This window comes from Bufo gargarizans, chromosome 2 (genome assembly GCF_014858855.1).
Source record: "Bufo gargarizans isolate SCDJY-AF-19 chromosome 2, ASM1485885v1, whole genome shotgun sequence".
Classification (NCBI taxonomy): Eukaryota; Metazoa; Chordata; class Amphibia; order Anura; family Bufonidae; genus Bufo; species Bufo gargarizans.
The window spans coordinates 596,607,860-596,679,793 of record NC_058081.1 but is presented as its reverse complement, the minus strand read 5'-3'; the positions used below and the strand labels follow the sequence as shown (position 1 = coordinate 596,679,793).

General features: G+C 46.8%; 1 protein-coding gene across 4 annotated transcripts; it reads left to right on the top strand.

Moving 5' to 3' along the window:
* The first annotated feature begins 26,012 nt into the window (after positions 1-26,012).
* Positions 26,013-60,402, top strand: LOC122928736 (trifunctional purine biosynthetic protein adenosine-3-like). Of its 4 annotated transcripts, none has more exons than XM_044281897.1 (22): positions 26,013-26,107; positions 27,408-27,558; positions 29,816-29,911; positions 32,616-32,790; positions 40,894-41,005; positions 41,268-41,336; positions 41,750-41,875; positions 42,657-42,744; positions 43,270-43,355; positions 46,550-46,718; positions 47,375-47,606; positions 50,108-50,202; positions 50,963-51,072; positions 51,254-51,452; positions 52,232-52,483; positions 52,882-53,034; positions 54,462-54,665; positions 56,056-56,205; positions 57,127-57,257; positions 58,510-58,651; positions 59,318-59,433; positions 60,050-60,402. In XM_044281897.1, the coding sequence occupies exons 2-22, from the start codon at positions 27,414-27,416 to the stop codon at positions 60,242-60,244; spliced, it is 3,045 nt and encodes a 1,014-aa protein (XP_044137832.1). In that variant the 5' UTR covers positions 26,013-26,107; positions 27,408-27,413; the 3' UTR covers positions 60,245-60,402. The 4 variants fall into 4 exon arrangements, with proteins under 4 accessions (XP_044137832.1, XP_044137829.1, XP_044137831.1 ...); XM_044281894.1 differs by having other exon boundaries at positions 56,053-56,205; XM_044281896.1 differs by lacking the exon at positions 26,013-26,107 and adding an exon at positions 26,115-26,150 and having other exon boundaries at positions 56,053-56,205.
* The last annotated feature ends 11,532 nt before the right edge of the window (positions 60,403-71,934 follow it).

Below are 71,934 nucleotides of genomic sequence, written 5' to 3'. Positions count from 1 at the left end.
CCTGACTGGACGAGACTTATATGTCAACAGGAGGTCCGTCAAGCGGAGTTACCTCCCAGAACGTCTGCACAACCTCCGCGAGGGAGAGGAGGTTGAATTTACCCCTGCTGAGGGCCTGCGAGGCCCCTACGCCACTGCCGTGTCCCGTCCTAAGAAGAAGACAGAGGACTGGGACTTTGATGAGGACTACTCTGGCTGCGAGCGTGGGTCTGTGCGCTCTCCGGAGGACAACCCTGGCTGCGAGCGTGAATCTGAATGCTCTCCAGGACCGGCCCATCACGCCTTCCAAGAACGGGGCTCTTTCATTGGCCCAAATGTGTTCTGGCAGCCGACAGTGGTAGAGAAGAGGGTTAGCCCATGGCCCTCACCTGAGTTGCCTTGCAGGGAGAAAACTATCCGTGAGCTTCAGGATGCAGAGAGATTCAAAGCTGCCCTGGAGAATATCCGCAGAGGGAGGAAAGCGGACGCCTCACCTGAGCCTGCAGCGGCTGCGCAGGACGAACCACCCACCGCCCAAGTGCCGACAACGACAGCGGAGACCAGCGATCCCGGCTCCGAAAGCCTGGACGACCAGATCGTGCGGCTGGAGCTGAAACTGCGGGAGCTACGCCAGCTTGCCACCGCCAGGATCCGGACTCCACCTGGCCTACAACGTAAGGACCCGGACGTCTCCGGGCCAAAGGTGAGAGTACCTGTCCCTGCCAGTCGTCCCTCCTTAGTACCGGCACCTGTGGTGGGATCCTTATACGCTGTGCACCGGCGCACAGAGCCAGTCGTTCCAGAACCCACCGGACCGCTTGCAGCAGCGGTACCCAGGCCAGTGCAGCAGCCTACGATTGTCATGCCTGCTCCGGTGAGGTCAGCGACTGTGATAACCCCTAGGCCTATGGGGCCTATACCTATTAGGGGTCCGTTTATGCTACAGTTGCCCCCCAATACGGTGTTGTGGGCACATCCATCAATTGAACCTCAGTACAGGCCCAATATACAAATGGAGCCAGGGAGCACCACTGAGATGCAAAGTGGATATGATATGCCCCTGTGAATTGGCCTGCTAGGCCCTTGATGTTTGCTTGTTTTGCCAAGGGATCCTAAAGAAGATTTAACTCTTTCAGGACAGGAGTCCTTCGTTGTTTTGGCCCTCTGTTGCTGCTGCCAGTTACCCACGGCTCAGTGGAAGGCGGCAAGCCACTGAAGTACCACGTGCAGCAAGGCCATCTTGTTTACAGGACCTCCTGCCTGCTTTCTCAGAGTGAAAACCCAGTTGTGCCTGTTTTCATGTTGCACCTTTTAACCCTTTAACCCCCTTTTCAGGTTGATTAAGGGTACTACAGCACTTATTTCTATATGTATGCCATTTGAATAATGTGGACTATTTTATGTGCTGCTATTTTATTATGCAACTGGAATTTAAAAGAGTTGGGCCCAGGGATAGACTCAAATGCACATGAGCCTCTGAGATTTTACTACAATTTTAAAGTATTGTGCCCAGAGATGGACTCCACCTCGTGCGAGCCTCTGTGATTCTGGCTATGATTTCTAAAGGTCTCATATCTTTGCTTAACTGTGGAATGAACGAAAAGAAAAGAACCTGGGTACGGACTCATTTTAAATGCTTTGAGCCTCCAAGAGCTGTTATTTAATGTTTACATTTTCCATGGACTACAACTGTTCTATCATGGACAATTTGCACTTAAAAAGTATTATATGGACTATCCTGGTATTTAATGTTACGCTGTGCCAGGTCAGCGCCCCTATTCCCATTGTTTTATCCTGAGAGAAGAGAACGACGCCCCTTTTCACCATTACTTGCTCCTATTCCAGTGGAACTGCCTAATATATGTATACATAGAATGTATATTTTGCAAATGTAGATGTGTTTTCCTGCTTTGCTTTATTGTCCTCATTACAGGTGCAGTATCCAGCTGTGCAGGGACCCTCCATGTTGCGCCGAGGACGGGCAACGTTATAGCGTGGGGGTATGTAGTGTCCCACTAGGTATGGGTGGGCACTACACAAGGGTCAATTGGTGTGCGCATTACTCTTACTTACAAGGAACAGAAATGTCATATTTTATTCTGCATTTAATGTATGTTTTAATGTATTGTTAGATGCAATGTACCCCTGTCTAATGCAGCAGCAGGCCTAGTTGGGTGTAGTTAGACATCCCAGACACTAGAGGGAGATAGGGAGCCCCTAGTATAAATGTCCAGGCCCAGACAGGGAGAGGGCAGTGCAGAGTCAGGAGTCTGAGAAGACACAGGTTAAGAAGCCTGCTCCTGACATGCAGCTGGATAGCCCTGGCTGCTAGTGATGTCCAGGAGGCTGTTGAGAAGCTCCAGCCTGCCTGAAGAACAAGAGAGCCTAAGTTAGCTCTGAAGAGATACCCCAGTTGCAGGATTCAACCTCCTGGGAGAAACCGACAGTTATCCACCTGATAGGAGGAGGCGTCCCAGGGTAAGCCACGTGCCCCTGATAGGCAGAGGAACCTAGGAACCATTGCAAGCAGTATAATACCTGAGGAAGGAAGTAACCAAGGATATAAGACACCCTTTTAGGCATCCGGGCCTTGGGAGTTATCAAGCCAGAGTAGGAGTTCTAGAAAGGACAGTGTACATGATTCTGGGAAAAGTACAACCTGCTGCTGAGTGCTTGTGGAATTTACCCTCAGTGTAACTTGCATGTCTTTTGCCTGCCATACTTGTGAATAAGCCCCTTTTTGTGGAACTGTAATACTGAAGACTATACTACTCCCTGCTGTACAAAGTTGGATTGTCCAGTAAAGTTTACGTTTGGTTCACTGCATACTTGTGTACCGTTATCTTTCCAACCACCCACCGGCGTGCCACCGTCCAAAGGCACTGGCGTCACGAATACCACAGGGACCTTGCCCCAGGCACACAAAATACCTGTAACATCCAGGGCACCTCAACTACCATCCGGCCTGGTCCCTATCTACAGAGCGTGCCCCAGAGGAACTGTGTCCACCTCTCCTTCACTGCCACGCGCCTGCCCAGGGCTCTTCAGGTATAGTGAGTACCCTCGATTGCCCATAACTGTGACCTCACTTCGTCATCCCCTGCAGGTCTGGCGTGTTGCATAAATTGGCGTCACGAACAGGATTTGAATATTCCTGCGCCATAGCGGATTTAAAAACTGTGTGCTGAAAATTGTCTTAAAGTGACATGCCCCAATTGTTTTATTGAAAATTGCTGGGCCAAAGTGAACTGTAATGATTGCGGTGTGAAGATTGCATTGTATGGACTGTTTTCTGCTTATTTATTTATTTGTTTGGCTGTTAACCCTTGCTTTGTTACTGGAAAAAATGGATTAAAATTGAAAATTTACCAAAAATGCTGAAATGTTATCTCCATTTGCCATTAACTTGGGTGGTTTCTTTTATGTAAGCCTCACAAAGTGACTTCAGACCTGAACTGGTCCTTAAAAAGTGGGTTTTGGAAAATTTCTGAAAAATGTCAAGATTTGCTTCTAAACTTCTCAGCCTTGTAACGTCCCCAAAAAATAAAATGGCTTTCCCAAAATGATCCAAACATGAAGAAGACATATGGGGAATGTAAAGTAATAACTATATTTTGGAGTTATTACTATGTATTATAGAAGTAGAGAAATTGAAACTTGGAAATATCCAAATTTTGGTAAATTTGGTATTTTTTATAAATAAATAAAGGGTTAACAAAGTTTGTAAAATCAGTTTTGAATACCTTGAGGGGTGTGAAATGCCTTACAGAAATGCCCCCATATATAGGGCATTTCTGTAAATTAGAGAATCAGGGCAATAAATATTGAGTTTTGTTTGTCTGTTAACCCTTGCTTTGTTACGGGAAACAATTTATGTTTTGGCACCCTTTTTATTTTTTTATTATTTACAACATTCATCTGACAGGTTAGATCATGTGCTATTTTTATAGAACAGGTTGTTTCTGATGCAGGGATACCTAATATGTGTACTTTTTTAAATTTATTTAAGTTTTACAAAATAATATCATTTTTGAAACAAAAAAATAATAATTTTAGTGTCTCCATAGACTGAGAGTCATAGCATTTTATTTTATTTTTGTGGGCGATTGTCTTAGTTAGGGTCTCATATTTTGTAGGATCAGATAACAGTTTGATTAGTATGATTTTGGGGTGCGTATACCTTTTTGATAGCTTGCTATTACATTTTTTGTGATGTAAGGTGACAAAATAAAGGCTTTTTTGACACAGTTTTTATTTTTTGTTTTTACGGTGTTCACCTGATGAGTTAGGTCTTCTGATATTTTTATAAAGCAGGTTCTTACGGATTCGGTGATGCCTAATATGTATACCTTTTTTTTTATTTATTTAGGTTTTACACAATAATATCATTTTTGAAACAAAAAAACCCAACATATTTTAGGGTCTCCATAGTCTGGGAGCCATAGTTTTTTCAGTTTTGAGGCGATTGTCTCAGGTTGGGTATCATTTTTGTGGGATGATATGATGGTTAGATTGGCACTATTTTGGGGTGCATATGACTTTTTGATTGCTTGCTATTACACTTTTTGTGATGTAAGGTAACAAAAACATTTGTTTTGTCCCCTTACGTCACTAAAAGTGCAACACTAAGCGATCAAAAAGGCATATGTCCCCCACAATGGTGCCAATCTAACCGTCACCTCATCCCGCAAAAATTGATACCCTACATAAGACAATCGCCTCAAAAACATGTTTTTTTGTTTCAAAATGATATTATTGTGTAAAACCTAAATAAATAAAAATATATATTTTTAAATAGAGCAGGTTCTTAGGGATGTGGCAATATACATATTAGGTATTGCCACATCCCTAAGAACCTGCTCTATTTAAAAATACCACATGACCTAACCCCTCAGGAGAACACTGTAAAACAAATTAAATAAGAACGGTGTAAAAAAAAAAAACTATTTTTTTTTAGCACAGTTTTTATTTTATTTTTTTGACAGTGTTCACCTGAGGGGTTATGTTATATGATATTTTTATAGAGCCGGTCATTACGGACGTGGCGATACCTAATATGTATACCTTTTTTTATTTTTTATTTAGGTATTGCACAGTAATTACATTTTTGAAACAAAAAAAGTCATGTTTTAGTCTCTCCATAGTCTGAGAGTCATAGTTTTTTTCAGTTTTTGGGCGATTGTCTTAGGTAGAGTATCATTTTTGTGGGATGAGATGACGGTTAGATTGGCACTATTTTGGGGGGGCATACGACTTTTTGATCGCTTGCTATAAAAAAAATTGTGATGTTAGGCTACTTTCACACCTGCGTTTAGGTGCGGATCCGTCTGGTATCTGCACAGATGGATCTGCACCTATAATGCAAACGCTTGTATCCGTTCAGAACGGATCCGTTTGCATTACCATGAACAAAAAATAAATACATTTATTTTTGTGTTCATGATAATGCAAACGGATCCGTATTCACTTACATTGAAAGTCAATGGGAGGCGGATCCGTTTTCAATTGCACCATATTGTGTCAGTAGAAACTGATCCGTCCCCATTGACTTACATTGTAAGTTAGGACGGATCAGTTTTTTGCTCAGTTTGCAAGCGTTTTGGTGTCCGCCTCTAGAGCGGAATGGAGGCTGAACGGAGGCAAACTGATGCTTTCTGAACGGATCCTTATCCATTCAGAATGCATTAGGGCTGAACTGATCCGTTTTGGGCCACTTGTGAGAGCCCTGAAACTGATCTCACAGGCGGACCCAGAAACGGCAGTGTGAAAGTAGCCTAAGGTGACAACAAATTGCTTTTTTGACACAGTTTTTATAAAAAAAAATTTATTACGGTGTTCACCTCAGGGTTTAGGTCATGTGGTATTTTTTTAGAGCAGGTTCTTATGGACGCAGCGATACCTAATATGTCTACTTTTTTTTATTTTTTTTATGTTTAACAGAAACTTCTGAAAGCGCTGCAAACCGCAGGTCTGAATTGACCTGCAGTTTGCAGCGATCGCTGATACAGGGCGGTCACAAGAAGTTAATAGGGGCAGTGTGGCAGACAAATTACTTAATGGGGGGGCAGTGTGGCGGACAAATTACTTAATGGGGCAGTGTGGCGGACAAATTACCTAATGGGGCAGTGTGGGGGGGCAAATTACTTAATGGGGGCAGTGGTGGGGGGCACATTAATGGGGGCAGTGTGGCAGACATATTACTTAATGGGGGCAGTGTGGGGAGCAAATTACATAATTTGGGGCAGTGTGGGGGCAAATTACATAATGTGGGGCAGTGTGGGGGCAAATTACTTAATGGGGGAAGTGTGGGGGGCAAATTACATAGTGTGGGGCAGTGTGGTGGCAATCTACATAATGGGTGCAGTATTACTAATGAGAGCATTCTAGAAGGGAATTACTATTGGTGGGACTATGAGGAGCACTATTACTATGGGGACACTATTATTTATTTAGGATAATATTTGCGGTATTGGGGCCGGGGCACAGCGAGCAGCAGGATAACACTGTGGGGACTCCAGGTTGGGCGATGATGATAGAAAAGTGAGGACACTAAGATGTCTGTGTGTCACACTCTGCAGAGACGAAGCGGCTGAGAAAAGTGTCCGGACCGAATGGAGAAGATGATGATAAAGAAGATCTACTTCAGAGGAGACGTTACCTGGAGGCCCTGGATGTGAGAGGTATGTGCTGCTGTATAGCAAGTACAGCAAAATGCAGTGTGTGTGTGTTGGGGGGGGGGGGGGGGGGTCGATTTAGAGAACTGGGCCAGGGTTAATGCAAAGTGTTAATATGTACTGTGAATATAAGCCCTGTACTGTGTTGTCACTGTGCATATTAACCCTTTACTGTGATGTCACTCCAAAGGATAGGAGATAAGTGTCTGATCGGGGGGGTCTGTCCGATGGGATCCCCCACAATCTCCTGTATGGTACTCCGGATCTCCTTGTGCCCGGAGTGGTGGTCAACACTCCGCCTCCATGTATCTATGGGAGAGCCGCAGATACAGCACTTGTGTATCTCTGAGTCTTCCATAGATATACATGTAGGGGGAGTGTTGACCACACCACCTCTCCATACGGTGGTTGACACAGCTTATTTCTTGAGGACTGAGCCGGGGCGCCGTACAGGAGATCACGAGCATCCCAACGATCCTTATCGGGGCCTCATGTTCGAGTTTCACCTGAGGCCTCACAAAGTTTAGAGCCGCCTCTGTGTACCAGGTACTGTAAGGAGTTACGGACTCTCCTAACATCCAAGATTTTGGAAACCACAAATTCCTCAGAATTGTTAACCAGTAACGGCGGTGGAGCGAACTGTGAAGGAACAACAGGAGTAACATGTTTTTTCAGCAGAGATTTGTGGAAGATGTCATAGATTTGGAAATATTCTTTTAACTTCAATCTAAAAGACACTGGATTAATTACCTCCGTAATCTCGTACGGACCTATAAAACGAGGTGCAAACTTTTTGGAGGCCACCTCAAGAGGCACATTCTTAGAAGATAGCCACACCTGATCCCCAACCTGAAAATCCATCCCCTTAGAACGTTTCTTATTAGCTTAGATTTTTGGGCTATTTTGAGCTTTTTCTAGGTTCGACTGAACTCGAGCCCAGACTGTGCACAGTTCTGACGAGATCTTATCCGCCTCAAGGTTAGAAGAGGAGACAGATGACCCAGAAGAAAACGAGGATGAAAACCATAGTTATAAAAGAATGGGGAGACACCAGCGGAGGAATTAACATTGTTGTTTATAGCAAATTCTGCCAAAGGAAGGTATTTAACCCACAATTGTTGATCACCAGAGACATATGACCTGAGAAACTGTTCCACAGACTGATTAAGTCGTTCGGTCTGCCCATTACTCTCAGGATGATAGGCAGACAAGAAGGACAATGAGATTTGGCATTTTCCAGTATTGAGCCCCTAGGACGGAACTCAGTGCCGGAAAAGAAAATGCTAGTGTGAAAGTACCCTTAACGGGGAAGAAAAGACGTGCTTCGGCAGAGGATTACTTAGGATTACACTCCATATCGTTCTGTGAGCTACTTACCCAGCTGCACAGCCTACTATGGCCGCCGGAAAAGAGAAGGGTAATGGTTAAATACTATATCCGGTAAGGACCTGCTGACGCCACATCATGTGGTACTCTGCCACGTGATGTTGTGACGTCAGCAGGTCCTTAGCGGATATAGTATTTAGCCATTACCATTCTGCAAGGGCCCCTCCCCCTTCGAGGCACGAGCTGCGGGCAGAGCTGTGACGTCAGGCGCGTCAGAGCACGCCGTACATCCTTGCGCCCGTTGAAATAGCGTGTCGAAGAGCTGCGGCCTTTTCCCCACTACCCCGACTGTTAGTGCTGTGTGTGAATGTGTGCTCTGGAGCCTGGCCTCGGCACACATTTCTTATTACAAAAAAAATAAAAAAGCACAAAATCCCCTCAGAAAAATCCCACCGGACTCCTCTTCTCCCCTGACATTTTATTTTCTGTTGATTTTAACAAGAGAAGCAGACGTTCCCTCCGTGCCGCCCTCTATTGCTGATTTTAACAAAAAGATTTAAAAAGAAGATACAAGAAATATAAAAAAACTGAATAAAATTAACGCAAAGTGATTGAAAAAGAAGAAAACGCTGTACGAGCGCCACAGGGAATCGCTGAAGAGAAGACCGGAGGAGAAAGAATTCCCAGGAGACAGCTGACACTCCGACATCGGTGAGGCAGGGGTGGGGGGTGACAGCCGTGAACGGTGGAGCTGGGGCCAGCATGTTCTGGCCTCTGTCCTCTACTTGCGTTCCCGGTGCGTTTTCTTCGCCAGGCAGCGTTTTTTTCCCTCCTCTGTACCGGCGGATTAACCCTTTATTCCCTGGTGTAATAAGAAAATGGCTTATTTTAAGTCCAGTATGTAATGGTGAGGTGTCTGGGGATGGAATGGGGTGATGTGAGGAGGTTATCCGCTGTTACATGTGGTTTGGTCTTATAGGCAGAATTTGCTACAGTGTTCCATTTTTTCACTAGATTTTAATTATTTTTCCTTATTTTTTTCTTATTTACATCAATCATGAATTATCTCTATAAAATATTGGCGTATAAAAGGGGTTGTCCGGGTTCAGATCTAAACCCGGACGTACCCATATATTCGCCCCTCTGATGTTAGCATCAGAGCATCTCATGCTTCGATGCCCTCCCTTGCCCTGCGCAGGGCAAGGGCTCTTTTATTTACAATAATACACTGCGGGGCGGAGGCTTCCACCCAGCAGGATATTCGTTTTACAGGCTAGGGCAGTGCAAAACCCTGCCCATCAGTGCCGGTGACGTCACGGGCTCACTGCCGGAGAGCCTGGTTCGTTAACGGAACTCCTAAAAATGCCTTTGCCCTGCGCGATTCATTAAAGGAGAGCATCGGAGCATGAACTGCTCTGATGCTCTTGTCAGGAGGATTGCCTAGGTGAAAATGACTTTTAGCGAAATTACTTAAAATAATTGACCCTGGGAGGGGGGGGGATGTCTCGATCATCACTTGATCCAGAACTTGACTCCCTGTCCCCCTGAGATGTAGGCCTAGTGGCGTAGCGTGGGTTGCCAGCACCCGGGGCAAGCCAAAAATTGCGCCCCGCGCCTACCCCAGGCACGCAACTTTTAACAGATACTATAGTAGATCACTAGCAGTCCTATGTAACACCTCAGATAACACAGAGATAACTCTCTGAGTACAGATAATGTAGTAGATGGGTGTGAGGCCCCAGAATTCAGAACACACACAGTGTGACCTGAAGTCTGGGGCCAGAATGCTGCAGTATGGGCCAAATTCTCAATCTTCTCCCCCAACCCTACCATGAAACAGATATGTGGATGGACATTATTATTACAGTAGAATACCGCACCATACCTGTTACATCCAGTGACGTCTCCTGTGATGTAGACTCTCCTCGACGTCTTCATTCAGAGATAAGACCGCCATGATAACTTCTTTCAGCCGCTTCTCGTCTCTGCAGAGTTTCACCGAAATTTTTTTAGGTTCCTCACTTTACTATCATGCTCTCCTTCCTGGTGTCTCAACACTGTCATCCTGCTGCCCCCCAATACTGAGCTAGAGCCAGACAGATAGCTTTCATTCCCCATAATATTATTCCCCCTGTATATTATAATGGCCCCCTCTTTATTATTAATGTACTGGCCCCCTCTTTAATAACAAAGAGGGGGCCATTATATTAGCAAAGAGGGGGCCATTACATTAATAATAAAGAGGGGGCCATTATATTAGCAAAGAGGGGGTCATTACATTAATAATAAAGAGGGGGCCATTATATTAATAATAAAGAGGGGGGTCATTACATTAATAACAAAGAGGGGGCCATTACATTAATAATAAAGAGGGGGTCATTATATTAATAATAAAGAGGGGGTCATTACATTAATAACAGAGGGGGCAATTACATTAATAACAAAGAGGGGGTCATTATATTAATAATAAAGAGGGGGTCATTACATTAATAACAAAGAGGGGGTCATTACATTAATAACAAAGAGGGGGTCATTATATTAATAATAAAGAGGGGGTCATTACATTAATAATGAAGAGGGGGTCATTACATTAATAGTAATGTACTGGCCCCCTCTTTATTATTAATATAATGCCCCTCTTTTTGCTAATGTAATGTCCCCCTCTTTGTTATTAATGTACTGGCCCCCTCTTTGCTAATGTAATGTCCCCCTCTTTGTTATTAATGTACTGGCCCCCTCTTTGCTAATATAATGTCCCCCTCTTTGTTATTAATGTACTGGCCCTCTCTTTGCTAATATAATGTCCCCCTCTTATTACTATGCCAATGCCATAGCCTTTCTGCTCCAGTCCTCTCCCACCCCCCATACTGCCCCCAGAGCCTCTGCAATTAGCTAAGGTAACATAAAAAAAAAATACTTACCTATCTCCATCCCTGCTTGTTCCCGCCGAAGGCGGTCACGAACGCCTCACTGTGCCTTCCTGCGCCGCGTCATCGCGTCATCTCGCGAGACCCGACGCAGGAGGTCACAGTGAGGTTATCGTGACCGAGTCCTGCATCGCTCTACTGCCTTATAGGCTTCAGGCCACTAGGCCTGAAGCCTATGGGGCACAACGGAGGGGACGGGAGCCATAGGCTCCCGTAGCCCTCATTGAAATTTCGGCTGCCTGGCGCCCCCTGCAATTTGGCGCCCGGGGCAACGGCCCCTCCGGCCCCCCCCACGCTACGCCCCTGCCTCTAACGTCCCTCTATGTCAGGGATGGCCAACCTGAGGCTCTCCAACTGTTACAAAACTACAACTCCCACCATGCTCAGACTGCCTACAGCTATCAGCCTACAGCAGGGCATGTTGGGAGTTGTAGTTTTACAACAGCTGGAGAGCCGCAGGTTGGCCATGCCTGCTCTGTGCTGCTGCCGTTAGTCCCGGTGACTCGTGTTATAGGTTTCGTCGTGTGACAATCACGTGACTTGTCTGTGTAGCCAATAATGCGACAGTCACCTATAGACCCTCTAGCGTAGGTGTTTTACTCGTAGTTTTGCCTCCGGGGGAGACGCGTTTCTCTGCTCTCCCCTCTTGGAAAGGTCTGACAGACATTGGACGCGTGTAAGACTGTATGCCGGAGGCTCTGCAGCTGTTGTGAAACTACAACTCCCACCATGTGAAAGAGCCACATGTTGAGGGCTGCTGTCGGATCGTGGACATAAAGCTGTGGGAGGAAAACAGGTGGCTGACCCTGATGACAGGAGGGGAAGTGGGTGGCATTGTAGAAACTTTTGAAGGGTGGCTCCACACAGGGCCGATGCAAGGATTTTTGCCAACACAAGCAAAGCTACATTTTGGCGCCCCCCTCGCAGTTCACCTGGCCCTGGTCCCGTCTGCAGCAGCTGGCTTCTCCTCTGTGTGGTCCTGGTATCTTCTCTCTGCTTCAAACAATCGCTGGTTTGAGGACCGTATTTTTTGCCCTCTAAGACGCACCAGCCCATAAGACGCACCTAGGTTTTAGAGGAGGATAATAAGAAAAAAATATTTTCCATTGCACCTCAGGTCAGACCAGCAATCAGACCCCCAATGTTAATCAGACCTCAGATCAGACCCCCATGTCAGCCATCATGCCCCCATGTCAGCCATTATGACCCCATGTCATCCATAATGCCCCCATGTCAGCCATAATGCCCCCATGTCAGCCATCATGCCCCCATGTCAGCCATCATGCCCCCATGTCAGCTATCATGCCCCCATGTCAGCCATCATACCCGCCATCAATCATGCCCCCCATGTCAGCCATCAGCGCAAATAAAATAAAAAAATAACTTACCTCTCCTGCTCCTGGACGCCGCCGCTCCTCAGCACCAGCTCTCTTTTCTTCCTGGTTCTCGGCTGTCAGCTGTGAAGGCTGCGCACAGTGAGGTCAGGGCCGTTTGAAGGAATTTGGGGGCCCCAAGCAAAATAGACATGGAGGCCCCCCCTCCACACCCTCCCCACCTTACGCACGCAAAGCCTACAGGAACCACAGTATAGCCATACAGTTTAAGTTCACCCACACTTTATATAAATAAAAAAGGAGGTTTACAGTGCAAATACTGCTGTTGCATTTAATGTGCATGAAATTTGAACATTTTCAACAAATGAACATTTGCAAAAAACACCACTGTACCATACAATCCAATATACATTAAAAAAGTGCACAATAACTAAATCCAACATACTTAAAACACACACATTAACATTTTTCAGTTCTTAGAAACATGTGCAAATCATCTAAAACTGCTGTTTGCGAACCTTGTTTTCTGCAAAGGCAATCACAATGTCCTCCATGTCCAAAGACTGGCGAACATCACGCTCAATTGATGTAAGTGCCAGTCCTGTGAGCCTTTCTTGGCCCATGGTGGACCTCATGTAATTTTTTATCAGCTTCAAAGCTGAAAAGCTCCTCTCACCAGAGGCCACTGACACAGGGAGAGTCAGGAGTAGACGCAAAGCAATGCTTTAATTACTGAACAAATCCAGTAGCTTCTCACTGTATATGTAATTAAGCATGTCAAATGGGGAAGTGGCTACATGGTCTGGAAATGTGTAGAGAGATTAATTGATCTCAAGTGCCAAGTCATCAGCATCAATGTCATGGAGGGTTTGTTCCAATTTTTTGCATCGTTCATGAAGCTTTCCATTCTTTATTGTCTGCTTCATGTTGTCCTTTGAGAACAGAAAGTCATAAAGGTCATAAACACCCTTTAATCTTGAAAACCTGTCACTTAGGCTTCTGAGGGCTGTGTCAACCATGGGCAGAAAGAAGTCTCTTCTGAAAGTCTCATCTGGAGTAGACTGAGTGTCCTCTGTACCTTCATATAGAGACTGTCTTTTCTTTTTACGCTACCTTTTCTCAGGAAGGGTCATTTCCATATCCAGATTTTCTGCAATCTCCTTTGCATCAGTTTGACAGGAGGCAATCCCTTTTTCCCTGAAGTTTTCAAGGTAATATTTTACTCCTTCTGTTTCTGATCTAAGTGTTTCCATTGAAACATTTGGACTTTGTAGCAGCTTGCTGACATGATTGATCTGGTACAAAACATTGTACCAGGTCATTGTGCAAAGCAGAAAAGACCAGGTCTTCATCTCACCATGTAAGCTTTTAGCACTGGACATGGTCTCTGAGTCCCCCTTCTCTATAGCAAACATCTGGAGTGCAGACAATGCATCCAGGATCTCTGGTAACTGGTATCGCACCACCTTCACGCAGTCAATTCGAGCTTCCCATCTTGTTGTTGACAAAGGTTTTAAAGTGAGCTGCTTTACATGTTCCTTTAGAACTGCCCAGCGTTGCACAGAGGAACTGAATAAGTTATAGAGTCTTTGCAACACACCAAAGATGGAGATGGACAGCACTGAGGACTTGGCAGCATCTGCCACAACCAGGTTAAGTGTATGACTGCTGCATGGAATGCAAAATGCTTTGCTGTTCAATTGCAAAATTCTTGCCTGAACACCCTGTTTATGGCCCATCATATTGCTGCCATTGTCATAAGACTGACCACGGCAGTCAGAAAGACTCAGGCTGTGTTTCTGCAGGTGGTCAAGTAGGACTTCAGTCAGGCCCTTACCAGTTGTTTCTTCAACATCTAAAAATCAAAAGAAATGTTCTGCAATGGACACAGATGGTTCGCAATTAACAATTCTCAGAACAATGGAAAGCTGTTCCTTATGACTGACATCAGGAGTGCAATCCATAATAACAGAGTAATACTTTACTCTGTGTACTCTTCTCACAATCTCTTCCAGTACCTTTTTTCCAATTAGTGCAATTATTTCATTTTGAATAGTTCCACTCAAGTAATGCACTCTTGTCTCTTGGTTTTGTATCCTTCTTATGTGTTCAGTCATAACTGAATCGAACTGTGCCATCAGTTCAACTTGTGCCAGAAAATTCCCATTGTGCGGGTCATACAATTCACTTGTGGTCCCTCTTAAAGCCTGGTTGCATTCTGCTAAGTGACAAATTATAGCAATCACTCTCCTTATGACACATTTCCAATGCTCAATCTCTATCTGCATCAAGCTTTGTTGTCTTCGATCTATGGTCGTATTGGTTTGCAGTCTCCTCTGCAGCTCATGCCAGTTTGTCATATTGTCACAATGACCCTTTGAATATTTGTGTAATTTTAAATGATGAGCTAGGTTCCTCCATGTACGGAAGCCACAGTTGCTTAAGGCATTATCACGCTTCCCAAAAACAGTGCAGGCAAAACAGAACACTGAGTCTGTGCTTATGGAATATAACATCCACGATCTAAGAATTTTCTCCCCATTTTTCATGCTTCTCATGTAATTCTCATTTGTGAATCTTCGAGGTGGACTCTCAGAATTTTGGGGGAATACAATGTTTTTGACTTGCACTGGTCCTTTTTTAACAATTTGACAGCGCACACTATCAGTCAGGACTGCTGGCCACTGCGCAGGGTCATCGGCTATAATTACAGTGCTTGTGGTATCTTGAGCTGTAGAGGTAACCTCAGTGTTGGGAAGTGGTGCAGACTCAATTTCTGTTCTGGATGCAGTGGCTTCCACTGTATGAGATGCTATTGACGGTGTAGCTGGGGAAAAATAATGTTTTTATTAATATAATTCATCTGTTGTACTGTACAACAGATGAATTATATTAATAAAAACATTAATTTCTAGGTGTCAGACACTCAGTGTATACCATCGGATTTGAGGTTTTACGATCTCACTGAGCTCGTAAAACTCAGATCCGATGGTATATTCTAACCCCCAGGAACGCCTGGGGGTTAGAATGGATCTTCAGAGTTACTCTGCTTGGCTCCAGGCGGGCCAGCTCGGGGCCCCAATCAGCTCGGGGCCCCAAGCAAATGCTTGTTTTGCCTGTCTGGTAGCGACGGGCCTGAGTGAGGTCACATGGTGCGCAGCCCTTTACAGCAGACAGCCGAGCGGAGGACCAGGAAGCGGTGAGTACAGATCCTTCACCGCTTCCAGGTCCTCCGGTTCAAATGAAGCGCTTCCAAAATGGAAGCGCTTCATTAGTATTCGCTCCATAAGTTTCATTTTTTCCACCCCCCCTCTCTGTGCCCTAAGGCAGCCGCTTGGTCTGCCTTATTATAGCACCGGCCCTGCCTCCATATGGGACATAACTGGTCGTGGAATTTGCAGCAAAACTCGTGTTTTATGTGAGTGCATTGCACATGGTAAAAGCAATTATTAAAGTACGTACTGCAGGTCCGTCAGCGAGCAGATCTTTTTCTGCAGGGTCTGAACTCGATTTGCAGCTATGGTGGTACATGGTGGACTTCCTGTCCTGCAAAATTCAGGAATGATAATCCGCAGCATCTTCCCTGTGTGAACGGACATTTTGATATTTCTCAAAAAGTAGAAAAAACAAGGTGTGCACTCCTAGTTTTGCATACAAGACTACTAGTTTATTTATAAAAATATATATAAAAAGTAAAAAGAAAATATAGAATGTATGTATATATACCCCCAAAAAACAATTAAAGGGGTTTTCCGGGTTCAGAGCTGAACCCGGACATATCCCCATTTTCACCCGCCCCTCCTGACTTAAGCATCGGAGCAGTTCATGCTCTGATGCTCTCCTTTGTCCTGTGGGCAAAGGAATTTTCAAGAGTCCCGGTGACAAACTGGGCTCTCCATGGGGCTGGCAGGAAGCCCTGTGACGTCACCGGCACTGATGGGCGGGCTTTAGTGCTTCCCTAGCCAGTAAAACGGCTAAGGCAGCGCTAAAGCACGCCCATTAGAGCCAGCGACGCCCATTAGAGAAGCTTCCGCCCGGCAGTGTGTTGTAAACAAAAGTGCCCGTGCCCTGCGCGATCTAGCGCAGAGCAAGGGAGCGCATCAGAGTATGAGACGCTCCGATGCTAGCATCAGGGCGGGCTGCCTGGGTGAAAATATGGGTATGTTCTGACAACCCCTTTAAAGTACCGTACATAAACACATGATTCCATTCTCAATTACAATACATGGTTATACGAGTATAGTTGTAAATTGCAATACATCATTGTATGAATAAATGAATGCACATATTGTCGCTGATAAACACTCAATTTCCACAAAATATGTAGAGCAACAACATATAATACCTCTCAGTAGTTCACAATATATAGTGCATATTCATATTAAATGCATAACAGTGATGGTATATCCTATAATTGACCAATATGGTTATGAGGAGCCTATATAATGTGGATCGAACACACAAATTTTCCGAGGAGTCTGTAATCAATGCCGCAAATATTGGAAACCAGAAACGGTTAGGGATGTTTCACACGAGCGGATGCCGTGCGTGACATCCGCTGCGTGACTGACAGCCAAGACCCGATGCGGACTGCAGACGCACGGAGCGTTAACATGACTGATAATGCTCCGTGCCTCTCTGTGATCTCTTTACTACGAAATCACAGTGACAACTTTATCTCGCTGTGATTTCGTAGTAAAGAGATCACAGAGAGGCACGGAGCATTATCAGTCATGTTAATGCTCTGTGCTTCTGCAGTCTGCATCGGGTCTTGGCTGTCAGTCACGGAGCGGATGTCACGCACGGCATCCGCTTGTGTGAAACAGCCCTTAGTCCATGGTTCAAAGGATATATATAGAAGAGGAGGTAGCGTTTAATAAGACTTAACGTTTAATAAGTTTACAAGTAAAATATATGGACAAACACATAAATCAAAAAAGTGTGCACACCAAAAACGTGTCACAAACAACAAACACATAAATAGTCACAATAGGCAACCACAAGACTATGGTTAGACCCATGTGAACAGGGTAACACTGTATCCCACCGCAGGTATAAATTCCACAGAAATATATAAAAATATAAATGGGAACAGTCTTACCAGTGGGTGACGCTCATCTGGGTATGGTGGCACAATCCCAAGAGTCAGTGTTACCTGGTGGAGCAGCGTCCAAGCGAGGATCACTGTCCCTACACACCCCTGCCAGGCCTATAGAGCCCTATGACCCGGCTAGGGGTCGCACGACCGGGGGCTGATCCTACAGTGATGGACTCCCAAAATGACCCTAACTAGGGGTACACAGTAGATGATTTTACGGTCATGCGCAAGATCCCTACGCGTTTCGTCAATTAATTAGAGTCCCAGACTCATCAGGGGATCAGGGGACAGCATGGGAGGGAGTGTGTCCTCATCGGCTGATGTCACATACAGACAATCCCCATGCTAATGGAGAAGATGTTGCAGCAAAGGATATGCGATTGCACTTAATCCATAGTTTTAATATTCAAGATGATCACTCCACAACATTCAGTAGGAGGAAAGGTAGAATGGAGATCAGGCCCTCTGCTTCCGCTGTGGGCAGAGTGTATAGTGCGCCCCCATTTCTTGTATATGTGGGTCAATGCAGAACATTTATGGTGAAGGCTTCTCTATTAATGGGGTTGTCCAGGATTAGAAAGCATGGCGGTTTTCTTCCAGACACAACTACACACTTGTCCATGGCTTCTTTGGTATTGTAAAAGAAGTCAGCCATGTTTTCCTGGACGTGCCCTTTAGGGCAGGGATCAGCAACCACTGGCACTTCAGCTGTTCTGAAACTACGGTTTCCAGAATACTTCATTCGCTGGAGTTGCAAGAGCAGCTGAGCAAGTGTGCACGCTGGGAGTTGTAGTTTCACAGCAGCTGAAGTTTCTACGGTTGCGGTTTTTCTATTTACAGTCCCATACCATTCAAGTCTTTGGGTCAAACCGCTACATATAAGGTGCCGAACTGCACAAACAATTCACATGCTGTGTAAATCTGCACAATAGGTCACTTTCTGCGTGTACAAAAGAAATTCCGTACAGAAAAAACAGGTAAGGCTACTTTCACACTCACGTTTTGTGCGGCTCCGTTATGGACGGATCCGTTCAGATAATACAACTGTCTGCATCCGTTCAGAACGGAGGACGGATCCGTTTTCTATTGTGCCAGATTGTGTCAGTGAAAAAAGGATCCGTCCCCAATGACTTACATTGTGAGTCAGGACGGATCCATTTGGCTCAGTTTCATCAGACGGACACCAAAACGCGGCAAGCTGCGTTTTGGTGTCCGCCTCCAAAGCGGAATGGAGACAGAACGGAGGCAAACTGATGCATTCTGAGCGGATCCTTTTCCATTCAGAATGCATTAGGGCAAAAACGGATCCGTTTTGGACCGATTGTGAGAGCCCTGAACGGATCTTATAAACGGAAAGCCAAAACGCGAGTGTGAAAGTAGACTAAGGGCTCTTTCACACCTGCGTTCTTTTCTTCCGGCATAGAGTTCCGTCGTCGGGGCTCTATGCCGGAAGAATCCTGATCAGTTTTATCCTAATGCATTCTGAATGGAGTGAAATCCATTCAGGATGCATCAGGATGTCTTCGGTTCCGGAACGGAACGTTTTTTGGCCAGAGAAAATACTGCAGCATGCTGCGCTTTTTTCTCCGGCCAAAAATCCTGAAGACTTGCCGCAAGGCCGGATCCGGAATTAATGCCCATTGAAAGGCATTGATCCGGATCCGGCCTTAAGCTAAACGTCGTTTCGGCGCATTGCCGGATCCGACGTTTAGCTTTTTCTGAATGGTTACCATGGCTGCCGGGACGCTAAAGTCCTGGCAGCCATGGTAAAGTGTAGCGGGGAGCGGGGGAGCAGCATACTTACCGTCCGTGCGGCTCCTGGGGCGCTCCAGAGTGACATCAGGGCGCCCCACGCGCATGGATGACGTGATCGCATGGATGACGGCGTGGGGCGCTCTGACGTCATTCTGGAGCGCCCCGGGAGCCGCACGAACTGTAAGTATACCGCTCCCCCGCTCCCCGCTCCTACTATGGCAACTAGGACTTTAATAGCGTCCTGGGTGCCATAGTAACACTAAAAGCATTTTGAAGACGGATCCGTCTTCAAATGCTTTCAGTACACTTGCGTTTTTCCGGATCCGGCGTGTAATTCCGGCAAGTGGAGTACACGCCGGATCTGGACAACGCAAGTGTGAAAGAGGCCTAATCTGCAACTTGTGCAAAGTACCCTTGGGCTTCGTGCACACAGGTGGAGGTTTACAAACAAAAAATCTGCACAGATCTCTGCATTTCTGCACCAGATCCCCACTTAAAACTGCATCGGGGAGAAAATCGGTGTAAAGTAGAACTGGCTTAGTTGCTCATAGGAACCAATCAGATTCCACCTTTCATTTTTCAGAGCACAGCAGCATCCAGAAAGAGCTGGTCGGCACGGGTGCCAGGTCTTGGACCCCCACCGATGTGATGATGACTAGGGATGAGTGAATCTTCTTCGGATGCTCCGTACGGTATTACAACCAAGTTTTATGCAAATTAACTTCAGATGAAGAATCCAAAGTCAATTTGCTCGTCCCTAAGAAATGACTTATCCTGATAATTATCTTTAGGCTACTTGCACACTGGCGTTTTGGCTTCGTTTGTGAGATCCGTTCAGGGCTCTCAGTCGGTCCAAAACGGATCAGTTTTGCCCTAATGCATTCTGAATGGAAAAGGATCCGTTCAGAATGCATCAGTTTGCCTCCGATCTGTCTCCATTCCGCTCTGGAGGCGAATACAATAACTCTGCTTGCAGCGTTTTGGTGTCCGTCTGACGAAACTGAGCCAAACAGATCCGTTCTGACCCCCAATCTCAGTCAATGGGGACGGATCCGTTTTCTCTGGCACAATCTGGCACAATAGAAAACGGATCCTTTAAGGGTCTATTGCCCTGCTTAGTCCCACAGAACCACTATGATCATAATCTTGTGATTGGCTGTAAGTTTTAAAGCTGCATTTACACAAGGCAATAATCTTCCTGCGAACAGTCATTCCTGACAATCTGCCCATGTAAATTTGCCGCCGATCACCCGATGAACGCTCTATTCATCAGGTGAGCCTGTCGTTCATGCAAGCATCACTGATCATGGTTTCTGGGTGGCGGATCGTGCTGTATGAGGATGAGGGATCGCAATAGCATTCCCTTGTCCTCATACTGTGGAGGTGATAACTGCATGTAAATACAGCGATCACCTCCACTTAATGAGCAGCTGACTGTCGGGTAGGAACGCTCCCTTCCTGACAGTCGGCTGCAGAATCGTCCCGTCTAAATCTACCAGAACTCTCAATATGTCGCCATCCTTTCCCATAGTTGGATTTAGGGTTGTCAAGGTGCCATATTTTGATTTGATTTCGATACCATAAAGAAGTGTTGCGACACTCGATACCACACGGAAAAAATAAAATACCAATATGGAATGTCCAGCCCATAACCGAACAGTCCGATTCTATTTTTTGGGGGGACAAGGTGACAAAAAAATGCAGAGTCGCGCTTTTTTATTAATTTTTTCCTGTTACGGCCCTCACACTCTTCCTGCTGCCCTGTGCACACAGCAGCACGGAGATTACCATGGCAACCAGGGCTTCAGTAGCGTCCTGGCTGCCATGGTAACCGATCAGAAGCTGCCACTGCACCACCAATGAAGAGGAGGAGGGGAAGGCACCCTGTGGCCACTGCCACCAATGATAATAATACTGGTGGAAGCGCACTGCGCCACCAATGAAGATAACTAACGTTTAATACAGATACAGGGAGCTGCGATCAGCGGCAGATAACCCCTCAGGGCATCTCCCCTCTCATTGGTGGCAGCAGCGGCACAGGGGGAGGGAGAGACTGCTTCCTTCTCCTCTGTTCTGCTGAGGGAACATGGCTTGCTGCATGCAGCCGTGCCCCAAGGAGATCTAATTTTAAACTAATGTGTGCGGAGTGGTTGGAGGGGGTGGTCTCCTGTCTGGTGGTGGCTGGGGTGCCCTTGGTGTTAGCTGACCGGCAGGGTGCAATGCAGGAGAACAGGGAACAGAATGGTTTGATATGGAGGCAAATGACCATTCCAGCTTGGTAATGGTAAAATAGTCTCTCCTTTTATTGAGTGGATGATGGGTGGCACAGTTCTCAGATATTTTATAGGGTAGGCTTTTCCCAAAGGCTGTGCATAGGGGATGGTTACTCTGATTCTCCCTGTCTCTTACAGATGCATGTAATCTTCCCAAATGACCAAAGACATCCAAACAATCTTGATATTTCTATGCACTAACCAAGCTAGGCGCAGTCCTGGAACAAATGGGCAGTCCACCTACAGTGAAGTCTACAGCTGTAATCGTGCGTTACCTTTCACTGACTTTGTCCAAGCACTGTCCTCATGATCCACAACCTTCTGCAAAAAGTCTGTTCTTTCCCTCTAAGGTTGGTTTGTGGCGCAGTTTTTTCTTACAGTTTACACTCCAAGGCATGGTGTGTCTCTGGGCGAGATATACATTTTTTATTTTTTTACTCATGCCGGATACTTCAGCTCAGCTCCCCTTTCAAGTGAATGTAACCCAGCACGGCCGCTACACAGTAGATGGCACTTTCTGCCTCAATCCATTTGTATAGTTTCTGGAGCTGGTGGCTGTTGGGGTGCTGGGTGTCAGATCCCCCCTGATCTGATATTGATGATTTATCCTTAGGATAGGCCATAATTATTTAAGTCTCAGAGAACCCCCTTAAAGGGAAATCAAACTGGTGCCCAGAAGTGAAGGGGGACTTCAGGAATTAATATTTAGGACACAGTACTCGGGCGACAAGTTGGCTTTTCTGGGGCTGATGGCAAGCGTGTGTATGGACCCTTTATACATGGTTTCATCACTGAGGTCTTTTGAGGACGTGGTCTGACAGGAAACATAACGGTTTCAGAGTATAATTAGATTTTGCATGAAGAAACTAATCAAGGGTCATAATTAAAAGGCAAGTTCTGTGAAGATGTCTTCTCAGTACTAAAATGATGTCCTTTATCAGAGGGTCAATTGATGGAGAAACTTAGCTTGGACCTTGTAGACATACAAACTTGTGCTGAAGAGCTGTCCGCAGGTAAGGTTACTACAACCGTTGGACTAGTGGCAAGTTTAGGCTAGAACTTTTGGCCAACCTCAATGGTTCTCGCTTTACGGATGTTGTCTTCACTTGCTGTCCCCAATGGAGCTAATACAATCTAAGTTCCCCATCAGTATGTCTTTGGAGTGTGAGAGTAACCGCAAACACTGGTAGAACATACAAACTCCGTTCAGATGGTTATCCTTGGTCAGATTCAAATCTAGGACCCCATCACTGGGTGGCAAATGTTCCCCCCCCCCCAAACTTTTATCTGGAGGACTTTCCCCCTCGTGCACACATATAGCCCCAGAGATGCATACGGTATGTGATGCCCCTGCTCCCCCACAGTCTAGAAAAGATGAGTGAAATTTACTCATCTGAAATTTCCTTTTCCTCGGTGCTGCCGAGGACGATGAGGAAATAGCTACATACTGGTATGAATTTAGGAGTTGGGATGAATGAAAGGTGTCTGCACAGGTTCTCTAGGAGATCACTGTGCCAGCACTAAGAGGAGGAAGGGAGCAGAGAAGCTACTGAGCATGTCAGTCCACTGCTGAGTGCAGGAGAAGGTGGACCATCAGGGAGCGCGGCCAGAGACTAACTTTTCATTTCATGGATATTGTAAGGCTAGGTTCACACTTGCGTTAGAGAGATCCGGCATTGCTGGACATAACCTGAATGTCCGCAGGCCCCATTAACTATAATGGGGTCCAGTGAAGATCCGGTCGCAACCTGGCTTTGGTTCCGAGCTACTACTCTGAACCGAAGCAGAGTTCGGTTTCAAGTTTTAAAGTGGTCTTCCGAAGTTATTCAAAGAAGTCACGTGCAACTTCGAGAATAACTAGCTTCAGCTCATTGGAGTCCATACATATTAATACTGTACAGAGACAAATCTCCGTACAGTATTATTCCGAAGTTTTGAAAGAAGTGACTTCGGATGAAGCATCATTACAAAAAATATGTGTGCAACTGTTTTAGCCAGACCCTTAAAGGGACACTGACAGGGCCAATAAGCATATTGAGGTATATATATGTCACTACAAGTCTTATAATCGGTATTACAATCATATAAGTATCCCCCCTGTCCACATTATACAAACAGTAAACTTTAAGTTTTATAACCTGCTCCAGCGGTCTGCAATCTGCCCAAGGGGCGGCGTTTCACTTCTCTTGCGCCCAGCCAGCCTCCCCCAACTGCCGATTTGAAGCGCCGCCCAGCCGCCCAGCTCATGAATATTCAGTTTGCTGGGCGGCTTCTGCGGTCCCCGCTCTGAAGCGCTGCGCTTAACAGTGCCCTGCGCATGCGCCGGATCTTGTGAAGTCGGGGACAGTAAGCGCCGCCCAGCGAAGTGAATATTGATGAGCTGGGCGGCGCTTACTGTACCGGACTTCACAAGATCCGGCAGTTGGGGAGGCTGGCTGGGCGCAAGAGAAGTGAAACGCCGCCCCTTGGGCAGATTGCAGACCGTTGGAGCAGGTTATAAAACTTAAAGTTTACTGTTTGTATAATGTGGACAGGGGGGATACTTATATGATTGTAATACCCATTATAAGACCTGTAGTGACATATATATACCTCAATATGCTTATTGGCCCTGTCAGTGTCCCTTTAACCCCTTAAGGACTTAGGACGTACCAGTACGCCATGTTTGCCGAGTCCTTAAGGATCCAGGGCGTACCAGTACGTCACCGCATGTCAATTCAGACCTGCGGTTTGCGGTTTTACCTTATCCGGCGGTGCCATCGGGTCCCCAGGCGGCTGTAGGGGGGATACGATGGCATGGAAGGCGATTCCTTTCTTAGGCATCTGCGCTGCCTTCCGGTGACAAGCCTGTGAGATCAGCCCCCTGGATCTCACAGGCCCTCACAGACCAGAAGCTGTATGAGTAATACACACAGTATTACTCATACAGCCAATGCATTCCAATACAGAAGTATTGGAATGAATTCTAAAAGGGATTAGACCCCCAAAAGTTGAAGTCCCAAAGTGGGACAAAAAATAAAGTAAAAAAAAACTTGAAAAAATAAAGTCCCCCCCCCCAAAAAAAATTAAAAGTTCCAAGTAAAAATGAACAAAAACATCATTTTCCCCAAATAAAGTTAAAAAAAATTGGTAACAAATAGGAATGAACACCATAAAAAATAAAATATTTTTTTTTTTGTCACCTTACATCACAAAAAGTACAACAGCAAGCGATCAAAAAGGCATTTGCCCACCAAAATAGTACCAATCTAAGCGTCACCTCATCCCGCAAAAAAGGAGCCCCTACCTGAGACAATCGCCCAAAAAATAAAAAAAACTATGGCTCAGAATATGGAGACACTAAAACATCATTTTTTGTTTTAAAAAAGCTGTTATTGTGTAAAACTTACATAAATAAAAAAAAGAATACATATTAGGTATCGCCGCATCCGTATCGATCGACTATATAAAAATATCACATGACCTAACCCCTCAGATGAACACCGTAAAAAATGTAAAATAAGAAATGTACTAAATAAACCATTTTTTGTCACCTTACATCACAAAAAGTGTAACATCAAGTGATCAAAAGTCACACGCACCCCAAAATAGTGCCAATAAAACAGTCATCTCATCCCGCAAAAATCATACCCTACCCAAGGTAATCGCCCGAAAACAGAAAAAATTATGGCTCCCAGACTATGGAAACATGATTTTTTTTGTTTAAAAAAAAATAATTGTGTAAAACTTACATAAATAAAACAAAAAAGTATACATATTAGGGATCGCCGCATCCGTAACAACCTTGTCTATAAAAATATCACATGATCTAACCTGTCAGATGAATGTTTTAAATAAAAACGGTGCCAAAACAGCTATTTCTTGTTACCTTGCCTCACAAAAAGTGTAATATAGAGCAACCAAAAATCATATGTACCCTAAACTAGTACCAACAGTACTGCCACCCTATCCTGTAGTTTCTAAAGTGAGGGTCACTTTTATGGAGTTTCTACTCTAGGGGTGCATCAGGGGGGCTTCAACTGGGACATGGTGTCAAAAAAACAGTCCAGCAAAATCTTCCTTCCAAAAACCATATGTCATTCCTTTCCTTCTGCGCCCTGTCGTGTGCCCGTACAGCAGTTTACGACCACATATGGGGCGTTTCTGTAAACTATAGAATCAGGGCCATAAATATTGAGTTTTGTTTGGCTGTTAACCCTTGCTTTGTAACTGGGAAAAAAATTATTCAAATGGAAAAATCTGCCAAAAAAATGAAATTTTTTAATTGTATCTCTATTTTCCATTAATTCTTGTGGAACACCTAAAACATCTCATTTCCGCACACACTTTTTTTCCAGCGCAAGTGAACAAGTTGGCAAAAACTGCATTCACTGGATTTTTTGTACTGAAATCCTCATCAAATCCAGAAGGCATGAATTGGGTGAGGAGAGGGTAACATGCATTGCTGGCACAAAGAGTATGGCTTCCCTTTATTTATTTATTTTTGGCTAGAGAGACTCTTCAAAAACGTCTCAGTGTGAACCTATCTCAAGAAAGTGACGTCCAAGCAGCAGTTATTAAAAAAGACTCTCCCTCCAAAGTATGATGGATCCTATCCAAACATTCTGCCTGTTCAGTCTTCCGAGCAGCAGGTGGCGCTAGAAGCTCGCGTGCCTGCGCGGCTTTGCTGTCTTTTGCAGGTCCTTCTTCCCTGGGGCTCCTGTGCAGAACACGTGGGTTGGTCCTGCTGTACTTCCCGGCGGTAAGTGTGCGGCTGCTGCTGTCCTGTGTAAGCTTCTGTATAGGTATGTAGGTCGCCACATTGGGATGGCGGCGCGGCGCTGTAGTAAATCACGGGTGACACGGTGTAATATACATCCGGCCAGCGGAGGGCAGTGTGGCGGAGCGCCAGGCGCTAGTGCGCAGTGTATAAGTCGCCAGTGCATCCGCTTCTGGTCACACACACGTGGGCTGCAGTGTACATCAGGCTGCTGTATACAGAGCTGGGAGGTAACAGTGCATCCAACTGCATGGCTGTGTACGGTGTATACTGCGCGTGCACTGTGTGCATTATAGTTCTCCTCTATGCTTGGGCAGAATTCTCCTTTAATTTGCTGCCCCTGCTATATGGAGGTGATTGCGATAGCTGGGTGTCCTCTCTGCCTGAGGCTTGGGGATCTCTGATTACAAGTCCATGTTAACAGATAGCATGAGACTGTGTGATAGCTGTCGTGGCTGCAGTAGGGATTTGCTGTAATTAAGTTTAGCAAAGACCTTGATCCACAGCGTCGCGCAAAAACAGATATTGTGGGACTGACCTCCATAGGGTAGGAGGGGTGGATTCCTTGTGTATGGTCTGAGAGAGCGCGCTGTAGTTGACAGGTTGGGGATGATCCCAGGTGGGAAACAAAGGGAGGGCCCTGTGGCCCCCTGGGACGCAAGACTTGGAGTGTAGCGGTCGGGACAAGGATTAGATAAAGAAAGGTAGGTCCACCAGACCATCTTATCTGGCAAATGTTGGATGGGGGTAATTAAAAGAAGGATCAGGCTGTTGGATTTCAACATGCCTAATCCTTTTTGTTCTCAGCCACCAGCAGTGTCGTCTGGCAGCAAATTCTTCTACTTTCTATGGAGAAGACATGCATGCTTGGCAGTCAGTCTATGGTCGGAAGGAATAGTCATGGGAGCGTTTTAACTGCTATGTAACACGTCTGGCCAGCTTACCAGAGGTTCTGCTCACATCATAGATTCTTCATTGGTGGTCCGGTGGATGGAGCCCTATCGTTACAGGTGGTTTTCACGCCTTATCCTGAAGTTAGCAGGGTGACGCCCCAATCCCTTTGAGGCAGGGGCGCTTGGTCCCATCTGACAATGGATCGGGGGGGGGGGTTGGATGTGACGGCCCCTGTGTTACATGTGTAGAAATGGTCTATAAATGTCCATGGGTTGCCCTCAATGCCATGTATTTCCAGATCAAGTACGTTTGCTTATTGTCCACTTATCGCCGTCCCCCTTATGGCTCTCCTGCTTTTTATTAAAGTATTTTTTGGTTTTTTTTGTAGGCAGACATGGCTGAAAAGGTTCTTGTGATTGGTAGCGGCGCCAGAGAACACGCTTTAGCCTGGAAACTGGCACAGTCTGCCCACGTCAAGCAAGTTCTTGTTGCCCCTGGAAATGCTGGCACTGCCAACAATGGGAAGATCTCTAATTCTGGTAAGAAATGTAAAAATATTTTTGTGTTATTCCAATGCTAAATGTTCGCCTGGGCGCTGGTGATGGCTGATAACCCTAGTAAATCTTCAGAACCAGGGACTGGACTCCCATGGAGACAGGAGTCGCGAGCCTCTTACTCCCTGGAACACAGTGGGAGCTGTAGAAATCTGTATGCAGTGAGCTCCTAGTGGTGGGAAGCAGGGCATTCAGACCAGCTAATGTATGGTTTGACAGTAGGTCTCCCTTAACATGGCACTGTACTTTCAGTACATACCAAAAGTGTAGATCGTTGGGAGGGTCTGAGCTCTGAGACCCCCACCGATCACTAAAACGAGGGGAGAGGAGCATTCACTAAATGTTCTCTCCTCACTGCAGGACAGGAAGCGAGAAGGACTCAATAGAAAGTCTATGGGTCTGTCTCGATAGAGAGCGCAATATGTGCGCTTCTCTGCTCTTGTTCTATAGATCACCAGGGGTCTCAGCGCTCAGACACCCACCAATCTAAAGTTTTGATATGTTGCTATGGTAAAACTGCTGAACGAGGGGAGAAAATGGGCTCATAAACTTCTATTGAGCCCGTCTTTTCCAGCGGGGAGAGAATGTGATGTGTGCGCGCTTCACCCTCCTCGTTCGAGCGATCGTAGGGGTCCCGCACTCGGACCTCCCCCTTCCCTGCACGATTGAAAGTTTTGACATGTCTCTGACTTCAAAAGAGTTACCAAAAGTCAGCCACCCTTTGTGTCCTGAATGGGGGCAGAATGGCAGCTCACACACTGTCATCAGTCTGAAAAGCTGGAGGCTGGGCTGTTCTGATTGGTGAGGATCTGGCGGTGCCTTTGAGTGTAGGGCTTGTTGCCGATCTGAAAGAAAGGGGCACTCTGCTCAACTGAGCGTTTCTTCAAGACTGCATCTCTTCTGGCATACACCATGACAACTGGTTGTTAGGCAATTACCATTTTCTCACTGGTGAGACCCCAGTATAAAAAGCTGGAGAAGCCCAGTGCTGACACTCTGCAAGAGTGAAGATCCAGGACCAGGACTTCTGAGGCGGAATTCAATTACTTGGTCTCGTTCCTTCCCTCCTCGTGTGGATCACATGGATAATCATCTGAGAATTATGGCTTCCTGGAATTTGTCATGCTGTGTCAGTGTAAATATATGGCAGAAAGCAAATAATTAAAAATCCAACACCCCCCACCCCCAGTGGGAACCATTCAAGTGGTGGCATGATGTAATTGCTCTGTGACCCTCTGAAGAATATTTAAAGGGAAACTGTCATCAGGATTTATCCCTCCCCAAACTGTCACCAACAGGTTATCCAGCAGGGTGACGGCTTCACAATGATGTCCTTTCATCTTAGCAATTTGGCATTAATCGAAAAAAGATGCAGGAGTCAAGGGGGAGAAGCTGCCCCTCTCCTGGCTCCACTGATAACTGCACTCTGCATATGTGTTGGATGCCACTGGAGGTCAGAGGGAGGAATGCATGCTCAGCTGCCATGATGCAGACAGAGTATCCTGTCCGATTTTGCCAGGGAGAATCGGGAGCCCCTCATACATATTAGTCTGCCGACCCAAATGTAGTTGACTAGCTTGGTCAATGTTCTAATGTGTATGTGGGTCATTAGTGAGGTGTGGAACCACTAATGATGCCAAATGAGTCATATCTTGTGAACGCTGCTATGTACAAAGAAAATTAAAGGATTGATTTAAAGGGGTCGTCTGCGTTCAGAGCTGTTTTCACTGAATCCCTTGTTTTGTATGTCCGGTGATATACCGGGCTCTCCATGGGTAAAGCTAGGTGGAGGCTTCCGCCTAGAAGTGAGCCCAGTGACGTCACTGGCCGGGCTTTAGCGCTGCCGTAGCCGGGCTGTAAAACGTCTAGGGCAGCACTAAAATCCGCCCATCAGAGCTGGAGATGTCACTGGGATCACTGCTTGGCGGAAGCCTCCTCCTAACAGTGAAAAAATATAAACAAACAGCGCATGGCCTGTGCGATACAGGGCAGGGCAAGGGAGAGCATCGGAGCATGAAATGGTCAGGGGGGCTGCCTGGGTGAAAATGGGGATATTTCCGGGTTCAGCTCTGAACCCAGACAACCCCCTTTAATCAGCTTGATCAATCTTACCTGCAATATGCCTGGTTTTATAGGGTTGATCATGCTGACAGCGGCTGTTTGAATGAGCACCTGTTCTTGGGTGGGCTGTGTAAGAGGACCCTTACTTCTGGTCATTGATCTGCCTCTTCTTCTCTCGCAGACGTCCCTACCACTGATCACAGCCAACTCATCAAATTTTGCCAAAGCAGCAGCATCTCCCTTGTGGTGGTCGGCCCAGAAGCTCCTCTGGCGGCAGGTAATGGCGTAATCAATATGACATGGAAACCTCAAGGAATAAATCTTAAAGCGGTCGAAACCCAACATGTACAATTCTTTTACTTTGAAGGGAGATCGGCGAGTTGTGTCTTGTAGTGGCGGCCATTTTGCTGGAGTGACTACAGGAAGTGCAGATGTATCAGTTGTCACCTTTGTATCTGTCACTAGAAAATGATGGTAAACGCTTAGGCTAGGTCTACACGACGACATTTGTCGCGCGACATTTTGTTGCACCAATGTCGCGCGACAATTTTTATAATGGCAGTCTATGGTGTTGCACTGCAACATGCGACATGCTGCGACTGCGACGCGACAGTCGCAGAAAATCCATTCAAGATGGATTTTTCTGCGACTGTCGCGTCGCAGTCGCAACATGTCGCATGTTGCAGTGCGACACCATAGACTGCCATTATAAAAATTGTCGCGCGACATTGGTGCAACAAAATGTCGCGCGACAACTGTTGCACCCTATCTGTCGCGCGACTTTTTGTCGCGCGACAAATGTCGTCGTGTAGACCTAGCCTTAGTCTGTCAGAATGCTGTGAGACGCAGGTTAAAAGCTGACAACCAATATGGCTGCACTTCCTTCCAGAAGAGCTCCTGAAACAAAGCAGATGTGGCATACTTAAAGGGGTTGTCACTTCAGCAAATGGTATTTATCATGTAGAGAAAGTTAATACCAGGCACTTACTAATGTATTGTTATTGTCCATAGTGCTTGCTTTGCTGGCTGGATTCATTTTTCCGTCACCTTACACACTGCTTGTTTCCTTGGTTACGCCCACCTTGAAACGGTGGTCGTGCTTGCACTATAGAAAACGGCAGCAGCCTATGAGCACTCCCACAGTCCCGGCCACCAGAGAGGCTGGCGCTTTTTACTATAGTGTGCAAGCACGACCACTACTGGTTGATTGCTGGGTGGTCTGTAACCATAGAAACAAGCAGTGTATAATGTGATGGAAAAATTAATCCGGCCAGTAGAGGAGGCAATATGGACAATCGCAATACATTAGTAAGTGCCTTGTATTAATTTTCTCTACATGATAAATGCCACTTGCTAAAGTCAAGTTTTTTTTTTTGTGTATTATCAATACATCATGGATCTGAATTATTTTGTTTGTGACTAAGATTATATATAAATCATGTATCCCACTGCCATTGTATACCCAGTGGTAGGGGTGGGCGATATGGCCTAAAATCTATATTGCGATATAATTTTTACGCATGTGCGATATGTGATATATATTGCGTTATATTGTTTTCTATATTGGGGGGGTGTGTTTAAACTTTATTTTTTTTTGTTTTACTTTTTATTTAATAACTATTAGCCTCCTTAAGGGCTAGAACCCTTGTCATATTCACCCTAATAGAACTCTTAGGGTGAATAGGACTTTACACTCTCCCTGCTGCCCTGTGCTTTGTGCACACAACAGCAGGGAGCTGACCATGGCGCCAGCCTCTCATGTGCCCCCCAGTCATGTGCCCCACCCCTCCCTCCCCAGTATTAATCATTGGTGGCAGTGGCCACAGGGTCCCCCCCCCCCCATCATTGGTGGCAGTTGGCAGTTCCGATCGGAGTCCCAGCAGTGTAATGCTGGGGCTCCGATCGGTTACCATGGCAGCCAGGAGTCGCGCTACTGAAGCCCTGGCTGCCATGGTATGTTAGTGAGCAGCATTATACTCGTGGCCGCCGGGCGCTCCTTTATCTCATAGGTCTGTGCGGCGCATTGCTAATGCTGTAAGCATTAGCAATCCGCCGCACAGACAGAAGGAGCGCCCCGCGGCCACGGCGCACGTGAACTGCCCACTGCCACCAATGATGGGGGAGTAGGGGGGCCCTGTGGGATATGGCCGGCACATTCAATGGTGGCGCAGTGGCCACAGTCCCTCCCCTCCTCCTCCTACTCTGTCCTCATTGGTGTTCAGCGGCAGCCGCGCACAGTGGGGGGGGGGGGGTGGGGGGACTGTGCCGGCCGGCTCAGGAGAAAATGGTGCGCGCAGAGAGCGCGACCATATCGCGGTCCGGCGATATGGCGAAAATCCATATTGTGGCCCAAATTTATATCGCATATCGCCTATACCGCCCACCCCTACCCAGCGGAATCATGACATTTATGTTGTTGTCTTTATTTCTGTTATAGTTTGGTAAAGGCCTGAATAGGCCGAAACGTTACTAAGCCGCAGATCCAATAAAGCACGTGATACTTACAAAGTAAAAATTGTGGTATTTCTGGAGTTTTCTACACATTATCCAACTCCCAGAAATTAAAACCTAAATACAGCAGGGTGCGACTAAGCAACTTCTACTTTCTGAAGTCAGACGTTTAGGTTGGTAACAATCGGGACGCAAAAAAAAAAAACATGCCCAGAAACGCCCATTTATAGGTGGGGTTATCATTACTCTGCCCGTTTTCGTCCAGTCCGAAGTTTGCCAGGACTGCCTCTGAAAACCAGGGACAGTCCCTGCAACTTCGAGACATTTGGCAGCTATGAGAGGTGGCAGCATCCCTGTCATTTCTTAGTTTTCCATCTATATGTTCTCCCACTGTTGCCCATAGCAACCAATCACAGCTCAGCTTATATTTTTAAAGGCAGAATTCAGAATGGAAGCTGCGCTTTGGTTGGTTGCTGTGGGCATCAGAGGGGTTTCTTATAGTTGCTGAGTAGAATTCTCTTTCGTTTCAGGTCTAGTTGATGATTTGATGGCAGCCGGAGTGAGATGTTTTGGACCCACCGCGAAGGCCGCTCAGCTGGAGGCCAGTAAAAGTTTTTCGAAGGATTTTATGATCCGGCATGGCATCCCAACCGCCAAGTACAAATCCTTCACCGATCCGAAGGAAGCCTGTGACTTTATAAACGGGTAGCCCACTCTAATAGCAAATTATCAGCTTTCCCTTTAAACGGGACATTGGGGGCACATCGCTAGGGGGAACCTCACCTATCTTTAGAACAGAGCCGCACTGCGCATGTGCAGCCATCCTCCATTCATTTCTATGGGAGAGCCGAGAATAGCTGTATTTCTGTGAGCCGACACTTCATGTTTTGTAGAAATAAAGTGTCACCAGTAGGGATGAGCGAACCCGAAGTTTATGGGTTTGGCTTTCGGGTGGTGGAGGAATTCAGTTATGGATTCTGTTAACAAGGGATCTAATGTAATTCTATGATGGAAGGCAAAACGGAAGCCTTTAAGAGGCATTCCGTCATCATAGAAGTCTATCGGCAGCAGAAAGCATCCAGCTGGTTTCCGTTATGCAGGGGAGTACTTTGTTTTCCGTCCAGCATAACGGAAAGCGGATGGATCTGTTCTGCTGCCTATAGACGTCTGTTATGACAGAATGCAAAAAGAAATGCCTCTTAAAGGCTTCAGTTTTGCCTTCCGTCACAGAATTCTGTTATATTCTGTGCTAACGGAATTCCTCCACTGCCCTGAACGTGCTATTTAGATCTAGAGGCCAGACAAGAACATTTCTACAATGTCAAAATGTGGTGATAATTCTTCAAAGCCAAGCAGGGGAGGGTCCCAGTACTTCTGCAAGTTACGGTGCCAGAGTTGTACTAGGGCAACATTTCCTTGGTGAAGTCCCCCAAACAGCGAGGAAGGAAAGGACCCAAAAAGATGCAGGGTGTGTTCCAAAAGGGGAATAAGGAAAGACACCATTTACCATTGTGAAACCTGCCCTGAAAATCCTGGCCTGTGCATCAAAGATTGCTCCTTGGATGAGTTGTAGATTCTGAAACATTCATTTAATTTCATCCATGATGTACCCTGTAGTTTTACCACCTTATATCTTTGATCTAGTCTTAGTCCGCATAGCTTACATATCCACTTTTCATCAACCACTACATATTAATTTCTGTGAAACACCTGTTAGGTCAAAAGTGCCCTTTCCACCCCTTAAAATGTTCGTACGGGGGGCTCTTTCCAAAATGGGGTCTCTTCTGGGGTTTTTAATTTCGGGGGACCTCAGGAATTTTTTAACATGCGACATGGCTCCTAAAATCCATGTCTGTTTATTCAAGCCTGCAAAAAAGATATTTTGCACCTTTCCTCTAGAGCCCTGCTGTGCGCCCATACGGCAAGCTACAAGCACATGTTGGGTGTTGACGTATTCAGGGGGAAATGGGTAACAAAATGTGTGGTGCATTTTGTCCTGGAAATACTCCTTGAGGGGTCTAGTTTCTGCAATGGGGGGGGTCACCTTTTGGGGGTTTCCACTGTAGTGGGCACCTCAGGGTGTCTTCATATGCGACATAGCTCCTAAAAGCCAATCCTGCAACATCTTTCCTCCAAAAGCCCTATGGCGCTAGTTCCCTTTTGAACACTGCCATGCGCTCCTACGACCGTTTTTTAGCACATTTTTGGGGGGGTTTGTAAACTGAGGAATCGGGGTAATAAATAACGAGGTTTAATTTTCTCTTAACCCTTGCTATGTTATAGTAACAATGGAAAATCTGAAAAAAATTTTTTTAGAAATTTTACTTTCTCGTGCGTGGCATTGGGGGACACAGCACCATGGGTATATGCCCAGCTGCCACTAGGAGGCTGACACTAGAAACAAAAAAGTGTTGGCTCCACCCAGGTGGGCTATACCCCTCTGCTAGAGCCAGAACAACTCAGTCTAGTTCTAGTGTCCGTAGGAGGCAGACATGACCTGCTAGCAGGTCCTTTTTCTGCTAATTTTTTATCTTTTATTTTTATTTTTATTTCTTTTAATTTTTTCCTCTACAGGTAGCAGGGGCGGCTCCATCATGTTCCACCTTAGTTGTCCCCCTGCGGGCGCGTACTCGGTACCTTGCAGCCACCCAGTCCCCAACGTGACCTGCTTCCGCAGTGGATTCCGGCGGACCCACGGTTTCCGTGTTGAGTCCGCCGAGGGGGTGGTCATGCTGCGCCTGAACTAATCGGAGGGTGAGTATGTGCTTCAGCCCCAACCCCCTCCCCCACCCCCCCACCTCCACTTAGTAAGCTGGGCCTTTGGGGGGGGGCACCTCTCCTTCTTGGGGTCTCCCCCGCTCTCCTCTCAGGGGGGTCGCCATTCTGGAGCCTTTTTTAATGGTGTCGGCCCCTTTAAGACGGCCGGTTTCGGCCCTCGCTCTCCCTACCTCGGTGGCTGTGTCCCCTCCTCTGCCTTCCCTCGGCGCTGGCTGTTTGTTAGCCGCTTCCGCCTCCTGCGCTGGCGGGCGGGGGCCTGCCGGCGGCGGCGCTTTTCTCCTCCGGCGGCACCCTGGCATACTAGAGGCCGCGGCTTTTGCCTGGCCTAGGCCGCGGTCACGTGGGCGGGCGTCGTCTCCGCCTCCTGGGCTTCCCGGGCTTCCTCTCTGCCTCTCCCCTTGTGGGCGTTCCTCCGGAGGCCTCTCTTCTTTCCGCCCAATCCTGCGCCAGCGCGGGCTGCTAGGGGGGCGGTTCTTCTGCCGGACGCTCTCTCTCTCTTCTGCCTGAGCTGTGCGGCCGCGTGCGTCCTCACTCTGTGCGCTCCGGATCCTCCAGCTTCGGTTTTTTCTGGGACACAGCACCATTGGTCGTGGTAGGCAGCCTCTGGCTGACTCCTTCCTCTTCTTTTCAGGTTCCACCACCGAGAGGCCATCATGTCTTCCTCTGGTCAGGCCCCCACTCCCCCTGCCGCCATTTCCACTCATTACGCCTGCTCTGTGTGTAGCAGGAAGTTCCCATGCGGCCAGCCTACGTCCCTCTGTGTGCAGTGCCTCACCCCCGGGCCCGCCCAGTCCGCTCCTGCGGCCTCTACCTTGTCGGTTCTCCCGGAATGGGCTGCTACCCTGTCCCAGGCCATAGGTAGCCTTGCTAGCCTCTCCCAATCCCTGGCGCAGTCTCTGGACAGTCTCCCTGCCCAGATTGCGGCCGCCTCTGGCAGGGCCTCTACCGCTGGTGATACGCCTGGCGACAGTTCCCAGCCTCGCTCCGGCTCTCGGTCCCGCAAACGACCACGTACGGTCTCGGCTGGGTCTCACTCCTCCTCAGTTTCCCCGGATCACTCCCCGGCTAGGTCTGAGTCCGGTGAGATTTCTTCTTCAGCCGCTTCCGCCGCTCCTGGGGACTCCTCCGCTTCAGATTCTGAATCTGAGCGGTGTTCGGCGATGTCGGCAGCAGTGCAGGATCTCATCAGAGCCGTGCGGGACGCACTCCACGTGCAGGATGTCCCCTCGTCCTCCTCCATGGAGGCAGTGTCCTTCCGACGCTCTAAGCGGTCCACTGTGGTTTTTCCCAATCACGAGGATCTGGACGCTCTCCTTGCCAGGGAATGGCGTCACCCTGATCGGCGCCTTCATCTCACCAAGGCTTCTGATGTTCCTTATCCTTTCTCTGAGGATTCGGTCAATCTCTGGACGATGCCCCCCCTGGTGGATCCTCAGGTCGCTCGTCTGGCGAAGGCTACTACGCTTCCCCTGGCTGATGCGGCTTCCTTGTCGGATCCCGCTGATAAACGGGTCGACTCCTTGGCCAAGTCCGTTTTCATCGCAGCGGGCGCCGCCATCCGTCCTGCGTTTGCCGCCTCTTGGGTCGCCAAGGCATGCGCCGTTTGGGCAAAGCAGCTTCTCCGTGCTTTACCTGCTGACTCTGAGCAGGGGGACTTGGCAGTGCTTGCCTCCCAGATCTATCAGGCCTCCAAGTTTCTTTGTGACGCCTCTATGGAATCGGCTCGCCGCTCTGGGCGCGCGGCCGCCAACTCTGTGGCTATCCGCCGCACCATCTGGCTTCGTTCCTGGGCGGCGGACGCCGCCTCTAAGAAGGCTCTTATCTCTCTTCCCTTTCTTGGTGGAAAGCTCTTTGGGAAACGCTTAGAGGAGCTCATCTCCGAGGCCACTGGAGGTAAGAGTTCTCTTCTTCCTCAGAATCAGCCTCGCCGCCGTCGTTTCCCCGGATCGTCCTCCCGGACGCAGTCCTTTCGGTCCTTTCGGGCCCCTCCTGCCCGATCTGACAAGAAGCCTTCCAGGCCTTCCTTCAAGTCCAGGCCCTCTTGGCACGCCAAACCCAAGCCCGCTCGTCCCCAGCCCACTAAGCCTCCTTCAGCATGACTCGATCCCCGTCATGGTGGGAGGGCGCCTGCTCGTCTTTCGGGATGTTTGGCGGGCAAACGTAGAAGACGCTTGGGTTCTCGAGGTGGTCTCTTCGGGGTACAAAATCGAATTCACCGACCTCCCACCCAGTCGGTTCTTCTTGACGTCCCCCCCCATGTCTCCCGCCCGGGCAGACAGTTTTTTTCAGGCCATTCATTCCCTGCGCGCTCTGGGGGTCATCGTTCCGGTTCCAGAGTCAGAACGTTTTCGGGGCTTCTACTCGAACCTGTTCACCGTCCCCAAAAAGGACGGCTCACTCCGTCCTATCCTGGATCTGAAGGCGCTCAATCGGTTTGTCCGGGTCCGTCATTTCCGCATGGAGTCCCTCCGGTCCGTGATCGCCTCCCTGGAGTTGGGCGAGTTCCTGTCGTCGGTCGACATTCAGGATGCCTATCTCCACGTTCCCATCGCCCTCTCCCATCAAAGGTTCCTTCGCTTCGCGGTGGGTTCGCTTCATTTCCAATTTGTAGCCCTTCCCTTCGGTCTGGCCTCCGCACCAAGGGTTTTCACCAAGGTGTTAGCTCCCCTAGTGGCTCTTCTTCGTGCCAGGGGGGTCGCCCTGGTGCCTTACCTGGACGACCTTCTGATTCGGGCCCCGTCTCCCGAGGACAATCTGTCCAGCCTGAGCATCACCCTCTCGGCTCTTGCTCGGTTCGGGTGGCTTGTCAACCACTCCAAGTCCTCCCTTGTCCCACGCCAGAAGATGCTCTTTCTGGGAATGCTGTTCGATACTCGCCTCGGGCGGGTGTTCCTTCCCCCGGAGAAGGTGTCTTCTCTTCATGCGGGGGTACATCTTCTCCGCAGGCCGTCCTCTCTGACCATCAGGACGTGTATGCGCGTCCTGGGGAGGATGGTGGCCTCATTCGAAGCCATTCCTTATTCCCAATTCCACTCTCGGGACCTGCAGATGTTCATCCTGTCCAGGTGGGACAAGTCCCTGGAGGGTCTCGAGCGCCTCGTTCGTCTCCCTCCTCAGGTTTGTCTGGATCTCTCCTGGTGGTTGCTTCCCCGGACGGTGTCCCTGGGCCGGTCCTTCCTCCCCCCCAGTTGGCGCGTGATCACGACCGATGCCAGCCTCTCGGGATGGGGAGCGGTGTTCGAGTCCCTCACGGTTCAGGGTCTGTGGTCTGTTCAGGAATCTTCCCTGCAGATCAACGTTCTCGAACTCAGGGCGATTTTCTTAGCACTGTCGCACTGGACTTCCCGTCTGCGCGGCCTCCCGATCCGGATTCAAACGGACAACTCCACCGCCGTGGCTTATCTGAATCATCAGGGGGGCACCAGGAGCGTGATGGCCCTGCGAGAGGCCTCTCAGATCCTGCGATGGGCGGAGGAACACGTTCCCGTTCTCTCCGCCGTCCACATTCCCGGGGTCGACAATTGGGCGGCAGACTTTCTCAGTCGTCAGCTCGTCGACCCGGGCGAATGGTCTCTCCACCCGGAAGTGTTTCATCAACTGTGTCTCCGGTGGGGAGTTCCGGACGTGGATCTCTTCGCGTCTCGCCTGAATCACAGACTTCCGCGCTATGTTGCGCGGTCCAGGGATCCGCAAGCTCTTGCGGTCGATGCCCTGGTTCTGCCTTGGTCCCAGTTCGACCTTCTGTATCTCTTTCCGCCCATCCCTCTTCTGCCTCGAGTGCTCAAGCGTCTCAAGGCGGCCCGGGTGCCGGCGATTCTGGTGGCCCCAGATTGGCCCCGCAGGGCGTGGTACGCAGATCTCGTGTTCCTGCTCGCCGACGTTCCATGGCGTCTTCCCCTGCGTCGCGATCTCCTTTCGCAGGGCCCTCTGTTCCACCCGAATTTACCGCAGCTTCGTTTGACGGCGTGGCTGTTGAGACCGCGATCCTGAAGGCCCGTGGTCTCTCGGACTCTGTCGTTCAGACGATGCTTCGCGCTCGGAAGCCCCAGTCGGCCCGTATTTACTATCGGACCTGGAGGGCGTATTTTGCTTGGTGCGAGTCCGCACGTTCTCGTCCTCTCCTTTTTTCGGTCCCTAATATTCTGGCCTTTCTTCAGGCTGGTTTTGATAAGGGGCTTCGCCTGGCTTCTCTCAGGGGGCAGATTTCTGCCCTTTCGGTCCTTTTTCAACGTTCTGTGGCCACGCGGGCTCAGGTTAAGACTTTTCTGCAGGGTGTCGCTCGCCGAGCCCCTCCTTTTCGTCCTCCGGTGGAGCCGTGGGACCTGAATCTTGTTCTTGATGCTCTTCAGTCCTCTCCTTTTGAGCCCTTGGCAGACATCTCTCTGTCGTTTGTGTCATTTAAGGTTGCCTTCCTTGTGGCTATCACCTCTATCCGTCGGGTTTCCGAACTGGCGGCGCTTTCCTGCCGGTCGCCTTTTCTGGTGTTCCATCGGGACAAGGTCGTTTTGCGTCCCGTTCCTTCTTTTCTCCCTAAGGTTGTCACCCCGTTTCACATCAATGAGGAGATTATCCTTCCTTCCTTCTGCCCTAATCCTTCTCACCCTCGGGAGAAGTCTCTCCATTGCCTGGATGTTGTTCGGGCTCTCCGCTGGTACCTTCGCCTCACGGAACCCTTCCGTCGTTCGGATTCTCTTTTCCTGGTTCCGGCGGGTCCTCGTAAAGGTCTGCCTGCCTCCAAGGCCACCATCTCTCGCTGGGTTCGGTCGGCTGTCAAGGAGGCCTACGCCGCGAAGGGTCGCGCTCCCCCTTCCAGGTTGACCGCTCATTCGACTAGGGCAGTCGGAGCTTCCTGGGCGGTGCGTCATCAGGCTTCGGCTGCCCAGCTTTGCCGGGCCGCCACCTGGGCGTCAGTTCACACTTTTGCTAAATTCTACCACATTCATTCCCTGGCTTCTGCTGATGCCAGCCTGGGGCGTAAGGTTCTGCAGGCAGCGGTGCTTTAGGTTGCCGTCTGTCGATCTTCTTCCCTCCCTCAGGGACTGCTTTGGGACGTCCCATGGTGCTGTGTCCCCCAATGCCACGCACGAGAAAAATGGATTTTTTGTACTCACCGTAAAATCCTTTTCTCGTAGTAGGCATTGGGGGACACAGATCCCTCCCTTTCCTTGGAGCATTTGTTCTTGTTCGTGGTTCCGGCGTTTGCTTGTGGTTGTCGGGTTCCCCAGTTCAAGACTTGTTGGCACTCCGTTTCTTTTTGGTTCAGGTGTGGCGTTCCTACTGCTTTTGGTACTGACTGAGTTGTTCTGGCTCTAGCAGAGGGGTATAGCCCACCTGGGTGGAGCCAACACTTTTTTGTTTCTAGTGTCAGCCTCCTAGTGGCAGCTGGGCATATACCCATGGTGCTGTGTCCCCCAATGCCTACTACGAGAAAAGGATTTTACGGTGAGTACAAAAAATCCATTTTTAATTTCCCGTTAATTCTTGTGGATCACCTCAAGGGTTAACAAAGTTTGTAACATTGGTTTTGAATCATTTGAGGGGTTTGGTTTCTAAAATGAGGTCATTTATGGGTGTTTTCTATTACATAAGCCACTGAAACTCATGTTATACCCCTGAATTGGTGCTTACAAAAAAGTTTTGGGAAATTTTGTTCCAAAAATTGTAAGCCTTCTAACGTCCTAAATAAATGAAATGACGTTTTGAAAATTAAACCAATATAAAGTAACTAATTTTGTGAGGTATCACAATCTGCCATAAAAGCGGAGAAATTCATATTTAGAATATAGTGATTTGAAATTTACCACTGTCGTGAAGTACAATGTGTCACCAGAAAACGATCTCAGAATGGCTTGGATAAGTAAAAGCATTCCAAAGTTATTACCACATAACTTGACGCGTCAGATTTGCAAAAAGGTGAAAAGTGGCTTGGTAGTGAAAGAGTTAATTTGATTTTAGACACTTTAATGGACATTGGTTAATCGGGATCTCGCAGGTGCATTATAATATATATTTTTATTTATTTATTTTTAGTGCTGATTTCTGTGCCCTGGTAGTGAAAGCGAGCGGCCTCGCTGCTGGGAAGGGAGTCGTTGTGGCCGCCAGCAAGGAGGCGGCTTGTAAAGCAGTGAATGAAATCATGCAGGTTTGTTAGTCCAGATTTTAGATTTTGTTCTCTCTCCATGCACCCCTATGCCCCCCAATTAGCCTTTTTAATGGGCCTGTGGCAATTTGACAAGAACCCAGCCCTCTTGATTGTAAACTAAGCACAGCGCCGTACATGGCATAGTGGCTGGACTTGGTATTGCAGCTCTATCCAATTCACTCAGGTGACTAATGCAAGGGACTCTTCACACAGCTGATCAGGTACTAAGAGAATCTTATTTTTCCCATGTACTTTAATATAGGATAAGACGTTTGGAGAAGCTGGAGACACAGTCGTGGTGGAGGAGCTGCTGGAAGGGGAAGAAGTGTCTGTATGTAACACCAATATATCTTGTGATTTTATATATTTTTTGTTCCATGCCAATGTATACTGTACAGGGGTTATCATCCGGCATCTGATAATCTATAAAGTCTGATAAAAAATATTAAATCCGCTGCTATTTTAGACTCTTAAAGTTTTTTTTGTTGTTGTTGTTTTTTTTGCCTTTTTAAACACATTTTATATATTAGGGCCTAAAGTTTATAATTTGTTTCTATGATATTCTGTGATACTATCTGATAGTCTGACACCTATCAGCATTGGATTAAAGGAAATTAGCAAATCTAAAATCTGGGGTTGCAATCTGTAGTATATTCTTCTGTGCGTTCAAAGCTTCCCCTATTACATGACCTCCCTCTGGCCGACCACCTCTGTGACCCCTTTCTTGATTTTGTGTCCCTGCAGTGCCTTTGTTTCACAGATGGACTCACTGTTGCCTCCATGCCACCAGCCCAAGACCATAAGAGGCTTGAGGATGGTGACCAAGGCCCCAACACAGGAGGAATGGGAGCGTATTGTCCTGCCCCTCAGGTATAACGTAAAGTAGGTCTATACTGCTGCAAAACAGCAGCTCCCAGCATGCTACAGGATGGAGCCAGGTTTTTTCTAGAGCATGATGCAAATTCTTTATACACCCTCTTACTGAGTATGAAACTGTCAGAATTAAACTACAAAGGACTTACCCCAAGTCTGCGTCAGCGTCTGCTTTAGGAACTTTGTTGAGATGGTCCCCCAGTTTGCTTCTGCTTTTTTCCTTGAGGTCATGGTAGACCATGGATGCCCAACCTGCGGTCCTCCACCTGTTGAAAAACTACAACTCCCAATATGCCTGGACAGCCTACAGCTACTAGGGCATGCTGGGGGTTGTAGGTTTGCAACAGCTGGAGGGCCGCAGGTTGAACATCCCTGTCTTAGACACCCCCCCCCCCCCCCACTAAAGGAGCTTTTCAGCATGTTTTAGACTAGGGCTACACATTGACTCTAGGCGTGTAATAAGAATGCAATGTCGCAAGGTGACATTACGATCTCTCATAATTGTCAGTGTAGTCGCAGACTGTTACTCAATTATACATTATTTTTATTTTATTTTTTTTGTAAAATTAGGACTGTCATGCAAATTATTTTTTTTTTATATAACTTGATTTTGCACAACTAAAGTAGTCATGTAGCGCTAGTGCAAGAGCCTACCAAATATCGGCACAAGCCATCCTCGTCATCAGTCACGTCAGCGGAATTTCCTGTACGTCTGTCCAGAGTTTGCTTGTTGAAATTGTAAATGATTTTATTCATCCTGCTTCATTTAACATTTCAGATTTCTAAGGATTTGCTTGATGAAATCCGGGAGACTGTGCTGCAAAGAACGGTTAATGGGATCCGAGAAGAGGGCACCCCATACGTTGGTGAGTCATTTTTTTATTTATTTGGGGTTTGGTCGTCCCCTTATGATTTAAGTCACTTAAAGAGGACCTCTCGCCACTCCTGACATCCCTGTTTTATCAGCTTCATGCATTCCCCATAATAACAATTCTGGAGCATCTATTCTTACGGCTCTGTGTTGTGCTGTTCCTTTATTATTTCTACTAGAAGTTATAAATGAATTGCTAGAAGTCTGCAGTAAGGGTACAGAGGGGTGGTAACTAGGTGGGGGGTGTACCTGCACAGTCTGAAAATGGAAGCTCTGACTGCTGGGGGACACACTTCGAGCGGGTTACCTCCCCTCTGTACCCTTAGTGCAGACTGGTAGCAATGTATTCATAACTTCGAGCAGGAATGACACCACATAGAGCCATAAGAATAGTCGCCCCAGAATCGTTATTACATGAAGAATGCATGTAGCTGTTAAAACAGACATGTCAGGAGAGGGGACGGCTCCTCTTTAATGCATCTATATTGCTGCTATTTTTGATACGTCGGTTTATGTTCAGGTGTTCTGTACGCTGGATTAATGCTGACGAAGGACGGTCCTAAGGTGCTAGAGTTTAACTGCAGATTTGGAGACCCGGAATGTCAGGTGAGGCTCACATTTGTCCCACATAATAATACCTTTGTGTCAGTTTTATCAATCGGCATCACTGCTTACTGTAAGGGAATGCAGGCAATCATTGTTTGCATTCAGAGGCTGTAAACCAATTCTAACCTGGTCCTGCTCTTACAGGACTTCCGTACAGCTGTTAATTTGTTACAGTGTGTCGGTTTATGTAAGAGCTTTCAGTCTGGACTGCAGGACTGGAGAGAGATTTGTGTTGATGTGGTCAGATAATGATGGTTGTCTAAACTGATGATGCCACAATCGGGACTTTACTATGGCAGGACTAGGCTTGGTCTTGGAAGTCCAGGAGGCGGTCCTTTCAGTGATTGACGGCTCTCTGTATACACAGTCATAGAGGGCAGGCTGTCAGTCACTGATAGGACCGCCTCATCATAGAGGGAAGGCTGTCAGTCACTGATAGGACCGCCTCGTCATAGAGGGAAGGCTGTCAGTCACTGATAGGACCGCCTTGTCATAGAGGGAAGGCTGTCAGTCACTGATAGGACCGCCTCATCATAGAGGGAAGGCTGTCAATCACTGATAGGACCGCCTCATCATAGAGGGAAGGCTGTCAGTCACTGATAGGACCGCCTCGTCATAGAGGGAAGGCTGTCAGTCACTGATAGGACCGCCTCGTCATAGAGGGAAGGCTGTCAGTCACTGATAGGACCGCCTCGTCATAGAGGGAAGGCTGTCAGTCACTGATAGGACCGCCTCGTCATAGAGGGAAGGCTGTCAGTCACTGATAGGACTGCCGTCTGGACTTCAAAGCCCACAATGAGCAGGAATTTAAATGAGTAAGTTACAAGTTTTACAGAATCTTTTCGCACACATTAATAATCAATCTAATCTGCTCAGCTCCTCCTGCTCTCTAGTATTCTGCTTGTAGTTTACATTGCATTTTCACGATGACAGGTTCCCTTAAAGGGTGTGACCACCCGGCATGGTCATAATGTGGTTAGAATCTGCAGCATCTCATTTCCCAATAGAAGTCAATGGAGAAATGGGTATCTGAGGCAGAGCTGGCACTTTCCAAGTTGTTGCTTCTGGGACACATCAACTAGGGACGCACAGAGCTCCTGCACTGTCCACGGCTGACAACACTAGGCATGCAGATTTATTAGTGTGTTTTATAGGACTGGGTCCCCATGAGGTCACAAGGAGTAGCCAGAGATTGGTAAACCCTGTTAGAACATATATAAGCACCGGCTGTGCTGGTTTCACACCACAGTATGTCGGTGGGATCCCCCGTCCTCTCCTGCATAGCACTAACCGGGTAGCATAGCATTATATTGATTTATGATGCTATGTAACCCTTAGAAGTCTGAGTGTACTGGATAACACTGACCCCTCCTTCCCCCGGCAGTGCTGGACGGTCAGTACAGAGCTCCTGCAGACATACTGGTGTGAACCCAGTGCAGTCCTATCCATGCACAGACTAGTAACGTCTGTAATTAAACCATTTCTGATCGTAAATCATATAATCTATATTATCATTATTTGACAAGACAAGTATCCCCCCCAGGGATTCGCCCAGCAGTCCCAAGGCATGCAGTTTGACAAGGAGAGATTGCTGCCTATACTGCGCAGGATCAAGAAAAGGACAGCTATGGTAGTGCACGGCTCTTTACTGACATGTGAGGTGGTGGGCAGATGGTTAGGTGCTCCTTTCTGCTCTAAAGACATGTAGTGAAGTTAAAAAGAGGGATAATGGCACTACAGCAGCCTATAACGGGTTAAGCACAGGCTAGTTCAGCTGCCATAGGAGGTCTCCTACCTTTCCCACACTTCTGCTTGCTGGCAGGGAATGGAAACCTTCACAGTTAATATTCAGGCTAAATGTCCATGTCTGGCCACGGTTACAGTGAGCAGAACTAGAATATGGGCAAACAAGAGAGCAAACAAAGGTTTTCATTCACTGACAGGCAGTGGTGTTGAGCATTTTAAATTTGACAACCAAAGATTTCAAAAGATGTTTTTTTCAGACTGGAGCACTTCTAGGAGACCACTTACAAACAATAAAGGTTAGACAAGAGAACACAACTACTAATTACATAATGACAACCACACTTCATCTACGGTCCTGACTACATCCAGAATGAAGGTACTTACATCACCAGTTGAGTTTATCATCTGACAGGGACAGACATCAGCTGGGGAGTCCGGTTCAGTGAGAGCCGTCAGACTCTATTGGAAACAACAATTTTCTACGCAGATATGTCGATGTCATAGATGAACTCCAATTGCTTGCTGAAACAGTCCAGCTTTTATACTGTTTTAGGCCTCATGCCTAAATGCATGGGCACCGACCGTAGTGGCTGCCGTATGCAGATCGAGGACGCATATCAGACGATACCCACCAATCAAAAGTAGTGCATGCGCTACTTTTTTGAGGTGCGGAGGCACAGACAGAAAACCCACGGAAGCACTCCGTAGTGCTTCCGCACCGAACTTCCGGATTGCAGACCCATTCAAGTCAATTGATCCACATCTGTGATGTGGGGTGCACACGACGGTGCCCGTGTATTGTGGACCTGCTGTTTGCAATACGGCCACGGACAGGTAACGGCCTATGCATATGAGGCCTTAACCAAAGAGCTTCACCCCCTAATGGAATGTCGCTAGATTACGCAATCCATAATGGTCACTGTGCATATCTCGGTTGTCTGTTATTATTTTGGACCTTGGAGCGGCCAGTTCTTAGGTTCATAATCAGAATCCCAAGACAAACTGCGCAGACAATGCTAACTCTCCTGCACGCACACCTTTCCCAACAGATCGTTGTCCATTTACACATTATCAAATACATAGGACCATACCTTGTACACATGTTTTCTGTGTCCAGTCTATCGGGTAAAAGGAGCAAAGCTTTCCACAATCATTTCCACACCAGTTTCGTTGCTCGTTTCATCAGACAGACATGGACAAGGTCTCAAACAGTTAAGACTCGATGGATTCCGTATTTGCACTTCGACATACGGAAACGGAATGCTTACAGAGTCTTTTCCATTTTTTGCAGACCCATTGATGTGAATTGTTCCGCATACTACCTGTAAATAAAAAACGGAAACGGAAGAAAAATAAATTTGTGTGCATGAGCCCTTATGCTGTATGTATTAATCAGCACAATTGATCAGGCAGCTTCTAACAGTTTCTGATTCATCTTTGTCTTGAAGGTAATTCTGCCGCTGCTTCAGAGCGACCTCTATGAGGTTATACAGGCCACTATCGATGGACGGCTTGCTGGTTCCATGCCAGTCTGGTTAGAAGACTGCGCTGCTGTTACTGTAGTCATGGCCAGTGGAGGCTATCCTGGGAGCTATAACAAGGGTCTGGAAATCACAGGTACAAGTTTGTCATTATTAGTTTTATTCCTTCTGACTATCCATGTTACAATGTTGCCTGGCTGGAAACACTAGTCACTTGATGCCAGGCCTATAATAACTAAATAACGGATGCTACTCTTCCTGCCCTTCTAGTCTCCTGTAATACAAAAGGGGGACTTCAATAAAAGTTTTCAATTATATATTGTTGGCCATTTTCAGTTACAACTAGCAGAGTTGAGTTCAGTTCTGGAGTATAATACAGAATCTGACTTTGGATCAGTCTGTGGACTTTCTAGGAATCTATACACTTCCTTGCTAGTAGACCTGAATAGAGCAAATCTGGGGGAAAAAAATTCTCCCCTCTTGTTTAACAATTGGTTGGGGTCTCGGAACCCCCACCCCCACCGATTTTCATCTTAAAAAAAAAAAAAAAAAAAAAAAAAAAAAAGACGTTTCACTATGTCAGGAGGTTGCTTAAAATGATGATTACCCTTTCAGATTCTTAAAGCACAATCATCGTTTTAACAAACTATTGACATGCAGAAGTTTTAATTAAAAAAATGCATGACTGAAAATGCTTCGCTTAAAGGGGTTGTCTATTTTTGACAATCTTCCTCTTTGATTTGAATCTGATTCCCATAGTAGCCACTTGACCAATTGTGGTATCTCTTTCAGGAATTTCAAACGCTAAGGACCTTGGTCTTGAGGTGTTCCATGCCGGCACAGCACTGAAGGACGGAAAGGTGGTCACCAGCGGGGGGCGTGTTCTCACAGTGACTTCTGTCAGGAAGGATTTACTTTCTGCTCTGGAAGAGGCCAACAAAGGAGTGTCCGTCATAGAGTTCTCCAGAGCGGTGTACAGAAAGGACATTGGTTTCCGAGCCATTGCTTATCTGAAGCAGCACAGGTGTGTATAGGAGGACCTGCCGGGACTAGAGATTCATCCACTGTGGACCATTTTTATATAGATTTTGATCTGTAATTTTCATTGGGTCACAATAAAATGCTACAAATGTTGTTCCAATCTGGTGTCACCAGCCAGTGTACGCTGTGCAGGACTTGTGTGTGTCCATCATGGAGTTATCTTCAGAAGTGGTTTTCATTCCATCTTCCTTCCATGAACTTTCATACTTTCCACCGTGGCCTCTGTATTACCAGTTTCAGCTATGTTAGACCACGTTTTGGAAAGATATGACTCTGTAAAGTAAGACTTTTGGAGCAGCCGTACAGGGGAACCAAATTGGTTATGATGTGGAAGAGTCACAGAAAGATCAGGGCTAATGCCACAGTCATTGACTCTGCGGAGTGGGACATTTACTGAAGCTTTTGGAGCACAATTGTCGCAAATTCTTGCACCATAATTTGCATCTTTTTAAACTTCTCTCTACTGTTCTGAAGTAGTGAAAAAAGGGACCGCGCTTAGTTGGAAGGTAGTAGCTTAGCATGGCCACCTGATTTACAATAACTTGCGCCAGAAACTGGTGTAAGTTGGAGCTGAAGTCTTAAGCTTTTCCACCAGAAAATCCACAATGTCAAGAATTCCTCCATGTTATTCTATGGGGCTGAAAATCTCCTATCCCTGCATTGTATTCCGCTGCAGAATTTACATTCCGGACAAATAATGCTGTGTTGCGGATTTTCTTTATGAGAATCTCTGCTTAGAAATAAAATGGGAAACTGAAAAATCTGCATGGCAAATTCCAGAGATATTCACAATAAAATCTGTGTGGATTATCACCATAATTCACACCAAAAAAATCACAACTTTGTAAAAAAAAATATATAAAAAATCTGCATCTGTGGATTTTCTGGTGGAAAATTCTGCCAGGTTTGAGGGCACCTTTTAAGAGGCATTTGCATCTTAATAAATTAGTCGTATCTCGCTCTAGTGCACTGGGCATCAAGACTGGCATAGGGGAACACCATTCTTGATAAATGTCCCTCATAGTCCCAACTTTTGACCTGTAGGCACTCCGTGCTGCTGCATGGCGCCTCTGAGCACAATATTTTACCTTTTTTTTTTTTTTTCCTTTAAAGTAGAGAATATCTATGTAATATTTCATGTGTTGGATCAATCGGTGCTTTTGTGGAGGTACATGACGGCCTTAGGCATCATGTTATGGATCTGTAGTACAGCTGTAAATGAATAAACCCTTTTAAGGAGTTGTCCGGTCTCAAGAGGGGACGGCACAATTTAGGAGATGGACCTGTAATAAAGACTCGATGATTACTTGCCTGACAGATCTCGGCAGGGCACTGTTTTCTTAACGGCATCTGTAATCTGTAGCACTGCGCACGCAGTCTCCCGATACAGCTGATCGCCGATCTGATATTGATGCCCTATCCTAAGGACAGGTTATCAATAGAAAAAGCTCAGACAATATCTTTAAATGTGGATTGGGAGAGTACTCCTTTAATACATTGATTTTATTATTTTTATGAGCAGAGGGACTTGTTTTTCAGCTCGGTTGAATCGCCACATACGTACACCTTGGGGTACTTTCACACTTGCGTTAAAGTTTTCCGGTTTTGAGTTCCGTCCTAGGGGCTCAATACCGGAATAAAACTGATCAGTTTTATCTTAATGCATTCTGAATGGAGAGCAATCTGTTCAGGATGTCTTCAGTTCAGTCACTCTTAGGCTGGGTTCACACCTGAGCGTTTTACAGCGCGTTCCTACGCGCTGTAAAACGCTCAACAAGGAGAAACCAATGATTCCCTATGGGAATGGTTCACACTTGGGCGTTTTACAGCGCGTACGATCGCGCTGTAAAACGCCCGACGCTCCAAAAAGTACATGAGCGACTTTTGGGGCGTTTGTGGCCATAGGACACTGTAGTGAATCACACAAACGCGCGTCAAACGCGCGTTTACTATTATAAAAACGCGCGTTTGCGCTACGCTCAAGTGTGAACCCAGCCTTACAGTAATTGGCAGGAGAAAATGCAGCCAAAATTCTGGAACACTTGCCGGATCCGGCATCATTTTGAAATGGATTAATGCCGTATTCGGTTTTCCGGTCTGTGCATGCGCAGACCTTTTTTAAAAAATGCAAATAAAAAAAAATCCTGGATCCGTTTTTCCGGATGACACTGGGGAGACGGATCCGGTGTTTTAATGCCACCATTGGGTGGCCACATGCGGAGCATTCCCATTGAATGGGGCTAAATCCACATGTGTACCCACCCCCTTCTTGGTTTTGGATTTTTTTTCAAGAGAGCAAACTGCATAATGGTTTGTAGATTGGTGGTCCTGTCCGTCAGACCCTCATCTGTAGAAACATTTATGGTCTTTTATAAGATCAGGTCAGTCCTGGAAAACCTCTTATGTTGCCCTGTATAATTCTATAGGCCATACATATAATTACAGCACAGAGTGATTTTACGCTTCTGCTTCGTATTCTTCCAGACATCTCACCTACAAGGACAGTGGGGTGGATATTGAAGCTGGGAATACCCTGGTGCGGAAAATTAAACCTTTTGCGGCGGCCACAGCTAGACCAGGTACAATGAATGAAATAAACTGGTGACCCAGAGAGTCCACTGAGACCCCCGCCACAAGGAGCCTAAGAATTGTAGATGTGTCTGTGTCACGCAAACATATATATATGTGAATAGATGATTTTAAGGAGGAAGTGTCAACTGTTTTTACCTATACAATTGGCACAAGAGACGTGTATTGCAGCTTCAAAGAATGATGGGGGTTACCTATTTTCATGTCATAAATGGCTGCTTAGGGAGTTGGGAGCCCTGAAATTCTTCTTTTTGCTACCAGTACAAATCGTGAGTAGTCCCCACTGTACTCGTCATGTGCAACTTGGTAGCCAGTCACATGGTGAAGGAACTGTGGCTCAGAAGTAGCACATGACAGGTACAGACGGACTCCTCTCTGTTGGGAACTCCTGCAAGCATGGTTTACATGGGTACTGAAGGAAACGTGGCAGGGTCTTCAAGATAGGTCATCAATATTTGCTGGCGGTCTGACTCACAGCATCCCTACTGATAATGTGTTGAGGAGACTAACACGTTCCTGTGGGGGCTCTGGCCTGATTGGCGGGGGTATCGGACCCCCAACGATCTGATTGGCCATCATTTTAGAACTACAAGAAAACCTCTTTAGTCTCTCAAATGGACAAACAGTAATCAGGTCTTCTGTCAGCATATTACTCATAAAAAAAAACCTCCAGATCCTGGACACCTTCTTTCATCGTTGAGAGTCCCCACCCTCTATGCAAGTGTATAGTGATTTGATTTCCACCAACAGGTTGTAACGCAGAGCTCGGAGGATTTGCCGGCCTGTTTGATCTCAAAGCCGCAGGATTTATAGACCCCATAATGGTGTCTGGTACGGACGGTGTAGGAACTAAGCTAAAAGTAAGTCTGAATATTTTTGTTGAATTTCTAAAAAGGCTTTGCATGAAGTGGATGTTGCCTTCAGTTATCTCCACATTCTCCAGTCTGTCTGCAGTTCACCTGCTCTGATGGGATTTAACTTTGTTGTAAATTTCCAATCTAGACAGGGTCTGGCTAAAGCCAAGTACTCTTCTCTACACAGATCGCTCATGCTTGTCACAAGCATGACACCATTGGTCAGGACCTGGTGGCAATGTGTGTCAATGACATTTTGGCACAGGGAGCGGAGCCTCTTTTCTTCCTGGACTACTTTGGCTGCGGGGCCTTGGATGTGTCGGTGGCTGAATCTGTGGTTTCTGGTATTGCCAAAGCCTGTCAGATGGCCGGATGTGCCCTTCTAGGTATAGCGCTTTTGTTTATCGTTTTTTTTTTTTTTTTTTTTAAATATTCAAAATTTTACATTATTAAAAACAAAATGTATATAATCAATTTATATATCATTTATCCTAATTTTTGCCAGGTCTAGAAGCCAGCGATTTGTAGCGTGCCATCCGTACATAACTTTCCCAATAGTAACTGGATACCCTTTCTCTATTCTGACAGTCAAAATGTCCCCCTTCCCTCATAACACCTACACTAGTCACAGCAAGACCTTTCTCCCCCCGTATTTACAGCAGCAACCCCCTTTTATTAATAATCACGACATGGCCACCACCCACCTCCAGCAGGCCCATCTAATGTCACCTGTAGTCACAACAGCCCCATGTCACGCTAGTCTAGCCACAACGAGCTACACTTTCCTAATGGTCAAAGCAGCCCCCCCCCCCCCCCCAATAGTCACAGCAGTCCTACCTAGACAATAGACACTGCAAGATCTATCCCCATTATGTACTTGCCTTCTAAAGCCTCTTCAATGCAGACTCGGTTGGTAGGTAAACAGAAGCCTATTGCTGCCGGCTGTTATATGTAGCTTCTTGCAAATGCAGCCCGGGGCAGGCAGAGCACACGGCGCTGTCATTTATATGACCCAGGCTAAGCTGTTTCCGCTCAGCACATGCGACAAATTTGAGCCGGTGGGAGTGGACTGTCTGATTTCTGGCTGTTCCTTGTACTGGGGTACTTCATGGTTGGTAAGTTATAATAGTGCTCTGTCACTACTACATACGTTAATGTTTTTTAGGTGGAGAAACCGCAGAGATGCCGGGGATGTACGCCCCCGGGGAGTATGACCTGGCCGGCTTTGCTGTGGGTGCAGTAGAGCGAGGCTGCATGCTCCCCCTTATGGAGAAAATCACTGCAGGTGACTTTGTTATCGGTGTCTCGTCTTCTGGGGTCCACAGCAACGGCTTCAGCTTGGTTCGGAAGATTCTTGAGAAGTCTTCTCTGGAGTTATCATCTCCAGCACCACCTGAATGTGGAAAGGGGACGCTGGGTAAGGATTGGAAGTGATACCAGACAACCAAATACAGTCATTAGCCCTTGTAGTCTTAATTGTGTGTGACTTACTGCTTATCACATTCTTGAAAACTTTTGTACTTCAAAGGGTTTTCTGGCAGTAGAATATTGATGACCTGTTCTCAGGATGGGTCATCAATAATTGTTCAGCCGGCACCATTCAGCTGCTTTGAAGAGGCTGCAGCGCTCCGGTGAACACTGCGGCCTCCTCACAGCATACCTAGCACAGCGCTGTACATTGTATAGTGGCTGTGCTTGGTATCGAAGCCCAGGCCTATTCACTTGAAAGGGCATGAGCTATGCCTAGGACATGTGACTATCAATAGTTTACTCCTAGAAAACCCCTTTAATTCTTTGGATTTGCTCGTCTTTCAGGGGAACTTTTATTGACTCCTACTAAGATTTACAGCAAGACCCTCCTGCCCATCCTGAAGTCTGGCCACGTGAAGGCGTATGCTCACATCACAGGGGGTGGTCTACTGGAGAATATTCCCAGGGTCCTGCCCTCATCACTGGGAGCCACTTTAGGTACGACTGTGTATACATTGCCAGTATACAAGTAATGGCTGTGTGGTAATGTTAACTCTGTCGCAAGAGGGGAGCGGCTGCTGGATAACGTCATAGAATTGAGCACAAGGGCTCCGTGTGAGATCCTCCGTTCTGGACACTGCTAGTCTTACAGGAGCGCACAGCACTGATCACTCCCTGATGGGGCCTGCACCAGTACCTAATATTGCATAACTTTTGCGGGTAATCTTTCTGTTTGAGGCCCCTTTCTCACGGGCGAGTATTCCGTGCGGATGCGATGCGTGAGTTGAACGCATTGCACCCGCACTGAATCCGGACTCATTCATTTCTATGGGGCTGTGCACATGAGCGGTGATTTTCACACATCACTTGTGTGTTGAGTAAAAATCACAGCATGCTCTATATTGTCCGATTTTTACGCGGCGCAGGCCCCATAGAAGTGAATGGGAAGCATGAAAATCGCATAGCATCCGCAAGCAAGTGCGGATGCGGTGCTATTTTCACGCACTGTTGCTAGGAGACGATCGGGATGGAGACCCGATCATTATTATTTTCCCTTATAACATGGTTATAAGGGAAAATAATAGCATTCTGAATACAGAATGCATAGTAAAAGAGCGCTAGAAGGGTTAAAAAAAATATATAATAATAATTTACCTCACCTTAGTCCACTTGATCGCGAAGCCCGGCATCTCCTTGTGTCTCCTTTGTTGAATAGGACCTGTGGTGAGCATTAAATACAGGTAAAGGACCTTTGATGTCACTCCGGTCATCACATGGTACGTCACATGATCTTTTACCATGGTGATTCACCATGGTAAAAGACCATGTGATGACCGGAGTGACGTCATCAAAGTGCCTTTACCTGTATTTAATGCTCACCACCGGTCCTATTCAACAAAGGAGACACAAGGAGATGCCGGGCTTCGCGATCAAGTGGACTAAGGTGAGTTAAATTATTATTATATTTTTTTTTAACCCTTCTAGCGCTCTTTTACTATGCATTCTGTATTCAGAATGCTATTATTTTTCCCTTATAACCATGTTATAAGGGAAAATAATACAATCTACAGAACACTGATCCCAAACCCGAACTTTAGTGAAGAAGTTCGGGTTTGGGTACCAAACATGCGCGATTTTTCTCACCCGAGTGCAAAACGCATGACAATGTTTTGCAGTCGCGTTGAAAAGTCGCGCGTTTTCACGCAACGCACCCGCCTCTTATCCGGGCCAAAAATAAGACGCCCGTGTGAAAGAGGCCTGAGGGGAACCCATGTCAAATGTATTACCCTATGAATGCTTTCCGTTTCCTTGCCTTCTCTGCTTTAGCAAAATATAATTGGTGTGTAAGTGGCTGCTGCTGTCATCTGCCCTTTATGCAAAGAAATTCTAAATAACCAAGCTGATGCACAATTATTATATTTTAGATGCCCATTGCTGGAAAATACCAGGGATATTCTCTTGGCTTCACAAGGAGGGTGGTCTGTCGGAGGAGGAGATGAGCCGCACATTCAACTGTGGTATCGGAGCCGTGCTTGTCGTGGAGAAGACCTTTGCGGGGGACGTCTTGAAGGACATCCGGGCTGCTGAAGATGCGTGGGTCATTGGAGAAGTTATCCTACGCCCAGCGGGTCAGACTATAGACTATTCAACCTACATTGATTTCCTATGCAAATGAGCCTCTAGGTGCTATGGGGGCGTCTCTTCAGCACCTAGAGGCTCGGTCTACTCGCACTGTATGCCTGCCCATCTCGTCTTGAAAGCCTGCCTCCATCACAGCCATCGGACGAATTCACGCGCCTGCGCCGTTCACTTCTGTCATCGGCGCAGTGAATAAATGGCACATACGCTCCTGGTGCCGGATTCCTCACTGCGCCTGCGCCGACTAAGTCACAGTGAGGAAGCCGGCATCAGGAGAGTGGCCTTCACTCACTGCGCCGAAGACAGAAGTGAACGGCGCAGGCGCGTGAATTCGTCCGATGGCTGTGATGGAGGCAGGCATTCAAGACGGGCATACAGTGTGAGTAGACCGAGCCTCTAGGTGCTGAAAAGACACCCCCATAGCACCTAGAGGCTCATTTGCATAGGAATAAAAGTTAGTTTTTTAATGAAACGGCTCCACACAAAGCTCTAAGAATTGCATGGTTATGGAGATCAGACACTAGCAGATTGCTAGTGTCTGAAAGCTAATTTGGTCATACTATAGTGGTAGAAACCCTTTAAAACTTTTGATATGTCATAGATCCTATATCAAAATTTTGATCAGTGATGGTTTCAGTGTTGAGACTCCTGCCGATCGCTAGAATGAGGAGAGAGAAGTGCTTGCATCACCAGTTTAGAGGATTTTTTATAGTTTCATTAAATACCTCTCTTTGCTGACGCTGGCACCCTGCCTTTTTTTATTTATTTTTTTAAATATCGCTTGTGCGCCCGTGTAGTTTTCCCGCCCAGTATGTTAATACTGAGCATCAGTACAGGGAGGAGGTGACGTCTGGGTTTCTCGTGCTGCGATCACAGCCAGGGAGAAGGTGAGCTTTGTTTTTCTCCCTGGCTGTGACGCTCTCCGCTGTGATTGGATCGCGGCACAGCAAGGCGTACAAAGCGGTATTTAAATAAATAAAAAAACAGGCAGGGTGGCCGCATCGGTGTGGGTTTCCCGGCAAAGAAAGGTATTTAATTGATCTAAAAAAATAAATCTATGAAAGGTTCTCTTTAATAGAAGTCTATTGGCATGTTTTGATTCCATCGTCTACAGTGAGGAGAGAGAGTGCCATATGCGAATTCTGCTCTCGTCTCTTCTAGGGATTGTTGGGACTCTCGGCATTCAGACCCCCGACAATCAGAATTTTAGCAGGTAAAGGTTAGCAGGGTTATCATTGTCACTGCCACTTGTAAGGGCGGAAATGCAGATAAAGTAATTGATATTATGAAGGAATTGACTATTGCTTCAAAATTGTATTTATTATGTAGGCTTGGTAATGGTATAATTGGACACCACAGTAATTTCTCCCCTTCCAGAAGTCTCAGAAAGTGTGGATATCAAGAATCTGACAGCTGCTCTGAACGGGACAGAGGCACAACCACAGAAATATTTGTCCGCATTAGTCTGTGATGGGGAACGTCCTGCTTTAGAGGGGAAAGTGAGAGTGGCAGTTCTCATTTCTGGGACAGGTAAGAACTTACAAATGGTGGTCTATAAGAGCTCTAGGAAAGATCATTATACTCCAGAGCTGTGCCCACAATTCAACTGGCAGAGTAACTGTACATACATGTATTATCTTGTACTGATCCCTAGTTACATTTTTATACTTCAGAGCTGCGCTCACTATTCTGCTGGTGGAGTCACTGTGTACATACATTACTTATCCCGTACTGATACTGAGTTACCTCCTGTATTATACTCCAGAGCTGCACTCACTATTCTGCTGGTGGAGTCACTGTGTACATACATTACTTATCCTGTACTGATACGGAGTTACCTCCTGTATTATACTCCAGAGCTGCACTCACTATTCTGCTGGTGGAGTCACTGTGTACATACATTACTTATCCTGTACTGATACGGAGTTACCTCCTGTATTATACTCCAGAGCTGCACTCACTATTCTGCTGGTGGAGTCACTGTGTACATACATTACTTATCCTGTACTGATACGGAGTTACCTCCTGTATTATACTCCAGAGCTGCACTCACTATTCTGCTGGTGGAGTCACTGTGTACATACATTACTTATCCTGTACTGATACGGAGTTACCTCCTGTATTATACTCCAGAGCTGCACTCACTATTCTGCTGGTGGAGTCACTGTGTACATACATTACTTATCCTGTACTGATACGGAGTTACCTCCTGTATTATACTCCAGAGCTGCACTCACTATTCTGCTGGTGGAGTCGCTGTGTACATACATTACTTATTCTGTACTGATCATGAGTTACATCCTGTATGAGTCAGGATCTTTTAGAATACGTCTGCAGAGGACATCATTTATCAGTGTGGTTTCCATGTGTGACATCTGTCGGTGTTCCACAGTCCATTGTTTTGAGCCGTGAAGCATTAGAGCACCTAATCTACTCTCCATCCTTCCTTAGGTACAAATCTGGATGCGTTAATAAGAAGCACCAGGTCTCATGGCAGTGCTGCTAACATTGCTCTGGTAATCTCTAACAAAGCCAATGTGGGAGGCCTGCAGAAGGCTGAAGCTGCCGGGATTCCAACCAAGGTGAGTCCTTTCTCATTTCGTGTGGTGTCTTTTACACTTGTTTAGTTCCTTAACGCCCCATGCACACAACACATCCGTTTTGCGGTCTGCAAATCGGGGATCTGCTAAATACACACTTATGCAGTCCATATTGCATCCCCATTTTTAGCACGCCTATCAACTTCAGTGGGTCTGCGGTCCTCCTTTTTTGGGGGTAACAGACATAGGATGTGGAATGCACGCTGATCATCCGTGTGCTTCCCTCTTCCGTAGGTTCTGCAAAAATAGACTGCCTGAAAAATGCGGACCAAGCAATGGGCAAATTTAAATAGACGGCATACGGACCACATCAGTATTTTGTGGACCACAAAACGGATAGGGTAATGTGTGTGAGACCTCAAAAGTGTTTTCCCTATCTCAGACATGAGGGCATATCGCTAGGATAGCCCCCAATTGTCTGATAGGTGTGGATCCCACCTCTGGGACCCGCAGCTACATTGAGAACAGAGCCCTAAAAGTTATGGAAGGCGCATGCACAGGCGCCCTCCATTCATTTCTATGGGGCCGCCGAAAGTAGCTAAGCGCTGGTTCGACTATTTCCGTCGGTCCTATAGAAACTAACGGGAGCAAGCGTTCCCATTCACTACTATGGGGACAGTGCTTGGTGATGGCCGGACCCGGGGTCCTCCTGCCACCACCTTCCTCTCTCTGTTCTCGGTGTAGGTGTGGATCCCAGAGGACAATGGGGGCATATCCTAGCCATATGCCCCCATTGTCTGAGATGGGAATACACCTTTAACTGCATGTCATGAATTGTCCGCACACCCTTGGCATACATTTACATCATGCTGTCCAAGCTGTGCTTGCACAGTCCCCAGAAGGAAGGTGTTTTGACAGCCAGACTCCTGCTGCACTCATATAACACCTTGAATGCTGAGATACATAACATTCACAGCCTCTGATGAGAATAGGCAGAGGGAGTGAGTTCCTTTTTGTGCGTCCAGCTGTCAGTCTGTGCAGCCCCATTATGGAGACCACCTAACAAAGGTCTCCAGGGCTCGCCTGAGGCAGGGCCTAATAGGTGCCTGTCAGTCTCTTTCTGGCAGTAATGCATTTCGGTACTTTATGGTCTCCACTGGGATGTATTACCATCACGTGGAGAAGAAAATATAGTCATGCGCATGCGTCCTGATCATGCACGTTAGATATAAAGCTCCATGTATGGCCTCATGGTACAACCAGAGAGGGTCATATGTCAACCTTCCCATTGCAGGTGATTGACCACAGACAGTACAGCAGCCGGCAGGAGTTTGATAATGCTGTGGACAATGTCCTTGAGGAGTTCTCCATCGAGCTTGTATGCCTGGCTGGCTTCATGAGAATTTTATCTGGCCCCTTTGTCAGGAAGTGGAATGGTAAGTGCACATTTGTATCTGCAGCCTAACGCAGAACGATACGAGTATGAAATCTACTCCTGCCTCACGTGTGAAGATGCCTTGTTGCTCTTAGCGGCTAATCAGAGACCTTCTTCTTTAATTTTTCCAGTTGTGCAACGACTTAAAGGGGTACTCCCATCTCAACATGGATGGCATATTGCTAAGATATGCCATCGTTGTTAGATAGATGTGGGTCCCACCTCTAGGTCCTGCTCCAATTTTCAGAATAAAGTGCATTCGCACTGATATTTTTTTTAGCTCCCATAGCAGCGAATTGAGAAGGTGCCCGCGCCTACGTCACAATGGACCATGGATTTTAAAGGAGTCTTCTCACTTCAGCAAATGTCATTTATTGTAGATAAAGTTAATACAAGGCACTTACTAATGTTATTTTGATTGTTCATATTGCTTGGAAACAAGCAGCATAAAATGTGATGGAAAATTGAATCCAGCCAGCAAAGGAAGCAATATGGACAATCACAATACGTTAGTAAGTGCCTTGTAGTAACTATCTACATGATAAATATATAAAAATTTAATCTTCATTGTCCTGATTTTTTTTTTTTTTTTTTTTTTCCCCTTGTACTGCAAAGGTGGCAGCCATAATGATACAGAGCAATGACATTCTCTTCATTTTCTTGATAGGAAAGATCCTGAATATCCACCCATCTCTACTTCCGTCATTTAAAGGAGCACACGCACATATGCTGGTGTTGGATGCTGGAGTGAGAGTCTCCGGTTGCACGGTGCATTTTGTGGCTGTAAGTTTATTTAAAAAGCTTTAATCAGGTAGTTGTTAGAGGTAAATGGCCACTGGCCTAAAAATCTTGACTTTTCTCTGAAGTAAGGGCACAGTTTTCTAAAATTATACTTGCCTGGTCCTCTTGCATGCCACTGTGCTGAGGTTCTGGGCCACAGTTGTCAAGACCTGCTCAGGAACCCGTACAGGAAATAACTTTTTCAAGAGGAGGTCTCTTGACATGTATGTTTTATTTATTTTGTTCCTCTGTTATTCCTCCTGGAAATGTGTGACTAAATTAACAAGTGGGTGTTGCCATTGCCCTTATCGATAGATTATGTCCCGACACAGTCTGGCACCACTAATTGAACAGTATCAGACTGTGTAGGCCCACATCTTTTCAACAAGGGGAATAGTAACCACACATGCCACAGTTTATTCATACATTTCCAGGAGGAATGACAGAGGAAGTGCAGAGTTATAATAACAGATGTTTCAGAATTTTAATTTTATGGGGAATACAAATATTTTCTAAAACAGAAGCAGGCAGGTTCCTCATTTTTTAAGATTGGGCTCTGTCTTGGTGCTCAGAGCCGTTTCAGCAATGATGGATTATATTATTCCTGTATTTGTTGTAGGAGGAAGTTGATGCTGGGGCTATCATCTGTCAAGTGCCTGTCCCTGTGAAGTTTGGGGACACTGTGGACACCTTATCTGAAAGGGTCAAGGAGGCTGAACACCGAGCCTTTCCAGAAGCCTTGCAGCTTGTCGCCAGTGGAAAAGCAAAGCTGGGAGAAGATGGCAAGATCTGCTGGAGTAACCAGCAAATATAATGTTTGCAGAGTACTTTCCTGATACAGAGCTACCATTCACCTGTCTGTATATTTAAAGAGGATCTTTCACCTGAATATCTATAATCTAAATATTATACTACCTTTTATAGTGCGTCCCCCAGTGGTATCTTGGCAATATTATTTTTTTTTCTAAAGAACCCCCGTTCGCCCGCTGTGGTTGCCATATCTTTTGGTGCCTCATATGCTAATGAGGCGACTTGGTTATACTAGGCGTGGACTTGGTTCTCCCTGGCTGCGAGCGCATCCAATCAGAGCGCCCCGCTCTTAGCCAGGTAGGAGTTGGGCGCTCGGATCGGATGCGCTCGCAGCCAGGGAGACGATAACCGCGCCCAGGAGAACTTCGTCTCCCTGGCTGCGAGTGCATCCGATCAGAGCGCCCAGCTCCTTCTACCTGGCTAAGAGCGGGGCGCTCTGATTGGATGCGCTTGCAGCCAGGGAGAAGATAACCGTGCCCAGGAGAACCAAGTTAACGCCTAGTATAACCAAGTCGCCTCATTCGCATATGAGGCGCCAAAAGATGCGGGAACCACATCGGGCGAACAGGGGTTCTTTAGAAAAAAACTAAATTGCCGAGACATCACTGGGGGACGCACTATAAAGTAGTATAATAATTAGATTCTAGATATCCAGGTGAAAGGTCCTCTTTAAACTAATAAGCTGACTGCTTGCAGTCGCCACTAGAGGAAGCTGACTGCATACATTGAAGTCAATAATAAAACAGTAAGTGGTTGCCGAGAACCAACATCATAATCATTGCAGACTGGGCCTGGAAAAGAGTCACGGCCACCTGAGAAGAGTCCTGGTTTTTCTTAATCTCCTGCCCACCTTCTGATGACTGACAGCCTTCTACCTAGTTTTCTCCCTTTCTCTCTAGGAGAGAACTGCCAATCATCAGCAGATGAGCGAGAGAGCAGGAGATTATGAATAATCATGACTCTTCTCAGGTAGATTTGATTCTTTTCATGGCCTGGGCTGCAGTGATTATGATGCTGGTTCTCAGCAACCACTTACTTTTAGCTCATAAGTGACACACGGCTGAGATCAGCATTTCTGTCACTATTATATGCTGCCCTCAGTGAGGTCAGCATAAAGTTGATGACAGGTTCCCTTTAAGTTTTTTTGCTTTTTGGTGTTGATAATACATTTTTCATGGCAATACTCGTGCCATATACCGTATTTTATGCTTTGTAAGACGCACTTTTTTCCCCTCCAAAGTGGAGGGAAACAGTCAGTGTGTCTTATAAGCGAAAGGTGACCATGTTTTGGTGCGCTGCGGCAGCTCAGGAGCTCTCACTAACTGCTCCTGAGCTGCCATGAAACTGTAGGTGGGTGGTGCGGGAGTGAGTTAGCGCAGGCTGGCAGCACTTGGCCTTCAGTGAAGCCTCCAGCCCGCTCATACATTGCGGCACTAAGCAGCACCTTGGGCAGGCTGGCTGAATGCTAAGTGATGCCAGCAGCCTGCGCTTCCATTTCATTCATTCATGCGCTACACTATAAGATTGTTGAGCAGACTGGCGGCTTCTCTGCATGTGCTGTAGTGCCGCCAGCCCGCAAGTCCTTCCACTCACCGCAGTAGGATCCCCTTCTTTGTGCTGATTGGTGGTGAGCGCGTCCTGTTCCCCCTGCCTCCACCAATCAGTTCTGTACATTTCTCGTGCCATATGACCCCCCCCCCCCCCCCCCTGTCCTGGTACCATAGATTGCTGTCTAAGTCCCGTGGTGAAGACAGCTCAGGGGCAATATACGGTACCCTAATGAAAAATGTAATGCAGTATATGGATGGATTCCTATGGATGAGTGGGGTTATAATCACATAATGGTGTTGTCATCCACAGATTCTCTCTCTTCCTCTCCCTCCCCCCCCCCCCCCCCCCAATAATGGTGTCATCCTCAGACCACCATTAGTTCAAAAGCACACCTTTTAGTTCAAAATTTTATTTTTTCTTATTTTCCTCCTCAAAAACCTAGGTGCGTCTTATCAGGTGTGTCTTATAAAGTAAAAAATACAGTAAATATTTTTGGACATAGATTACTCTACCTGGTAATGTGCCCCTTGCTATGTTTTCTGTATCTATTTTCCATATTTTTTTTATTTTTATTTTTTCCTGCCGTCTGATTTATTTAATAGGTTTTCATTAATAAAGATTGTTTATATATTTTTCTACACAATATAGTCCCATTGATCTCCTTTTTTTTGAGAATTGGTGTTTTTAATCTGTGTGTATGCAGCGGATATGGAGCTGTGCAACTGGTAAAAAAAAAAAGGATTTTTGTACTTAACGTAAAATCCCTTTCTCGTTCAATTAATTGGGGGACACAGCACCATAGGTATACCCAGCTACCACTAGGAGGCGACACTAGATATTAAAAAGGTTGGCTCCGCCCAGGTGGGCTATACCCTCTCCACAGACACTAGGCTAATCAGTTTGTACCAATAGCAGTAGGAGAGAGAAACAAAAGCAAAGAACCAACATGTCCTGGATCAGGGAAGGAAAGAAGACCAGCAGCCTGGTGACTAAATGAAAACAGGGTGGGATCTGCCCCCCCCCCCCCATGAATTGAACGAAAAAGGGATTTTACTGTAAGTATAAAAATCTAATTTTCTCGTTAATGTCATTGGGGGACACAACACCATGGGAAGTCCCAAAGCAGTCCCCAAGGGTGGGAAGTAAATCTCATGCAAAAAGTTGGGTGCACAGGTGCAGGAGAACCATGCGACCCAACAGGACCAGGAGAGGCCATAGCATGAAATGGTAGATGAGAAAACGAAGTAAGTGGGCCGAGAGGCTCCAGGACCAGGAAGAGTCCAAAGAAAAAAAAATGAAAAATTGTGGGAGACTGCCAGGATCCCAAGGACAAGTGCCAGGGGGGAAAAAAGACCATATGCAAGAAAGGAACAAAGGGAAACATCCAGCTCCACCCAAGGTGAAAAAAAATAAAGAAACCAGAGGATAGGGAGCAGGGCTAGATGTCCTGCGCAAGAACAGAGAGTTGAACAAGTGTGCACTAGAGAGCCATAGGCAGGATCTGGAAGAACCAGGGCACCCCCTGAAGAAGCAGAAGAGCAGCACAACTGAAAGGCGTCTGTTGGCAATGGCCTAGCGCTCTGCATATAGAAGGTGCTCCAGGAGGAGGATCTATAAGAAGACAGACCAAACAAGAAAAATTAGACCATGAGGGAATCTGGCAGGAGAGAATATTCCTGGGCAAACCACTGGAGCAGTCCTGAACAAGGGGGGGGGGCTTCCTCGAGACTAAAGGATGACCCTGTGGAGAACCCCTCAGCAAAAGGAAGACTATTCCATAAGGCCTGGAAGCAAAGGAACCCGACAAGAGTACCCTGCAAGGAAAAAACTATTGTCTCAAACCAAAAACATGGCCTGTCTGTGGAAAACACCATGTGAAGGCTGTGGTAGAGAGGAAACAAGGAAGCACTGAAGGCTGAAAGATTGAGAGAAAGAATAGGACAGACTCACCATTGGAAGGGAGCAAGACTCCTTCCACTGCAAGGCAGGTGGGAAAAGAGAAACACCCTATGAGAAGGTAGAAACCCCATCCTGCTGGAGAAAGCAGCCAACCTCTGTGGGAGAAGGGGGTTCTTGGTAATGGCCAGAAGGGAACGTAAAGACTGAGACACTCGTCTGAGAGATATTTGAGTAGAAAAAAGAATCATCCAAACAGCCAAAGGAGGAACAGTTCTCAATCCAGGGAAATCTCCATCCCAGAAGTGGCCAATATGAATGTATATTGCAAACCGGAGCAACAAACTTCCAGGACCTGAACCTGGGGAGATGGAAAGAGCGGTTAGAATCTCAAGAGGGGAAAAAAGCCTATGGGGACCCAGGAGGGAAAAGAAGCAACTGTCATACAGTACATGTGCGGTCAGAGAGGCCACGAGTAGCTTCCCCAGAGGGAACTGGCCAGCTAGATGGTCTAAGAATCATTGGGGCAGGGACTCCAAGCAGGATTACCCAGTCGTAGGGTCCACAGAACTGGACCCCATAAGGACAATAATACCTATCAAAGGAAAAATGAAATGTAGCAACCAAAGGGGGGGGGAGAATCAGTCATGGTTAACCAACCATCCTAAGTGTAGTGACTAGCATACTGTATAACACTGCCCGGAAGGGGCAAGTACAGCATCCTGAATTTTGTAAAAGACATCCATGTCAGAAAAGGATGCAGAATTAGGGGGTTACAAGGTACATACTACAACTAGGATGCTTTGTCGGATACGGCGCCTTGAGATCGTATGAGTACACTGCGGAGGATGATGGTAATGGGGTGCCAGATGCATACTAGAACCAGAAAAGAGTGACTAATACAGTGTCTAGGGATGGTACCATCACTCCACATGAAGAGGGGCCACATGATTGCCTAGCACACATTAGAGCCAGGAAAGGTCAATGCAGGAACCGTATGGGCCACAGATTGTACCAATAGGGCACAGCACTTGAAGATATTACAAATACTCCGCCTGAGAATAGGAGTAATCTGGCTGCATAGTGCGCACTATAATGAGTGAAGACCTGGCTACAGCATCTGGAAATGGTATAGGTACTCTGCTTGATAAAGGAGTAATAGGACTGCATGGTGTACACTAGAACCAGACAGGTGCAATGGCTACAGACTCTGAAGATGGCATCTGTACTTTCACCTGATAAGGGAGAAATACAGCTGCATGGTGCACACTAGAACCAGACAGGTGCAATGGCTACAGACTCTGAAGATGGCATCTGTACTTTCACCTGATAAGGGAGAAATACAGCTGCATGGTGCACACTAGAACCAGACAGGTATAATGGCTACAGCCTCTGGAGATGGTACAGGTACTCCACCCAATAATGGAGTGCATTAGAACCAGACAGGTTAAATGGCTATAGCATCTGAAGATGGTACAGGTACTCCACTTAATAAGGGAGTAATATGGTTTTGTGGTGTATTGGCTACACTGCCAGGAAAAGTAATACGGTAGCCTGGAACACTCTCTGACTAGGGGGTCTGTTGAATATAGCCCCTGGTAACAGTGAAATTACTCCAGCTGAAAAGGAGATACATTGGACCCAGGAAAGTCTGCCGGATACAGCATTTGGCAGTGGGAAGGGAATGGTGTACATACCTGGGACACCACATAGGTATGGTGGCGGGTAAAGCACCACCTACTGGAGAGGCGGCAAGCTGACCTACCTGTGTGAATAATTACCTGTGCAACCAGGGGAGTGCCATCTGAAAATCCACTAAAGGGGATACCAACCCTAGAGAGGAGAGGTTACTCAGTGGACAGTGGTCTTTGACTACCCAGAGACCGCCTGATGCTCTGTTAAGTCAGAATCTGTGCAGAGGAGTCGCCCCGCTGAGGCAGAAAAAACCTGAGGTGTTTCCCTCAGTGCTAGTCCTGTCCTGGGAGGAAACCAAGATGCAGGGGATGAGTGGGACCTATGAGGGGAGTCCCTAGGCAGCTATTGGACTCTTCATCCTAATATGGACCGAGGCAGGACGCAAAGGACTCGCGGGGGGGGGGAGGGGGGAGGAGAGAGCGCCATAATATCATCATAGCTGAGAATGGGTGCAGGCTACAGTGGAGGTGAGGGACCCACGTGGGGAGAAGGTGACCCATGAACAAAGATGAGGGTAACCCGACTGAGCCCTGTATCCAGTCACCGCATGCAGGCCGATAGCACAGCAAGCCCCAGCCACCACAGGAGCAGGTGCAACCCTGGGGGCGGGATGGAGGGCAAAGGGCCCTGCCACAACATGAACCACCGAACAGGGGCCCAAGATAATACGTCCCACCAATGACGCTATATGCGGGCAGGGGGCCCTGTGAAGATGGAGAAAGCACCCTCTCGGAAGAAGGACATCTCGTCCTCCCACTGGAAATTCCATGCAGAGACCTCTAGAAGGCTATGAGGGGAGCAACACCCCTAGAAAAAAAACTGCCCGAATTGACCCAATAGAACCCCTAGATGGCAGGGAAAAATGCGGCCTTGTCACAGCCGGGGACTAAAGTAGATGCCGCAGCCGAAAATGAAGCACCCACAGTGGGCGGGCGGGACCTGGGGTGGGGGAGGTCATAGCGACCCCTATATAGAGAGAAAATTAGCCACACAGAGAAGGAAAAAGGTGGGAACTGGCACGGCCTAGACCAGGCACAAGCCAGGGACTAAAGTAATTAGGAGGCCGAGAAAGGGAAGGATGGCCAGGAGGGAGGGGACTACGATGGATGGGAGAGAAGGAGCCCATAACTAGTGTAGGGAGCATACTCACTATCTGGCGTCTTCGGGCGCCGCAAGGTCACCCCTTAGGTAGACTCGCACTAGAGTGGGATTACCGGTACTCCACTGCGGATGCAGTAATTGGGGGACTAGGTGACTGGCGAGGTACGCGCCCGCAGGAGGTGCTACTATAGTGGACTTCCACGATGAAGACGCCCTGCTGCAGGATAAAAAAAATGCAACTGTAAAGTGACAAGAAAAAATAAAGCAAAAAAAGTAGCAGCAAGACCTGCAGGAGAAGAGCAGGCCGTGTCTGTTTCCTATGGACACTAGACTAAGGGCTCATGCACACAACAGTATTTTGCGTTCAGTATACTGGCCGTTTTTTTAGTTCAGTATGCGGTACATATACTGAACCATTCATTTCAATGGTTCAGCAAAAAAAAAAAAACTGAAGTGTCTCCGCGTGCATTCCGTTTCAGTATTTCCGTACCGTGAAAAGATAGAACATGTCCTATTCTTGTCCGCAAATCACGGTGCTTGGCTCCATTCAAATCAATGGGTCCGCAAAAAAAAAAAATGGAACACATACGGAAATGCATCCGTATGTCTTCCGTATCAGTTCTGTTTTTGCGGAACCATCTATTGAAAATGTTATGCCCAGCCCAATTTTTGTCTATGTAATTACTGTATATGGTATATGGCATACGGAAAAACTGAAACAAAAAACTGAACAACGGATCCGTAAAAAACGGACCGCAAAACACTGAAAAAGCCATACGGTCGTGTGCATGAGCCCTAAAACTGACTAGCCTAGTGTCTGTGGAGAAGGTATAGCCCACCTGGGCGAAGCCAGCCTTTTTCATATCTAGTGTCGCCTCCCAGTGGTAGCTGGGCGTATACCGATGGTGCTGTGTCCCCCAATGACCTTAAAGGGGTATTCCTATCTTAATGATCACTGTTAAATCTGTTAATGATTTAACAGTGATAATTTTTCTAAATGTATTTAATTAACTAATTCCCACCCCTTAGAAGAAAATGAACATATACTTACCTGACTGTTGGTGGCCGTAACCATTAAATCTGTTAATGATTTAACAGTGATAATTTTTCTAAATGTATTTAATTAACTAATTCCCACCCCTTAGAAGAAAATGAACATATACTTACCTGACTGTTGGTGGCCGTAACCAGGGGAGACGGAAGACTCTTTTCTGCGGAATCGTGGTGGCCGCGCTTGCGCAGACGTCTTCTTTTCTCCCGGCCGGCCGCGCGCAGTCCCGAAAGCGCACGCCGTGCATGCGCTATGGTGATTTCTTCCTGGCCAGTATAGTATACTTTCCAGGAAGAAGTCACCAGGGCGCATGCACGGCGGCGTGCGCGTTCCGGCCGGGAGAAGACTTCAATCAAGATGGAGCCCGCCCCCTGCCGAAACCAGGAAGTGGACAGCGTGCCGGGAGCAGGTAAGTATGAAACAGCGTGATGGGAATAACCCTTTAACGAGAAAGATGTATTAAGAAATAAATCAACACAAAAACTTGGACCAAATATTAGAAGATGCTAAAAGATAATGATTACATTTCAGAAGCTCTGTTAAGTACCAAAGGGGAGTGGGCATTTTGTAAAACATTTTCCTCACAGACTTTATACCAATGTGAACTATTCAGATATCAATGGCCTTGTAAAGAAAAATCTATTTGACTAGATTTTTCCTTAACCACCTCTGGACCGCCTAACGCACGGATGCGTCCGGAAGGTGGTTGATTCATTCCTCCTGGACGCATCCGTGCGCCATCTCGCGATAGCCGAGGTTTCCTGTGAACGCGCGCACACAGGCACGGAAGGTTAGCGATTGGATCTCCAGCCTGCCAGCGGCGATCGTTCGCTGGCAGGCTGGAGATGTGATTTTTTTAACCCCTAACAGGTATATTAGACGCTGTTTTGATAACAGCGTCTAATATACCTGCTACCTGGTCCTCTGGTGGTCCCTTTTGTTTGGATCGACCACCAGAGGACACAGGCAGCTCTGTAAGTAGCACCAAACACGACTACACTATACCCCCCCCCCCCCTGTCACTTATTAACCCCTTATTAACCCCTGATCACCCCATATAGACTCCCTGATTACCCCCCTGTAAGGATCCATTCAGATGTCCATATGATTTTTACGGATACATGGATCGGATCCGCAAAACGCATACGGACGTCTGAATGGAGCCTTACAGGGGGGTGATCAATGACAGAGGGGTGATCACCCATATAGACTCCCTGATCACCCCCGTCATTGATCACCCCCCTGTAAGGCTCCATTCAGACGTCCGTGTGATTTTTTTACAGATCCACGGATACATGGATCAGATCCGCAAAACGCATACGGATGTCTGAATGGAGCCTTACAGGGGGGTGATCACCTCATATACACTCCCTGATCACCCCCCTGTCATTGATCACCCCCCTGTAAGGCTCCATTCAGACGTCCGTATGTGTTTTGCGGATCCGATCCATGTATCCGTAAAAATCATACGGACGTCTGAATGGAGCCTGACAGGGGGGTGATCAATGACAGGGGGGTGATCAGGGAGTCTATATGGGTGATCACCCCCCTGTCATTGATCACCCCACCCCTGTAAGGCTCCATTCAGACATTTTTTTGGCCCAAGTTAGGCCTCTTTCACACTTGCGTTGTCCGGATCCGGCGTGTACTCCACTTGCCGGAATTACACGCCAGATCCGGAAAAACGCAAGTGTACTGAAAGCATTTGAAGACGGATCCGTCTTCAAAATGCTTTCAGTGTTACTATGGCACCCAGGACGCTATTAAAGTCCTGGTTGCCATAGTAGTAGTGGGGAGCGGGGAGCGGGGGAGCAGCATACTTACCATCCGTGCGGCTCCCAGGGCGCTCCAGAATGACGTCAGAGCGCCCCATGCGCATGGATGACGTGCCATGCGATCACGTGATCCATTGGCTTGGGGCGCCCTGACGTCACTCTGGAGCGCCCCGGGAGCCGCACGGATGGTAAGTATGCTGCTCCCCGCTCCCCACTACACTTTACCATGGCTGCCAGGACTTTAGCGTCCCGGCAGCCATGGTAACCATTGAGAAAAAGCTAAACGTCGCATCCGGCAATGCGCCGAAACGACGGTTATCTTAAGGCCGGATCCGGATCAATGCCTTTCAATGGGCATTCATTCCGGATCCGGTCTTGCGGCAAGTGTTCCGGATTTTTGGCCGGAGCAAAAAGCGCAGCATGCTGCGCTATTTGCTGCGGCCAAAAAACGTTCCGTTACGGAACGGAAGACATCCTGATGCATCCTGAAGGACGGACTGTCCATTCAGAATGCATTAGGATAATCCTGATCAGTATTCTTCCGGCATAGAGCCCCGACGACGGAACTCTATGCCGGAAGAAAAGAACGCAGATGTGAAAGAGCCCTTAGCGGAAATTTTTTCTTTATTTTTTTTTCTTACAAAGTCTCATATTCCACTAACTTGTGTCAAAAAATAAAATCTCACATGAACTCACCATACCCCTCACGGAATCCAAATGCATAGAATTTTTTAGACATTTATATTCCAGACTTCTTCTCACGCTTTAGGGCCCCTAAAATGCCAGGGCAATATAAATACCCCACATGTGACCCCATTTCGGAAAGAAGACACCCCAAGGTATTCCGTGAGCATATTGGTCCATGAAAGATTTAAATTTTTGTCCCAAGTTAGCGGAAAGGGAGACTATGTGAGAAAATACAAAAAAAATCAATTTCCGCTAACTTGTGCCAAAAATAAATAAATTCTATGAACTCACCATGCCCCTCATTGAATACCTTGGGGTGTCTTCTTTCCAAAATGGGGTCACATGTGGGGTATTTATACTGCCCTGGCATTTTAGGGGCCCGAAAGCGTGAGAAGAAGTCTGGGATCCAAATGTCTAAAAATGCCCTCCTAAAAGGAATTTGGGCCCCTTTGCGCATCTAGGCTGCAAAAAAGTGTCACACATGTGGTATCGCCGTACTCAGGAGAAGTTGGGCAATATGTTTTGGGGTGTCATTTTACATATACCCATGCTGGGTGAGAGAAATATCTTGGTATAAGACAACATTTCCCATTTTTATATACAAAGTTGGCATTTGACCAAGATATTTATCTCACACAGCATGGGTATATGTAAAATGACACCCCAAAACACATTCCCCAACTTCTCCTGAGTACGGCGATACCAGATGTGTGACACTTTTTTGCAGCCTAGGTGGGCAAAGGGGCACACATTCCAAAGAGCACCTTTCGGATTTCACCAGTCATTTTTTTACAGATTTTGATTGCAAACTACTTCTCACGTATATGGGCCCCTAAAATGCCAGGACAGTATAACTACCCCACAAGTGACCCCATTTTGGAAAGAAGACACCTCAGGGTATTCCGTGAGGGGCATGGCGAGTTCCTAGATTTTTTTATTTTTTGTCACAAGTTAGTGGAATATGAGACTTTGTAAGAAAAAAAATAAAATAAAAAATAAATCATCATTTTCCGCTAACTTGTGACAAAAAATAAAAAAGTTCTATGAACTCACTATGCCCATCAGTGAATACCTTAGGGCAGTGATGGCGAACCTTTTACAGACCGAGTGCCCAAACTGCAACAAAAACCCACTTATTTATCGCAAAGTGCCAACACAGCAATTTACCTTGAATACTACAGTCCAATATAGTATATCTTCCATATACTTTATCATTTAGCTATAATAGCCTGCCTACATTCAGTGCGCTGCCTGTGTCGTTCATAGTGCGCCCTGCGCTGATGAATGGCAGGAAAAGTCTAAGGCATATTGGTACACCATAGACTTTTTCCAGGGTGTGGGTGCCCACAGAGAGGGCTCTGAGTGCCGCCTCTGGCACCCGTGCTATAGGTTCGCCATCACTGCCTTAGGGTGTCTACTTTCCGAAATGGGGTCATTTGTGGGGTGTTTGTACTGTCTGGGCATTGTAGAACCTCAGGAAACATGACAGGTGCTCAGAAAGTCAGAGCTGTTTCAAAAAGTGGAAATTCACATTTTTGTACCATAGTTTGTAAACGCTATAACTTTTACCCAAACCATTTTTTTTTTATCAAAGACATGTAGAACAATACATTTAGCGAAAAATTTATATATGGATTTTTTTTGCAAAATTTTACAACTGAAAGTGAAAAATGTTATTTTTTTGCAAAAAAATCATTGAATTTCGATTAATAACAAAAAAAGTAAAAATGTCAGCAGCAATGAAATACCACCAAATGAAAGCTCTATTACTGAGAAGAAAAGGAGGTAAAATTCATTTGGGTGGTAAGTTGCATGACCGAGCAATAAACGGTGAAAGTAGTGTAGTGCAGAAGTGTTATATAGTGGCTTGGTCATTAAGGGGGTTTCAGCCAGCGGGGTTGAAGTGGTTAAAGGGGTTCTCCCATTACACAGGATATG

Bases quoted from the DNA above. Each gene is read 5' to 3' on its own strand.
- LOC122928736 (XM_044281894.1), top strand. From the start codon at position 27,414: ATGGCTGAAAAGGTTCTTGTGATTGGTAGCGGCGCCAGAGAACACGCT. The intron at 51,073-51,253 runs GTAAGTCTGAAT...TTCTCTACACAG, and splicing joins GTGTAGGAACTAAGCTAAAA to ATCGCTCATGCTTGTCACAA. The intron at 54,666-56,052 runs GTCAGACTATAG...CTCCCCTTCCAG, and splicing joins AGTTATCCTACGCCCAGCGG to AAGTCTCAGAAAGTGTGGAT.